Genomic DNA, 72089 nt, shown 5'->3' on the forward strand with positions numbered 1-72089 from the left:
TCATAACACTGAGTTATCTTGGAGAATTATAAAGAAGGAAAAAAAATAAACATTTGATTCTGTTATAGTATAGTTAAAAATTCTGTGCCTCCAGGTCCAAACTGCCTGGGTTTGTATCCAACCTTTGCTATGTAATGGCTGTTACACAGAAAAGTTACATTAGAAAAAATTGCTTTACCTATCCGATCCTCAGTTTCCTCATATGTAACAAAGGGAGTGTAATGATAGTTACTTAACTCGCTGGTTTATTTTTTAAGCAAATGAATTCATAGTTCTTAAAATACAAATTAATTGATACTATATTAAGAAGATCAACAACAAAATACCATTACTAAAATAAACATGGGCTTTGATGGTCACATTAGTTTTGTGTTTTCAGGATTTCTAATAATGAAAAGGAAACATTTTACCAAATAGAACACAGTCAAAGGGATAAATTATGAAAACAGTCTACAGCCTATTGCTTCAAAGTATACTTTGATTTGTGAAACAGTAGATTTTATGGCTGTCTCTTTTTCTTGTTTTGCTACCCTTTCGAAAGAAAGATATGCCAGGTTACGTATTGAGGAGAGAGTTTAAGAAGTTTAAGGTGTAGCTTTACATCCTGAGGATAAGAAAATAAAACCTCAACTTGTTTTTTCCCCTGATCAAAGGGCTGGTTTTTCCCCTGATACAATGAAAAGCCTCACTGACCTACCAGAGAGAATCATTTGGCACTAAAGCCCCATCTTCCCTCTTCTCTTGGCATACCCTTTAACAGAAAGGGCCCGAGAATCTGTCATTCTAGACATGAAAATCTCCTGAGATTCAGAAGGGAAACCTAAATAGAACTTAGGGAAGCAAAACTAAAATTCTTACTTAAAAGCTTTATGATTTTTAAACACAGAATTTTATCTTCCTGCAGGAGATACTCTATCTTGGCACTTTGCTTTAAACCATGAGAACAACAGCTTTTCTGAACAAACATTGTTGTTGCTGTTAGGTGCCATCGAGTTGGTACCGACTCATAGCAACCCGATGCACAACAGAACAAGCCACTGCCCAGTCCTGGGCCAACCTCACAATTGTTGCCACACTTGAGCCCATTGATTCTGACACTTTGCCAATCCAGCTCACCAGGGGGTCTTCCTTTTTTTCTCTGACCCTCTACCAAACATGACATCCCGCTTCAGTGATTGGCGCCCCCGACAATATGTCTAAAGTATGAGAGATGAAGTTTGGCCATCTTGGCCTCCAAGGAGCAATCTGGCTGCACTTCTTCCAACACAGATCTGTTTGTTCTTTTAGTACTTTCAATATGCTCCTTCAACACCATAACTCAAAAGCATCAGTTCTCCTATGGTCTTCCTTATTCACTGTCCAACCTTTGTATGCATATGAGGTTATTGAAAATATCATGACTTGGGTGCGGCTCACGTTAGTCTTCAAGCTGACATCTTTGCTCTTCAACACTTTAAAAAGCTTTTGTGCAGCAGATTTGCCTAATGCAATATGTAGTTTTATTTCTTGACTGCTGCTTCCATGAGTGTTGATGGTTGATCCAAGAAGAATGAAGTCCTGATAGCTTCAATCTATTCTCCATTGATAAGAATGTTTTTTATTGATCCAATTGTGAGAATTTTGTTTTCTTTACATAGAGATGAAATCCATACTAAAGGCTGTGCTCTTTTATCTTCATCAGTATTTTAAGTCCTCTTCACTTTCAGCAAGCACAGTTGTATCATCTGCATATCACAGGTTGTTAGTGAGTCTTCCTCCAATCCTGATGCCACGTTTTTATTCATATAACTCAGCTTCTCAGATTATTTGCTCAGCATACAAATTGAATGAGTATGGTGAAAGAATACAACCCTGTCCCACACCTTTCTTAATTTTAAACCATTTAGTGTTTCCATGCTCTATTCTAACAACTGCCTCTTGGTCCATGTACAGATTCCTCATGAGCACAATTAAGTGATCAGGAATACTCATACTTCACAATGTTGTCCATAGCTTGTCATGATCCACACAATCGGATGCATTTGTGTAGTCAATAAAGCACAGGCAAACATCTTTCTGATAATTCTCTGCTTTCAGCCAAGATTCATCAGACATCATCAATGATATCTCTCATTCCACATCCTCTTCTGAATCCAGCTTGAATCTCTGGAAGTTCTTTGTCAATGTATGCTTGCAGCCGTTTCTGTATTACCTTTAGTAAAAACTTTACTCACATGGGATATCAAAGATATTGTTTGATGATTTCCACATACCGTTGGCTCTCCTCTCTTTGGAATGGGCACAAATACGGATCTCTTCCAGTCATTCGGCCAGATAATTGTCTTCCAAATTTCTTGGCAGAGATGAGTGAGTGCCTCTAGTGCAGCCTCACTTTCTTGAAAGATTTCTCTTTTTATTCCATCAATTCCTGGTGCCTTGTTCTTTGTCAATTCCTTCAATGCACCTTGGACTTCCTCATTCAGTGTCATTGGCTCTTGACCATATCCTACTTCTTGAAATGGTTGAACATCAACCATTTCCTTTTGGTACAGTGACTCTGTATATTCCTTCCATCTTCTTTTGATGCTTTCTGCATCATTCAATAATTTTCCCAGAGAATCTTTCAATAATGAAAAGCCGAGGCTTGAATTTTTTCTTCAATTCTCTCAGCTTGAGAAATGCTAAGCATATTCTTCCCTTTTGGTTTTCTAACTCCGGATCTTTACACATTTTGTTATATATTTGACTTTGTCTTCTCGAGCTTTTGAAATTTTCTGTTCAGCTCTTGTACCTCCTCATTCTTCCATTTGCTTTAGCATCTCTATGCTGCAGAGTAAGTTTCAGAGTCTCTTCTGACATCCATTTTGATCTTTTCTTTCTTGATAACATTTTGCTTTCCTCCTGTATGAAGCTCTTGATGCCATCTCACAACTCTTGTGGTCTTCAATCTTATCAAAATGTATCAAATGTATCAAATCTGTTTTTCAGATGACCTCTAAATTCATGTTGTGGTGATGGTGGTTATGTGCCATGGAGTTGGTTCAGATGCATAGCGACCCTGTACAGGGTTTCCGAGGTTGTAAATCTTTACGGGAGCAGAAAACCTCATCTTTCTCCCACAAAACAGCTGGTAGTTTTGAACTGCTGACCTTGTAGTTCACAGCCCAATTTGTCACCACTACACTACCAGAGTGGAATATATTAAATGTCATATTTTGGTTTTTGTGGATTTGTTTTCATTTTCTTCAGCTTCAGTTTAAATTTGCATATGAGCAATTAGTGGTCTTTTCCACAATCTATTCCTGGCCTTGTTTTGGTTGATGATATGGAGTTATCCCACCACTTCTTTCCACAAATATAGTCAATTTGATTTCTGTGTATTCTATCTGGTGAGGTCCATATGTATTGAAATGAACAAATCATTGGTTTTTCAGAATTCTATCATGCAATCTCCAGCATCATTCTATCACCAAGTCCATATTTTCCAACACTGATCTTTCTTTCCTCTTTGTTTCCAACCTTTGCATTCCAATCACCAGTAATGATCAATATATCTTGATTGCATATCTGATCAATTTCATCCTCACTGGCTTTAGTGGTTGGTGTGTAAATTTGAATAATAGTGGTATTAACTGGGCTTCCCTGTAGGCACATGGATATTACCCTATCACAGACAGCGTTGTACCTCATGACAGATATTGATATATTCTTTTTTACAATGGATTCAATGCCACTTTTTTCAATTTGTCATTCCCGCCATAGTAAACCATGTGATTGTCATATGCAAAATGGCCAACACCAGTACATATCAGCTCACTAATGTGTACAATATCAATGTTTATGTGTGTCATCTCATTCTTGACAATTTCCAATTTTCCTTGATTCATACTTCATACAATCCATGTTCCAATTATTCCTGGATGTTTACAGCTGTTTCTCTTCATTTTGAGTTGTGCCCCATCAGCAAATGAAGGTCCAGTGGGCTTTATTCCCACAGGCTTTACTCCATTTGCATCATTATGGCCAACTCTACTTTGAGGAGGCAGCTCTTCCCCATTCACATTTTGAGTGCCTTCCAACTTGATGGGTTCATTTTCTGGCATTATATTTGATAGTGTTTCTCTGCTATTCATAAGGTTTTCAGTGAGTAAATATTTGGAAGTAGTTTGCCTGTCCTTCATCCTAGTCTGTCTTCATCTGGAAGTTCATCTGAAACCTGTCCACCATGGATGACCCTGCTGGTATTTAAAATACCTGTGGCATAGTTTCCAGAATCACAGCAACTCACAAGCCACCACAGTATGACAAACTGACAGACGAGTGGTGGGAACAAAAGTGAAGATCAATTATGAATGGCAGGGTTAACCTTTAAAATGCATCTGTTGTTGTTGTTAGCTGCCATTGAGTTATTTCTAACTCCTGACAACAGCATGTATGTACAGTAGTACTATACTCTATAGGATTTTCAACGACTGTGGCCATTCACAAGCAGATTACCAGGACTTTACTTCTGAAATGTAGTTATTCTGCTTGAAATAAGAATAAATTGTTCTTCTTTTCTTTAACTATGTTATATGCCAACTACTATTCTGAGAATTGTACATGTATTAACTTGTTTAATACAGCACTACGAAGTAGACTTTTACTTATTTGACAGAGGGAAAACATCAAAGGTATAAGGATATTGCACAACTTTTCTAAGGTTACTAGCAAACAGTGTATGCTTTTAACTACTCCATCTCTCTACCTCTCAAAAACTTCAAGGCATTTCAAAGAGCTATTTTAAGTAGTTATGTCATAAATGCATCATACTTTCTTGGTTTTTCATATTACTAATCTGCATGCTCTAATTTTTAAATTTGTGTATAATCTTCACAATATTTTGCATTCAGGTCACCCAGACTCTGGATCATAAGATAGGATATTGTTAACTTAATAATGTGTCTTCACATTCTGCTTTTACTACCTGATAAACCCTGAAAAGCCAATATTACCATGCATTATAACTAAGTGAAAATTTTGTGTCCCAAGAATTTCTTATTGTTAATTGTTTCTGAGACTCTACCTTTCTGCCTTTTGTGAATTTGTTTCTGCCTCTTTACTGCATCCCACCACCCTTTGTCTTACCTACATCAATCCCTCTGTGTATCTGTTCTACCAATCCCTTATTCTCAGAACCCAAGAATCAATCCCATTTGGACAGATGTGGAGTAAACCAATTGACTATCTGTGCATGTCATCCATTCTTCTCTCCTCATAACAACACTTCTCCACCACATAATTCTGGATCTCCAAGTTGTATGCAGAATCTCCAGGACCAGAAACAGAGATTGAAAAGAAACAATGAGGAACAAAACAGGCAGTCAAAGAATAAAACATCTTACCATAACTTCCTGGTGTTAGAAACAGAAGTGAATGTCCAAACATTCAAAAGGCAATTGTCCTCAATTAACTTGATTCACAAAGGGATATATTATAAGGTTAGCGGTTTGAAGGCAATGGTTCCATGTTCAAGTTGTATAAGCCGGACTCCCAGTACTGCCATTTACTAAATACAATCCTGGTGAGAGACTTGGCCTCTCTGTGTTTCCATCACTTTCCCCATGGAAGTAACATACATAAAGCCCTGGTGACAGTTATTACTTTGAGTCCTAAAACTTTAGTTCTGGTTGAACTTTCAGAAGCCAAACTCTAAATTTTATTGATGATTCAACTGAGATTTTCTACTCAAGTGGTCAGAGCATTTGCCACTCCATTGTTGGCCTTTCTAGAAGTTGCTTGGTTACCATACAGCCTTTTATTGTTTCTGCTTCATTTATGAAGGTCCAGTGTATGTAAGTTGTTTTCCTCTGGAGGGAATAGATTTATACTAAGCAATTATCTCACCTACACTCTACTTTGAGGCTAAGGACAGAAACTGAGACAGGATTAGAGACGCTGGAGGTGGGCATGGATCACAGTGAAGAAAACTACCCTCAACTCGGTCTCACAAACAGGATTGTGGGCCATGACATAATCGTCTTCACACAGACCTGGAATAATAAAAACAAAAACACCGGGCAGTATTGACCACAAATTTCATCCCTCTGCTTCCCTGACAAAAGGAGAATGAGGAACAGGTTTGAGTGATAAAAAAACAGGACCAAGTACAGATTGAAATATGTGTACAGACTGAAATAAGTGTACAGAAGTATACTGTAGACCTCGGGTGGCACTGTAGGATAAGCACTGGACTGCTAACCACAGGTCAGGTGTTCAAACCCACCAGCTGCTCCTTGGAACTGACTCCACAGAACTTAACAACAACACAAGTATAGTAATGAAATAAAATCAAAGCACACACACACACACAAAAAAAAAAAAATCAAAAAATTATTTTAATTCTGAATTGAATAGAACAAAAAGATCAGCTTATATGGTACCTTTGGTATAGGTATCACCTCAATGTAAAGAAAACAAAAACCTTCACCACTGGATCAATAAATAACAACCAAATAAATGGAAAAAAGATTGAAGCTGTCAAAGACTTCATTTTACTTGGATCAACCATCAACACTCATTGAAGCAGCTGTCAAGAAATCATGTTGCATTAGCAAATCTGCTGCAAAAGACCTCTTTATAGTGCTCAAGAGGAAAGATGTCAGTTTGAGGACTAAGATGCATCTGACCCAAGCCATGGTATTTTCAATAACCTCATATGCCTGTGAAAGCTGGACAGTGAATAATGAAGACCGTGGAAGAATTGATGCATTTGAGTTCTGGTGTTGAAGGAGAGTATTAAAAGTATCATGGACTGCAAAAAGAACAAACGAATCTGTGTTGGAAGAAATACAGCCAGAATGCTCCTTGGAAGCCAGGATGGCCAGACTTCATCTCTCATTCTTCTGACATTCCCTGGAGGGACCATTCCCTGGAGAAGGGGATCATATTTGGTAAAGTGGAGGGTCTGATTAAAAGAGGAAAGCCCCCAACAAGATGGGTTGGCACAATAGCAGCAGCAATGGGCTCAAGCGTAGCAATGATTGTGAGGTTGACACAGGACTGGGCAGTATTTCATCCTTTTGTACATTGGGTCGTTATGAGTCAGTATTAACTGGAACAATAACAACATATGATATGCATGGAACTAGTCTAACCTTAGAACAAATTCTGAGCTATGGGACCCTGGTTTAAAAATGTTGTTAAGTGCCATTGTAATAAATAAATAAAATTAGTAAAACAAATAAAGTAGTAAAAAACAAAAGCAGCTGTAATTGATACCACTGTATCTATATCCATAGGTGTGCACAGAGCATCTCTCTGGACTTAGGAAGAAATACTGACTGTGGGCCTGGGCTCTGATGACACACACAGATGTGCACATATCCTACAGAGTTTAGAGCCTGCCTGGCAGGAAAAGGACAACATTCACATATTTGAGCCTTGTTTATTTCAGATGAAATCTCATCATTCAGCTCTGTCTTACTCTGCTCACTGTTAGTCCACCAAATATGCACAGACTAGATCTTAGGCCTTAAATCTTCACTAACGTATCTGGAAAGAGTCCGGTGAAGGTAAGACACATGGGATTTTTTCATTTCACTCATTTACCCACTGAACTTTTTTTTACTACCACCACCACCCCACCCACTTTTCACAAACTGGTAGCATTAATAGCAGATATTGGGGACATATCTTAGAATGATGATTTCTGCCTCGAAAGTGCTTCTATTTGTACTAAAACCAGAGAAATTTCTCCTCCCACTATGCTTACACCACATAAAACAACCAGGAAAACATTTTAGTCATTCCTTAACTACAACACCAGCGCCCTGCAGGATAAGCACTGGACTGCATAGTTGGCCATTACAATCCACTTCCTCTCCTCAGAAACGCTATACAGGATGACTATGAGTGGGAATTGGATCCATGGCACTTACCAACAACAACAAATACAGCATCACTTCTGAGTAACTACAATGAAGGAAACTTCAAAGACCCCTACAGGGAAACTAAAGGCTTAACTAGACAAAAAAGTGAGGTGAGTGTGCAAAGAAAAAAATAGAAACTGGATTTCCTAAAGCCCAGCTTATTCATAAAATTAGGGGAAAGAGTTTTTCGATAACTTACCCTCTTATGAATTTTGATAATACATTAATAAATTCGCCTATTAAATGGAGGTTACTCACTGACCAGGTTCCCAAAAAGAATCATAACATTAAAGGGCACATCTTTTGGTCAACTAGAGCTGTAGTAGAAAGGAGAGGAATTGGGATTCAAGAACTAGATAAGCTATTAAACTTGCTTTGTGATCTTATGAAAATCAGGTTTCCTCTCTGGGTCTCCTTTTCCTAACCTATAAAATATAAACATTTTTATGATTCTTGTGATAATCCAATTTTAAAATTCTAGGAGACATCATGAAGAGAAGTGGACAGAGGGAAGAGTGTTGAACAAGAAGGAAGCCGAACAAAGGAGAAGTAGGGGAAGGGGAAGAAGGGGAGTTAGAAAACAACGATTTTTTTTTAAAATAAGATACTAAAAAGAAGTTTTAATGTGATGCTCTTAATGTCTATTTTTCATCTTTACGCATTTTTAGTTTACACACAGAGAAAGTTTGGATAATGTGGATTGAGTGAGTTAGTGAATGTAACGCTGGAGAAGCATTCCAGTAGGAAAGGATATGACATGAAAAGAAGAGAGAGCTGGAGCATGCTCCTAGTCTAGAAATTTAGAAAGGGTTGTTCCCACCCTAGGGCAGGAGCGTCCTGCCAAACTCGAGTAGGCCTTGTCTTCCTGCGCGCCACCTTACAACCGCCAGGGGGCGGTGCGCAGCGGTCGGGCCTGGACGGAGGCGGGGCTGCTTTAAATTGCAGCGCCCACAGTTTCGCGTCTTAGTCCCAGAGCCTGAGCGCAGCAGCGTCCGAACTCCAGCGCCTACCAGAGCCCCTAATCGGTCCCAGACTCTCTCTAGCGGCGGTGCAGAAAGCAGGAATCTCTGTTAATAGCTGCTCCTACGAGCGGTTCCGCCACCTTCGAAGCCCAGGTGCACGCGTGCAAACTCTCCGCCCTCTCCACCTGTCTCTTCATAGCCAGCGCGGGCGCCGAGCGAGCCATGGCCAACGCGGGGCTGCAGCTTCTGGGTTTCATCCTGGCTTTCCTGGGCTGGATTGGCGCCATCGTCAGCACCGCGCTGCCCCAGTGGAAGATTTACTCCTACGCTGGCGACAACATCGTGACTGCTCAAGCCATGTACGAGGGACTGTGGATGTCCTGCGTGTCGCAAAGCACTGGGCAGATCCAGTGCAAAGTCTTCGACTCCTTGCTGAACCTGCCCAGTAAGTGCAAACCCTCATGCACCGCGGCCACCTGGAGACCCCGACCCGACCCGGTGGCCCCATTAACTAGTAGTGGCTACTCCTGATTGAGCTGTGTGATTATCAGTGATCATTGAAGTAGTATTCTCGATGTGTGCTTTGAAGAAGTGGGAGAACCCTGGTTTAGACTAAGGGGAGACCTCTTATTCTCTGGGCGACTCTGTTCGCCTCTCTAGGTGTGGTTTCATCAAAATTCTGATGAGGGTCTGGGAATATTGATGAGGGTGACCCCCAAACTCCAGTTGAAGCTCTTTCCCTGGATGGTTTTAACATTATAAGGGGTCGCTATGAGTTGGAACCAACTCGACACACAACAGGGTTTGAATTAAAAAATAAATAAATGGAATGCCTTGAAAAGTTTACAGTTTCAAGTTTGTAAAATGAAATAGATAATTCCTAAATTAATTGGTTGGTTATGTGCCATAGAGTCGGTTCTGACTCAGCGACCCTGTATAGAGTTTCTGAGGTTGTAAATCTTTACCGGAACAGAAAGCCTCATCTTTCTCCCGTGGAATAGCTGGTAGTTTTGAACTGCTGACCTTAAGGTTAGCACCCGATCTCGTAACCACTACACTACTGTTGTTATGTGCAGTGGAGTCGGTTCCGACTCAGCGAGCCTACACAGGGTTTCCGAGGCTGTAAATCTTTACGGGAGCAGAAAGCCTCCTCTTTCTCCCGCGGAACCGCTGGTAGTTTCGAACTGCTGACCTTAAGGTTCACAGCCCCATTCGTAATCACGACGCTACCAGAGCCCCTTACTAGAGCTCCTTAAAGCCTAAACATAAGCTGTTTTTGTTTTTATTTTAAGGTAACAAACCCCAAAGGATTTTTTTTTTTTTAAATTATCTTTACTACGATTTTCCATAGTAAAAGTCACATTCTACTTAGAATGCCCCACCCTAGTGCCTTCTACTTGCCTATAATTTTGGTCCTCCTGCTATCAAAATCCCAGTTAAGGGTGGAGGCCCCTTTGCATCTTTTTCCAAGACTTTGTTCCTTTAAAAAGCCTCTTGAGATTCCTCCTCCCCACCCCCACCCCCACCCCCCCAAAAGGTTTAGCTTTCAAGCTGGGAATCTTCAGAAGAGTCAGACCTACCGGATAGTGGTGTTTTAAAGAGAATGCTAATAGCAGATAGAAAAGTATGACAAGAAAGAAAGGTTCTGAATACCTTCTGAATCTTAACAATGAAAGGGTGATTGAACGTGTTGAAAAAAAAAAAAAAAAGAATCAGAAAAGAAGCAAGTGATGGAAGTTGAGGTTGGGGTAGTGGGGCAGGAGGTTAGGGAGAGATGAAGAGAGTCATGGCTTCTCCAAGTTTCTGTCCTGGTGAAGGAATTTCTCTGTGATGGATGTTCCCAGCTCACTTTTGTCAAGTTGGAAAGGGTTATGTACAGTGACATATATCTAAGGCTGGTGTGGAGAAGGATCGTGGGATTGTCTTTGCTTCCTCCTTTTTTAAAAATAAAGGTTATTGACTGCTATGTGAAGAAAGTTATTAAATTCCCACTTAATTAGGTAATGAGTGTTCATGACTGAAGTATTTTAAGATATCACCTTAGTTGCTATGCATTGTGTGTCTGTTATTCTCTTTAATTAACTTGAAAAGCGTCCTTAGTCTTTGCTTGTATAAACAACCAATGCACTCTCCTGTCCCAGCCAGCCCAGAAGCTCTTTGTGTGCCCAGTGTGAGGTGAGCAATTAAACTGCCCTGGAAGGTAAAAGGGCATTGCAGTTGCTGAAATTTACTATGGTTGCTTTCTCCATTCCTGCTGATGAGCAAATTTTAGTAGTGCAAGGTGTTTTGTAAAAATCTGTATGGTTTCCAGTTATAAAACATGTTTTGAATCTATCTAAACACTGGTGCAATTTGATCACTCCATATGTGAAGTCTTGAGTGTTGGCATTTCAGCGATTCAAATTATCCATATTTGTTGTTATGAAGTACCATGGAGTCGGTTCCGACTCATAGTGACCCTGAACAGGGTTTCCGAGGCTGTAAATCTTTATGGGAGTAGAATGCCTCATCTTTCTCCTGTGAAACTGCTGGTAGTTTCGAACTGCTCACCTTGACTCATAACCACTACACTACCAGAGCGCCTTTATATCCCAAAGTAATCTATAATTTTATTAAGTATGTGCTGCTTTGTGCCCTTTGTGTTATATTTACTCTCCTAACATGAACAATGGGGGAATAATCACTGAATTACCCCATGGATGGTGTCAGAGACTGTACATATTGGGTACGTTGTTGAGAGACCCGTAGATAGAGAAAGTTCTAAAAGAATTCCTCTCATTGTCAATTTTAATCCTTTGATGAAAACTGTTTACTTTCAACATGCTATATAGGTTTTCCTTTGGCTTTCTTTAATTTATGTTTTAAGTACTCAAGTAGATCTTCCTTATACATGATAATGTGTTAAAATGTTTACTTTCATTTGTTCCTAATTACACAGTTGTTAAAGTTTTTAAAGCAATGGTGGAAGAATTATACTCTCCTCTCAACCCCCAACACAGTTTCTCAGATACTTTTCCATAAACTGTTGTGTAAAAACTAAAGAAGTCCTTCTATATGGGTTTGATTTTTGTTTTGTTTTTTTTTGTTTTTTTTTTATCTTTTCCTCCATATCAGATTCCTCTTTTATTTTGGCTAAGTCAGCATTTGTCCAAGGTGGGGCTGAGGCCTCTCTCTCAAAACTGATTAAAAACTGAGTCAAAGAAAGAGCTTTGACTCAAGAGTTCTCTCCTCTAACATACCAGTGACTCACTGGATGCCTTAGGATGGAGCTCAGAGAATCTGTCTTCATTTCCTCATCTGGGCAATGGTGTTCACACCCACCTGAGAGAGATCTGTGGTAATGAGCCTTTGGCTAGTTTTGGTTTAGTTCTGTGACATCTACAAGTAACAAAGATTATCAGTAAATATACAGAGTATTCTTTATAGAAGGTTGCATTCCAAGGAGTGATTTTAGATGAAAATCTTGCTGCAAGCTTCCTGAAGTTGGGCCTTGCTCTCTTTGCCTTGGAGCTCATTGATGTGTAAGAGTTCAGATACAGGGAATGTTAAGCCTTTATAATTAGACAGATTACAAACCCCCTGTTCCCCTGTTCTAACAAGTGTCAGCTGTAAAGCACTAACCTCTATCTAGTGTCTGAAGCAGGATGGAAAATAAGATATAGAAGGACTTCTTTAGATAGTTTTTACACAACAGTTTATAGAAAAGTATCTGACAAACTGCTTGGGAAAATAAATATACTGAGAATTGTGGTTTACTCTAACAGCAGTTCTGTTCTATCTGAAGTACGTGATGTTGAATGATCTTACCATTGAAAGTTAGAATGTACAGTAGACATTTCTTGATTAGCGTGCACCTTTCCTTGTTTTGAGACAATTCTCAAACTTTTGAGAAGCTAGTGTCTGTTCTCTGTGCTCAGTTAATTGCTTCTGGTTGCTGAGCTTTTATAGTTACAGCTGTGGGAAGATTGGACAGCCCTCCTAGCCTGCACGGTGGGAGTTGTTCAAGCAGAGAATGAGTAACCATTTTGTAGGAATGTTGTGGGGAAGATCTAAGCACCAGACAAATGGAAGGTTAGGCTAGACTTCTCTAAGTCTCATCTAACCCTGAGATTCTGTAATTTGTTTATAAGCTCCTCTAGCCTGTTCAACTTGCTTTGCATGAATCCACATGTGTGTAGGTGTGCATAATGAGTATTGGTTGTCAGTGAGGTTTCCCAGCACTCTCACCATGATGTCAAGCTTTATCTGGGAGACAAAAATCTCTGACTTGGACAGTCTTTGGATCATAAAGCCAGCAGAGAGGAGAACACTTACTTACGCTGCCCCAGACTGCTTTACTCCTGCCGAACTGAGGGAAGTCAAGGGGCCATTGATTAATTTTGATTCTTAGAATGATGGAAGTTGAAACAAGAATTGAGGACCAAGATCAGTAGATCTCAGATCTTAATCTGGTTTTGCACAGTCTAGTTGCATGTATAAAGATAAACCACATGATCTTTCTGGGCTACAGTTTCCCTACTTACAAAATAGGGCAGAGTGGGAGGAAGGAGAGATGAGTCCATGATTCATTCATCCATTCAGCAAATGTGACCCTGTCCCTTTTCTTGGACCTAAGGATGCAGCTAAGATAATTTCTTTGTTATTAACTGCAGTGACTAAAGAAAAAGGACAAATGACAGAACTTAGGTTTCTTTAATGAGAGTGAGGAGTAAATGAGACAGAGGTAATACAGAGACATTAATTTAATCATGAGACAATTGCTTTAAGAAACCACACACACACAGAGGGAGATAGCAAAACTGTTTCAAGATAGCTTAAAAAGTGGCCTCATCCCAAATCACTTCAATTATTTCCTATGCTTTATGTTTTAAGGACACACCTTATGGTCACCAGTTAATGCATAATAAAATGGAAATACTAACAATGAGGACTGTTGAGAAATGTTGAACTTTGGTTAAAGTGAACATTTTAGTAGTTGAAAAAGCCATGGGAATGTAGCTCACGTAATTGGGGAAGGCAAGAGAGCCTAGTCATCCAATGGTTCTTTATTTGCCTAGTAAATACTTCATTGGCAAAGAGGTACTATGTAAAGATACAGATATAATTGAAATCTATTTTGTTTACGGCATACAGTGTATAGAGTTTTAATATAGTCAGTAAAAAGCACCAACAATGACAGGTATTTACAGGCTGTTCTGTGTATCACGACTAAAGCTTTAGGAGGAAAAAGAAACACCCACATACTTGTATCTTCTTGTTCTTTCGGCCTTAATGTTGATTAACTTAACCAGTAGATCAGTAATTTCTAACTGATTTTTTTTGTGTGTTTTATAAGTAAAGATCTTTGTACGTTTGTTTTGGTTTTTCTTTTAATTATACTTTTTATTTGAACATGGTGAGAACTCCTTAGGGGGTCTTTAATCTCAAGATTATCAGTCTAGCTAAGCATAATTAAAAGACTGCCTTTTCTGTTTACTGCTGAATAATGATAAGAAACAATAATGTAACATTTAGGCTGGTTTGCTGCCCAGATTCACTGTTGACAGCTTTAGTTGTAAGAACATCTGTCTGTTATAGCAACATCTGTAAATTGGAGGCCCCTAATAACCTGTGAGCTGTAGGATAAGCACTGAACTTCAAAGTAGGTTTGATCTGCAAGGTTGGCAGTTCAAACTCACTAGTCACTTCTCAGAAACCCTATACAGAGTCACTGTGAGTTAGAACTGCCTCATGGTACTTAACAACAAGAACCTTAATGGAGTAGTGGGTTACACATTGTTGTTATGCATTGGGCTGCTTTTCTGCTCCTTATAGATTTATAGACCTGGAAATCCTTCATAGAGTCCCTATGAGTCAGAATTGACTTGATAGTGGTAAGTTACTTTAGTGGGCTTTCTTTTTAGGAACCTTAGTGAAAATCATGTTTTTGCTCCTAAATTAGATCCAGTCAGACCAGCTCATTATTATAAGTATTGGATTACACTCTATCTCTTGTCCAAAATGCTATTTTATATCTTTCAAACAATTCTCTCAGCTTCTCTGCACTGCTGCCACTTTAATCTATTTGAAGAAAACATCTTGGGAGCTCATTGGATACATAATTTTAAAAAATAGATCAAGTTGAGCCCAAAGTACATTTTTTCTCCCCTGTCAGCATGAGTCTCTGACTTTGAGTGATCTGAGTTAATTCTGTCTTTGTGTAGCAAGATTTTAGCATTTACAAAATCCCTAACAAGGATTTTCTCAGTGATATTACAATGATGTGGATAAGCACAGAGGACCAATTCTTTTTACCTTATCTTAGTACAATTTTTAAAGTATAAAATGAATGTTTTAATTCAAACTCATTGAACACTGACTCTGAATCCATGGGGACTTACCAGATGCTGTGCTTAAGTGCTTTGAGTGCAAATACAAATACATATCTGGCCCAAGCCATCAAGGAACTCACAATTACATATTCTAAGTCTCTGACTTTAAAGGCTTCCATAAGACCTTAATTTGAAGGATTCATCTAGTTCCAGCTTAAAACTGCAATTTAGATTCTATCTGTGCATAGAGCCCTTATAACTTGTAATGTATCACTTACTTATTTTGACATCATTATATATGCCTGGCTAATGAGTTTTCTTGTAGTTAGGATTCACAGCTTTTTTTCTTTTTTCCTTAACATTTTTCTCCATATATATCAGTATAGGTCACTATAGGTTTAATATGTCCCCTTTGAGATACAATGAGATTTTGTATTTGTCAATCTAGTATGGAAAAGCACAAATGAAATTTTGTAAGTTAATGGTGGTGGTGGTGTTGTTAGGTGCCATGGAGTTGGTACCGACTCATAGCAACCTTATGCACAGCAGAATTAAACACTGCCTGATCCTGGTACCAATGCATAAATGAAATCATGACTTTGTATCATAACTTTCTCACAGTTCTCCTTGACCAACTAGTTTAAAATGAAGCATGCTGCTATCCCCTTGCTTTATATGACTTACATGATCCCCAAATTTCCTCCTTTCCCATTTTCATTATACAAACAACAGGTTCTTTATAAAGCCATAAACCATGGTAAGGTAACTAGCAAAAATATAATGAAAGATCTACATCCTCCCCACTTAGAAAAACTTAGAGATGAAAAATGTGAATACTCATTAGTCCCCAGTAGATTCAGTAGAGAGTTAGAGTAGTTTATGCATGTGTGTTCTGTGCCTGGGAGGTCAGTGGTTTTAGGCAAGTCTGACTCATGAGACCTGGAGACTCCTTGTGAAGAGGACCCTGTGATCCAAGTGCTCAGACCTGCTCGGCTGCTGGCTTGTTGTTTCCATTGGAATAAAGATCATGATGATTGTTGAAGAAGTAAGGTCCATTTTGGAGTCCTACAAGTCAACCAAGGTGGAAAGCATGGAGAGAGACAGGAAGAAAGCAACAAAAGTGAATTAATAAAGAGTTGGGATAGTAGCTATCTGTAAGAAAACCAAGTGGAGGTTTTCTCAGTATTAATATTTGAAGGGCTGTTGTGGGAAAGGAAGTCCTGGTGTGGTGCTGTAGAATAAGCAGTGGACTGCTACGTGTAAGATTGATGGTTCAAATCCACCAGCCATGCCTTGGAAACCCTATATAGGGTTGCTATGAGTTGGAACCAACTCAACGGCACTTAACAACAATTACAGGAAGAGTATTTACTAATTGTGTACTGAATATGTTGTTCATTAGAAGGACAGTATATTCTAATTGTGTGCTCTAAATATCTAATCATTAGGTGCCATGGAGTCGATTCCTGTTCATAGCGACTCGAGACTCGATGCAATAAAGTAGAAGTGGCCCATGTTACAAAGTAGAACAGGACCATAGGGTTGGTTTGAGGTGGGGGGGAGTTCTTTTTTTTTTTTTTTTGCTATTATGAAAGTAGATTGCCAGATATTTCTCCTGTGGAGTTGCTAGGAAGGATTCAACATTGGTGCCTCCAGAGCTATATGCTGAGGGTAAACATTTTACCCTTTCTTTAAGACTTTTCAAAGACTTCTGATTGCATTTGAATAAACTGCAAATCCATTGTCCTAGTTTATTCTGCATAACATATGCTTCCTGCCTATCTCACTAAAATCTACATTTTACTTTCCATATTCTATCATCCTCCAGAAAGATAGCCATCCCAGGTTGCTCAGAACTGGGTGGTTTTCTAGGATTCAAAACTTTCAGGTTTAAAGCCAGGACAGTCCCACACAAACTGGTCAGGCTAGTCACCCTCTCTTCTAGGTCCAAGGATCATCATTGTTACTTTCAGCATCTCTCCTCTCACCATTCTTTGGCAGTTCAATCTGAGTGGAATCTTTCCATCTGAGTGGAATTTTAGGAGCAGATATGAATCTGTGGTACATACAAGAGTTTCAGATTTTGTTTTCAATTTCCCTTTTAAGAAATAATTGTCTTCCCAATCGTAGGTGCAGCCGCTACTGGCGAGCCGAGCGGGGCTAAGTGGAGCCGAGCATCCGCCTGCGCGGCGTTGCCGGTTTAAGCGCAGTGCGGGGCCGCGGCCGAGGGCGGCGGTAGTGAGACCAGTGCTGCGCTCCAGCCCCCTTTTCCCTCCATGGTTTCTCTCCGCTCCTGAGAGTAAGTTGGCTCCAGGGGCTTTGCTTGCCCGCCGCCACCCGGGACCGCGCCGCCGGTCTCTGCTGCGAGCAGACATCTTCCGACGGCCCTCGCTGCACAGCGCAGGACGCCTCTCCCCACCTCCGCGGAATGCTAAGTGTGACGAGGGGGGTAGAGGAAACCATGGAGAGAAGGATTCACCTGGAACTGAGGAACCGGACCCCGGAAGCTGTTCGAGAACTTGTCCTAGACAACTGCAGATCAAATGATGGAAAAATTGAGGGTTTAACAGCTGAATTTGTGAACTTTGAGTTCCTCAGTTTAATAAATGTAGGCTTGATTTCAGTTTTGAATCTCCCCAAACTGCCGAAATTAAAAAAGCTTGAGCTTAGTGCAATAGAATCTTTGGAGGTCTGGATGTGTTAGCGGAAAAACTTCCAAACCTAACACATCTAAACTTTAAGTGGAAATAAACGGAAAGATATCAACACCTTGGAACCTTTGAAAAAATTAGAATGCCTGAAAAGCCTGGATCTGTTTAACTGTGAGGTTACCAACTTGAATGATTACCGAGAGAGTGTATTCAAAGTCCTTCCTCAGCTGACCTACCTGGATGGCTATGACCCAGAGGACCAGGAAGCCCCTGACTCAGATGTTGAGGTGGACGGTGAGGATGAAGAAGAAGATGAGGATGAGGATGAAGATTTTTATTTCGAAGAGGAGGAAGATGAAGACGAAGCCAGTGGGGAGGAAGAAGAATTTGGCCTTGATGGAGAATTTGATGAAGATGAAGAAGATGAGGATGACGATGAAGAGGAGGAGAAAGAAAGCGGGAAAGGTGAGAAGAGGAAGCGAGAAACAGATGATGAAGAAGATGATTAAGACCCCAAACAACCTGCAAAAAAAGAACTGTTCAGTATTGGTTGGACTGCTCATGGATTTGGTAGCTGTTTAAAAAAAAAAAAAAAGTAGCTGTGATACAAACCCCAGGACACCCACCCACCCAAAGAGCCAAAGAATAGTTCCTGTGACATTCCACCTTCTTCTATTTAGTCCCTCTTGGAAATCCACCACCAAGCTTGGGGACTTCACACCCCAACAAAATTGTTTGTTAGGTTTCCTTGTAAGACTTGCTGTAGCGTGGATAGCTGTGATCAGTGAGTCTTAACCATTTGTGGCTACCAGTTACGCTGAGATTGTAACAGCATTTTTACTTTCTGTACAACAAAGAAGCTTTGTAAATAAAATCTTAACATTTTGAGTGTTTTTCGTGCACTTCTTTGCTTCCTTTAAAAATTTTTTTTTTAACATTAAGATCTTTTATGTGACAACTGCCAAAAAAAATATTTTAAAGAATTTAAGTCAAATAAACATGTTACTCTTTGGTAAAAAAAAAAATAATTGTCTTTGTAAAAGTTGCTGGAAAATCAAAAGGCAGGGCATGGTTTAACACTGGAGTCTTCAGTATTCTCTTCATGCCACAGTGAGATTGCTGATTCCAAGAAGTTTTGTAATTCTCTTATAAACATCTTTAATTCCTGGTAAACCCAGAGTTCAAGAAACATGTGTTGTAATCCAACCGTATCTATCCCACCCTGTCTTCCTGAGCTAAATGTGAGGTTTGTGTGAGCCCTAGTATAGTCATGAGGTGAGTTGGTGGCTAATGAATTCATAGCTGATGGATATGTCAGAGGAGACTTTATTTTATTTTTAATTAAAGCAACTAAATCTTTATCTTGGATTCTAAATCTCTCTAAATTATTACAACAATGCCTTGTATAGTAATTTTACATACTTTTTAGAAAGAGGCTACATGGTTTGGTTATAGCAAGGATGGAAATGCTAGTGGGGGTGGTGGTGTTTTTATTGCTAAGTATGTCGTTGAATCAGTTCTGACTCATTGCAGCCAGTATAGGGTTTTCAAGAGTAACTGGTGGGTTTGAACTCCTACCTAGCAGCTAACAATCCACTGTCTATCTTACAGTGCCACATCAGTACTTCACACCAGATTTCAAAAAGTTCATGGAAGAATGGAATCTTTCCATGAACTTTTGTAGCCCCTTTAAGTCAGCAAGTTGAAATACAATGATGTTTTAGAATATTTTAATTTCAGTTGATTAGTTATCTATGCTATCAACCCTTAAGATACTAAGCCTGGGCAATGGTTTAAATTAGAAATGGAGATATATCTCTGCCACTTTTGAAGACCATCACATAATCAATTGTTCCAACTTGATAATTAAAGAGGACTCCTGGTGTGGAGCTGTAGAATCAGCACTGGACTGACAACTACAAGGTTGACAGTTCAAACCCACCAGCTGCTCCTCAGAAAACCTATACAGGGTCCCTATGAGTCAGAATCAACTCAATGGCACTTAACAACAACAACGTGTTTCAAAATACCATCATTCACATTTTGCTTAAAAGGCACTTGATCATGGAGACTAGTTACTTAGTTACTGGTTTAGTCAAGGTAGCATGGTTTTTTACAATGTAATTAATAAAACTGTTTGTAACAAGTTAATACTGCCAGTTCAGATCATAATCTTTATTTAAAAGTTAAAAATAGATCTAGAACTAAATTTAAAAAAAAAAAAGTTCTTTTATTAAACTATAATAACATTTAGCTTCACTTGACAGCACTTAACAACAAATTTTACAATATAATAGTTAACAGTTTTTAAAACTTTTTGATGTCTCTCAATAAGAACCCACCACCATGTTCCCAAACAATATCTCAAAGGTTATTTTGTTTTTTATTTAGAACAGTGGCTCTCATGTTTTCCCTTATTTATTGGAGAGATAAATGTTGCTTATCTAGCCATAATAATCTATGAAAAATTGATTTCTTAGCTTCTGAGTTCACCTAGTTTCTCAGAAATTAAATAAATGAGATTCAGAACTGCTGACTAATACCAAGATAGATTGTAAACCATTTTAATTATAAATGATTTAAAGGATCACACATAGGATTGTTATTTCTGAATTAGAAAGCCTTATTAGTAAGGATTACAGTGGTATTAGTTCAGCTAAACCTATTCAAGCAGAACATTAATTACTTTTCAGGTTGATTTTGAATTTATGTTGAAATAAAAATGTTAGAGCTGAAGGGCCTCTTATTCATCATGGAGCCTGGACTTTTGTTTTCCTTGAGAATAAACTGTGTTTTGATGGCTCTGAGTCACTTGAATGGTCCAGGTCTCCCAGTTAGTTACAGACAGAAATGTAATTAGAATTGAGGTCTCCTGAATTCTAGTTCAGTTTTCTTTCTTCCACACAATGTTGAAATCTACTTGGTTGGTTACTTCTACCACTCGTTTCTTGTTTATGTAGACCTGATGATTTTTAAATGTTCCAAAATGTTTTTTGTCAGGTACTTTGCAAGCAACTCGGGCTTTAATGGTGATTGGCATCCTGCTGGGACTGATAGCAATCTTTGTGGCCACCATGGGCATGAAATGTATGAAGTGCATGGAGGATGATGAGATGCAGAAGATGAAGATGGCTGTCATTGGGGGTGCGATATTTCTTATCGCAGGTAAGAGAAGTCCTGTCCCCCTTTAACCTTACCACTTAGCCCTAGGCATAGCTCGAGATTTAGCTTTCAGTTTTCATAGATTATGTTGGAATTTTTGCACTTGAATTGATTTATTTTCATCCTTTTGTCATCTGAAGATGTAGACCTTAATTCAGGTTAACTTTCAATTTCTCAAACAAAGAAGCCAATAAAAGCTTCAGATCTGTGCTTCTAATAGGTAGATGAATTCATTGAGGTTTCAGCTGCCAATTGGCTTGCTAAGACCAGTTTCCTCTGGTGAAAAAATGATGGTTTCTAACTGGTAACCCACGAAGGAACAATTCTGTGGGATTTAGAGTTTAGTAGCCATTTCTGTGGCACAGACTCTGTATAGAATACCTGACCAAAGAGAAGCTGGACATACTGAGAATATTAAGAACATGTGAATCGCATAACTCCTAGAGGAAAGTGTAGGGTGTGAATTACTGGAACAAAATGAGAACAGCTTTCCAGGTGGGCAGAACTGATTCCACAATAAACATGAAGTACTCGTCTGTGAAGGAATAGTCAGTCTGAATGGGGACGGAATGCTGCAACTGTAGGAAGTTAGATCCAGTGAGTTAGGAAAGAAAGGACAGAATGTCCTTGAAAAAAGAATGAGATTATATTGCCCATTGTTATTGTTGTTAAGTGCCTTCAAGTCAGTTCCAACTCATAGCAGCCCTGTATAGGGTTTCCAAGGGGTGGCTACTGAGCTTAAACCACCAACCTTGTGGTTCAAACCACCTTGCAGTCCAGCATATTAACTCACAGCGCCACACCAGGACTCCATAGAAAATATGAATTTGTTATTTTACTCAAGTGCTGAATGAAGCGTCTGATAAGATCCAGAAAAACGTGAGGTACTCCATTTGAAAGCCTTATACTCTGATTTAGCTTAAATAGGATGCCCTATAGCCCTGGTAAGGAGCTCTGGTAGCGTAGTGGTTACGAATCGGGCTGTGAACCTCAAGGTCAGCAGTTCGAAACTACCTGCGGTTCCGCGGGAGACTGCTGAGGCATTCTGCTCCCATAAAGATTTACAGCCTCGGAAACCCTGTACAGGGTCGCTATGGGTCGGAACCGACTCCACGGCACGTAACAACAACGACAACAATAGTCCTGGTAAGGAGCTCTGATAGCGTAGTGGTTACGAATCCGGCTGCGAACCTTAAGGTCAGCAGTTCGAAACTACCAGCTGTTCCGCAGGAGAAAGATGAGGCTTTCTTCTCCCGTAAAGATTCACAGCCTCGGAAACCCTGTACAGGGTCGCTATGGGTCGGAACCGACTCAATGGCACTTAACAACAACAACAGCATAGTCCTGGTGGAGTCCAGGTGTGGCGCTGTGGGTTAATGTGCCAGACTGCAAAGCCGTTTGAACTGCAAGGTCGGTGGTTCAAGCTCACCAGCTGCTCCTTTGGAAACCCAATACAGGGTCGCTATGGGCTGGAACCGACTCGAAGGCACTTAATAACAAAAACAATAGTCCTGGTGTGGTGCTTTCCAAATGCATTGGATCGCAAGGTCAGTTTGAACCATAAAGTAGGCAGTTTCTCTTCGGAAACCCTATGTAGCATTGCTATAGATCAGAACCATCTCTTAACAACAAGCCTAGTAGTTTATAGCAGTGTGATGGCACAGTGATCTACAAATTGGGCGGCTAACCAAAAGGTTAATGTTCAAGTACACCAGCCACTCTGAGGGAGAAAGATGAAGTATGCAGCTTCTGTAAAGATTTAAAGCCTTGGCAACACTAGTTGCAGTTCTACCCTGTCCTTTATGGTCTCTGTAAGTCATAATTGACTCAGTAGCACACCGGTGATATAAATCTACCACTCAAAAAAGCTAGAATAATTAGCCTTTTTCATCAAGGCTGTGAATAAACTTCCTGCAAAGCACCTTTCTTTGCTTGTCTTCTTGTGACTCCCTCCAAAGTGATAATATCACTCTTGCTTCAGTTTCAGGGACTTGCTAAGGAATAGGATTGCTGGTCATAGAGTGGTCTGTGTAACCAGCCACAAGCAATTTTTCTGTTACGTGTTGGATGGAGACTATGATTTTGAACCACTTTTTAAGGGATAAATGAAGGTACCCTGGAAACAGAATAGATAGTCTGTCTATGTTGATGCATTCCTAATTGTTGTTGTTAAGTGCCCTTAAGTAGGTTCTGAGCCTTGGAAAAACCAGTACAGAGTTTCCAAGGAGCAACTGGTGCATTTGAACCTCTGACCTTGTGGTTAGCAGTCCAGTGGTTATCCTACAGTGTCACACCAGGGTTCCATGTTCTTAATAGTCATTATTAAAAGTTTATTTCATTTCTTTGAGCAAAAAATCTAGGTATTCTATAGTTTATATAAATAATGGAATGAATGATTTAGACTAAGTAGTTTCTCTGGTATTACTGACATATGAACTGCTGTGGGAAATTGGGATTATGCTGCATGCGTTCCTCTCATGTGACACCCTTAGTGTGTTTGTGGGACCGGGTGAATTTAGTGATCTGATCCCTTCTGAGACACATCCTACTCTTCCCTGATGTCTAGCTGTTTAACTTTTTATTTTTGATTCATAGAAATGTAAATTTTGAGTTTTGCTCAAGAGAACTGTGGAAGGACTACTTCAAGTGGAAGTCCCTTTTTCAAGTGCACTGTATTTATATTAATAAAGATGTCAAGTTCTCCAGATTTGTACACTATGAACACTAGTATATAAAATAGATCTGAAGGAGATCTTGAATAATGTAAATCTGCTGAAAATTTTAACAAGAAAAAATATGGTGCCATTTATGACAAGTGACCTTAAATTTTAAGTGGTGAATAAGGTTAGACGTTGAATACATCATGTTTGATACTACAATGTCTCTAATATTAAAATAAAAATTCCAGCATTATTGAAGAGATTGAATTTGTATTAACCACTTTTAGATTGTTAGTAGACTGTATATTTATGTCCAGTGTTTTAAGAGTCTTTTGTTTTCAATTTCTATAGGCATGGCCATTTTAATTGCCACAGCATGGTATGGCAATAAAATTGTTCAAGAGTTCTATAACCCACATACCCCAGTCAATTTCAGGTAATGCTATTCATGTGTAAAATGGTTTATGCTTTGAGAAAATATCCTTTTTGTGTTCTGCAAAGTCCAGCTAGTACAGTGCTTTCCCAGATTTGCTTTCAAGAATCACATGACATTTTATGTCAAACTTGCAAACAATTTAACTGGCCTGTGACTCATGTTGACAATGAGTTTGATAATTACTTTAACAGCCTATACTGATGACAAAGTACTTCAAAGTAGGAAGTTCCAAGCTCTAGACTTTCTAACTCTATACTGAGCCTTTTATTCTTATTTTTTATAAACTATTAATAAAAATGTTAATATATTTGAACTTTCCTCTTTCAAGTGTATTCTGATGTTTATAACACCTAACTATGATTATGTATAACTAACAATTTATGCTTAATCGAGATAAAAATAGTACAACAGTAAGGATTGGTGAATAATTTATTTATTTATTTATTTTGATTCCTGAAAGTTTAATTTTACATAGAAGTTTGTTGTCATGTGCCATCTAGTCTGTTTTGACCCCCATAGTGACCCTATATTGCTTTTCTGAGGAGCGGCTGGTGAGCTTGAACTGCCGACCTTGTAGTTCAATCCAACTTTCCAGTCCAGCACATAAACCCACAGCACCACACCAGGACTCTACATCTAAGATTATGGTATAGTTTGTAGGAAGTGGCGATACCCCTTTGAAATGTTATGTTCCATCACATCTATAAAATTGACTTTCTGAAGGGCACCTTTCTTAGTATTGCGATTTGTGGAAGTTACAGACCTGATTCTTGACTAACAGGTAACCACATTCTTTGATCAGGAGCTATGCTCTTCATTTCAATGTCTTCACATCTTTAAAGACTAATGACTACATTTAGAGTCAGAACTTTAATTATTGTTTGTTAAATGCTAGGATGAATAGATGAAAAATCCCTGTGTTTGGAGAGATAAGGTGTGTTTCTTTTTTATATAATCATCCATGTATAGGAGAGAACACATACTGCAATGATTGTGTTAGAGCCCATCCCATAAGACATTTGACCTAGGGGCAGAAACTAGAAGTCAGTAGGCTGAAATTTTACTAGCGTAATAATACCAGTAGTCCATGTGAAAGCACTTTATAAATTGCTAGGCACTGTACAATTGTTATTTACAGTATCTCACGGGATTCTAAAAGCAGTCCATTGAGGCAAATGGAATGATTTTGCTCTGATAGAACAAACTGATGTTAAGAATTGAAGTTATCAGCAACAGCAAAAGTTGAATTTTGCATTGAAATCTAGGCCTTGTAAATCCAGTCCTTTTCCATCCACCCTCATTGTCCACAATTGTTCTATATATCTTACCCTTAATGCATTCATGTTATTAATCCAGAACAATCCACTGACTGCTTCAAGTCTTTTTTTATAAACCATAAATGTGGGATTTCAGTTTATCTGGAATCAACTGTTTAAGACTCGAGTAACTGCCTTTTTTATAACTTGTGGCCATTTCTTATAGAATGTGGTTGTGGCTACTTGGGGAAAGTATGATATGCTAAACTGTAGAGTAGGATCCATGGTTCAAATTCACCTCCAAAATATATAAACTTACTTTACAAGTCTTCTACACGTGGAAAAGTATGGAACTATTTGCATATTTACCTGGTATTGCATGTTATATGAGGAAGCCTTAAGAAATTTGTAGAAAAAAAAGAGTGTAAAGATGATGACATTTTCCCACAAACTTGTTGAAGCTCTCACATATGATCTAACTGCTATTGTAAATTATCAACAATTACAGTATAAAATATTTTTGTACATGTGTGTTAAAAGTACTTAACACTCAGGCACTATGGAGGGGATGCCTTTGGGGACCCATCTTTCTACATGGCCAGAATGACATACTTATTCGAAGGAAATAAATATCCATGTAATATCTATCTCCTTCCTGAGTAATATTCTAAGAGCTACCAATGGTTAAACAAATACCTTGTCTTTTCATTTTAGGTATGAATTTGGTCAGGCTCTCTTCACCGGCTGGGCGGCAGCTTCTCTGTGCCTTCTGGGAGGAGCCCTACTCTGCTGCTCCTGTCCCCGAAAAACAACCTCTTACCCAACGCCACGTCCCTATCCAAAACCTACACCCTCCAGTGGGAAAGACTACGTGTGACACAAGGCAAAGGACACCTGTTGGAACATACAGAAAATGGACATTGAAATAGCATCATCAATCTTAAGACCTTAGACTTTTGACTACTGTAGTCTGAACTTTGATATTACAAAAACAAAACAAAAAATACAAAAAAAAAAAAAAATTTAAATATCCATTGCAAAAATGGTTTAGTCTTCTTAGAGCTCCTTGCCTTAATACAGGAAGGAAGCCCCTTCCATTTGTATTACTGCTTCCCACTGAGTAATCACACTCAAAGGGGGGGATGAGGGTGTGTTCCTTTAATATATATAGATATGTGTATATACATGTTTTCTAGAAAAAAAATTAGATGGTAAAAAACTCTCACTCTCATGTTTGTACCAGCATACTTAAAATATGACTAAAAAGGCATGGGGTTGGAGGGATGGGGGTGGGGGGGAGTCATTGTATATTTAATCCCATACTGATTAAATAAGGAGTTGATTTTTGTATTTTCTTCTTTCTGTATGTATACATATATAATCTAATGGGTCAAATATCATATACCCTCCCTCATCAGCTTTTAGTGTTTTGAGCATAAGAGCTAATCTACTCTAACAAATATGAATTCTTTAGCGTTTTCACATGTGCCTTCTCATATTCCTTTTTTATTTGACCATCAACGTGTAATGTTTGCTTCTTCATTAGTAGGTCATTCTCCAAGCCTTTATTTGCTTTTTATTAGATTAATCTCTAGCCCACAAATCTGAACAACACATTTCATTTGCCTATATTTTAATTTTGAAAATCAAAAAGTATCTCTTAGAAATCAGAGCTTTGGGGCACATCTTTCACATCTTTCTGTATGGCCAGAGTGACATGTTCTTAACGACCTTCCCACATGATCCCTGAACTCTGACCCTATAACACACTTGTTTGCTTTGAAAATATTTGTTCCACTGAGTAGCATTGCACTGCCTTCCCAGGTGTTGCAACAGTTTTATTGATTAAATTTTTAAGCTACTTATTCACAGTTATAAATCCCCCTAAACTACCTTGTTCTTCCTCTCGCCTCAAATGTATTGGGTTTTCCCATATGTAATTATCATATAGTTTACCTCTGCTTCGAGAGAGGTGTGGTCTGTTTGTCTGAACAAAGTGGTAAACATTCTGGAGTTATAACCTGGTGACAAATATGCTCTCTGGAGCTGTAAACAACTCATTTAATCTTCTACCTCTTTTCTCATCTGTCAGATGGAGTTAATAATACTTAACCAGCTGGTAGAGATGATGTGAGTATAAATTATTTGATATTACTCTAATTCTTTGAACATGAAACATGTCTAATTGGTATTTTATTTGCTCAATTGAATGTTTAAAAGTCAGTGAACAAAACCTACATACACATGTGCCTTCACAGCTTCTACATGAGTCCTTCGTTTGTTTTTTTTTAGCACTACCTAGCATCCTTTTGGTTGGAGCGCTGGTCAATTTGAACACTTGTTCTTAATTTTATAATCTGTAGAAAATACTACTTCACTTGAGCAAGATGATGTAATGGAAAAGGTGTTCGCTTTGTTTTCTAGAGACCGGGATTTGAGTTTTGGTGCTATCATTACTGTCTGAGTTTGAGTAAGACATTTGGCTGCCTTAAATCTATTGCTTCATCTATAAAAAAGGGCTGGTAATTCCTGCCCTGTCTACCTCACAGGGCTGTTGTGGAAATTCAAAGAGATGGGATATACTAGGTCTGGTTTTATAAGATGAATTACTATACTAGGTAAACATTGAGTAATTAAAATGCATGGATTTTAAATTTCAAAGGATTGAAAAAGAGGTTTTAGGATATAAGTTTCCTGCTTGATGGTGACATTGATATGCAAATTGAATGGGTAAAACAAAAAACATAAATGTTCCCAGTGCCCAACATTATTGGCTTGTAATTACATCCAAGGATTTTTAAGGTCATGTCTGTTAAGTGGTCTCAGAGCTGCTGCTATTAACCGCCAGTTAACACTGCTAGTTACTTTGGGAGCAATATTTTATAATCAAACCACGTCTGGAAAATTATCCAAAAGTATATATATATATATATATATAAATGTAAATGCATGTGGGTGCCATTTACTAAAATTTACAGAGAAATCTAGAATCCAAAATGACCAACAAAATTGTTACACCAGAATTTATTCAATTTTCTTTATCTCTTATACTCTGCTAACCAAATAGTGGGAGTCCTGGTGTGGCACTGCTGGGTAATGTGCTAGACTACAAGGTCAGTTTGAACTGTAAGGGCAGTGATTCAAACACACAATTCGCTCCTTGGAAACCCTACACAGGGTCCACAGGGTCGCTATGGGTCAGAACTGACAGCACTTAACAACAACCAACCAATGGCATCCTGGTGAGATGCTATTGAATAACCACTGGAATTATAAAGGCAAAGTCAGCAGTTCAAACCCACCATCCACTGCTTGAAACCCTATGCAGGGTCACTCTGAATAGAAACTGATTCCACAGCACAACAACAACAACCAAATAGTTGCTTTGAAGTCCATCCAACTCCTGGTGACCCCATGAATGTCAGAGTAGAACTGATCCATAGAGTTTTCAATGGCTAACATTTTTTGGAATTCAATTCCCAGGCCTTTCTTTTGTGCCTCTGGATAGATTAGAACTGCCAACCATTTGGGTAGCAGTCAAGCATGTTAACCATAGCATCATCCAGGGACCTTTAGAGTCTACTACATGCCTGGAAACAGACCGATAAGATACTTTTGTTTGTTTCTGTTTTGTAATGGGAATTTGTATAAAACATTATTCTTTTTCAATAAAACTTTTTTAATAAAAAAAAAAGAAAATCTTGGCTTATTTTTTCAGTCATTTATTTCAAGACTGCCCTGCCTGGCCAGGAGGTGGCTTGAGATGGACTCTGACTCATTACGAGTTCCTGGGAAAGAGCTGATGTTGCCTCTAAGCCATCTAACAAATATTTAAAGGACTCCACCCACTAGAATGCCTTATTTCTCTGAAACTGATCTCTACATGAAGGCTTGTGATAGAAGAGAATACTGGAGAACTTAGTTTATTAATCCATAAAAAGGGGACATGATACATTGAGTGGTAATGATAAAATAAGATAGGTATTTGGTTAACTGTAAGTTGCTGTCCACATTCCCCAGAGGGTGGAAGAGTGCAAAACCAGGTTAGAACTCCATTATTGTTTTTATAAAAACCTGAGTCGTGGTGTGGTGCTGAAGGATAATGCACTGAACCACAAGTTCGTTTGACTTGTAAGGTTGGCTGTTCAAAGTCACCAGTCACTCCTCAGAAATCCTATACAGGGTCACTATGAAAATGGACTCAACAGAATTAGCAATTAGTAAAAGTAGCTCTTAAGAAAGTAAGACATGATGAAACGCATTCACTCATCTTTAAGTATTGGTGATTGATAAGCCTTTAGATGTGGCCTCCCTTTGGGCAGTTTTCATACTAAATAGCCCAAGACTATTAAAAAAAAAAAAAAAAAAAAGAATTGTAGCTCTAATGATGGAGTCTCAGGCATTTGCATGATGAATGAGAGACAAATATTGCAGTTTTATTTTTAATTCCCTTAAAGTAAGCAGATGTAAGGAGCTCTGGTAGCGTAATTAGAGGTTACAAGTCGAAATGTTTACACAGTTTGAAACTACCAGCGGTTCCACAGGAGAAAGATGAGACTTTCTGCTCCTGTAAAGATTTACAGCCTCAGAAACCCTGTGCAGGGTCACTATGAGGGAGAAACAACTCCACGGTACTTAACAACAACATTCAGAATCCTGGAGTCCTGGAGTGGCATTATAGTATAACTGCACAGCTAAGTTCAAGTGCAGTGGTTTAAACCCACCAGCTGCTCTTCAGAAACCCTATACAAGGTCTCTATGTATTGGAACCACTCAATGGCACTTAACAACAATTTAGAATCCTTTTCCTGTTCCTATAGAATTTATATTTCTCTGGGTAGGTTCCCAGGTCCATGAAGTATTAAATCCATTGCCATGAAGTTTATTCTATTTCTGGGATCCTATTGGATGGAGTCCTGGTGTGGTGTTGTGGGTTAATGCGCTGGACTGGAAGGTTGTTTTGAACTGCAATGTTGGCAGTTCAAGCTCAGAAACCTTATACAGGGTCGCTATGAGTCAGAACTGACTCTGCAGCCCTGAACAACAACATTGGAGAGTAGAACTACCCAATGGGATTTCCAAGAAGCTCTGGTAGCGTAGTGTTTATGAATAGGGCTGTGAACATTAAGGTCAGCAGTTTGAAACTACCAGCTGTTCCACCGGAGAAAGATGAGGTGTCCTGCACCTGTAAAGATTTACAGCCTCGGGAACCCTGTACAGGGTCGCTGTGGGTTGGAACCGACTCACTGGCACTTAACAAGTTTTTACAGAGTCTAACACTACATCTTTCTCAAGCTTAGAAGCTCATGGTTTCAAATCAGTGACCTCTTGGTTAACAACTGAGCGCATAACAACTGTACCACCAGGCTCTTTTTCATGAAGTGGTGTTGGTGGTGTGTGTGCCCCTGAATTGCTTCCAATGCATAACCACCTTGTATATGTTTCAAAGGCTATAAATCTCTACAGGAGCAGACAGCCTACTTTTCCCATGGATTAACTGGTAGGTTCAAACTATTGACCTAATGGTTAACAGCCCAGCTCTCAATCTACCAGAACACCTTTCATGTTGGAGTAAAACTGTCCAGATACTCTTAACAAGAACTGTGGAGGGAAAACCTTGATTGCAAACCATCATAGCAAGTTGATATACATCTCTGTGAGTTCATCCTCATTGTGCCCCAGTTCCACTTTCTCTGTGGACATGTGCCCATGTCCAGAACAAATACCACACCATCCACTTAGCCCCACATTTTTAAGCCTGTCAAGCCTAGTATGAGTTGGTTGTGAACATTTTCCTTCTTTTTCCATGTGATTCAATTCTAAGATTTCTTCAGTCCTCTCCTTCCTGTCTAACACAAACTTCATGGAATCCCAAGCCTGCCTTCATGTCCCTTTAATTAGTTGGAACCATAAAATCTCTGATAGATGTCCTTGCAATTCTGTCCTAAAAGCAGACAAAAGACTTTCTCAATATTCTAACCTCTGCAAATCTCTGAAATTTAGCACACTTATCTTCCATCAACTAAGGGTATTTCAACATGGCCCATATTAGAAACTAGATATTGATTCACTCCCTTAATATTTGTTGAGCATATACCATAGGGTCAGCTCTCTTGAATGTCTATAGACTAAAGGAGTTGTAAAAGGACTAAGCCCCTCCCCTGGGTCCAAGTGTAGTCCCAGTGTGGTGTTCTTAAGATTACTAACCCAAAGGTCAGTGGTTTAAACCCACCAACCCTCCATGGAAACCCTGACAGGGTCAATATGAGTCAAAACTGACTCAACAGTATTTAACATGTGCCTGAATAGTGTGCAAAAAAAATTTTTTAAGTGAGAATAGAAACCAAATTTTGCATTGAATACAAGTTCTGTTATTGATCAGCGTTGTGAACTATGGAAATCTCACATCACTCTTTCTTGTAGCACTTGGAACAGTCCAGTTTTCTCATTCTTAGCACTATCTGAGGATCATATGGGGAGCTTTTAAATCATCTGATTTCAGGGCTTTAACCAAGATCAGGGAGATCAGATTCTCTGAAAGGAGAGTCTTAGTCTTGAGAATTCCAAGTGATTGCAATGTATAGTCCTGGTTGTAAGTCACTGGGTTAGATCATCTGTCAGGACCAATCCTACTCTAAAACCATTTCTGAGTAAATATACATCCAGAACTTTAATACATAGATTACATTGCTGTCTGCCCACTCTTTTCTCTGATATTATGAGTTTGTTTTTTGGTTTGGGCTTAAAGAAAGGTACTCTTCAGAAGATTTTCTGTTATTTCCTTGCTAAATAAATCCCTACTTTGTAATTCTCTTTTATTTTAAACACACCCAAGAATAGTCATTAATACAAAACATATTTAAAACAAAGAATATTAGCTCAAGAGGATGGGTGTTCATAAAGTCAGGCATTATTTGATTTTTCTTTATATATAAAATTCAAGGAAATTCCTGGCTAAACCCTAATTATGCTCCCTTTGTTTTTCAATGAAAAACATTTTAGTGATTATTTAATTAATTATTAGTTTTCATTGGTTTCTCAACCAACACCAAAAAAAAAAAACCAAAAACCAAAAAGAGAGAATGAGAAAGAAAGCAAACACACACATCACTAAACACCTTATAAAGAAATTGTCAAATAGGAACTAATTTGCTGCATAAACTTTCACCTAAAACACAATGAAATATTATTTTTAAAAAAGACTCGAAAACTTTTCAAATGTTTTCTATCATAAAGTTAATTGTGTTGCTATAGATGTGCGGCACAGTAGCCATGAGTGTTGCTAAGTGCCCTCAAGACTCATAGCAACCCTCTATAGGGTTTTGGAGGAGCAGCTGGTGAGTTTGAACCACCAACCTTGTGGTTCAAACTTACCTTGCAGTTCAATGCATTATCCTGCAGCACCATGAATAAAAGAGACAGAATCTTCCCCTTTCAGGGGAAGATAGAACCAATAAAATAAATATGCCAAATATATTCTATACTATATGAAGTTTAGCCCTACAGATCTAAAGCAGAGAATAAATTGTATTAGGAAAGTTGTGGGAGGTGAGGGTAACAGTTTAAAATAATATGGTAATGGAAGTTCTTAATGAGGAGGTAACATTTGAGACGCAATATAAAAATGAAAAAGCAAATCAAGCGGTTATCTGAGAGGAAGAACATTCCAAGAAAAGCAGGTACAAATGTCCTAAGGTAGAATGTTTAAGAATGAGAAAGGAGGCCAGTGAGGTTAGAATGAATTAAGTTAACAGGAGAGAAGTAGGTGAAAGACAAAATGGGAAAGGGGATCTATTGGATCACTGTAAGGACTTCAGCTTTTACTTTGAGTAGAAGAGAACATTGCTAGGTCTTGTGTAGTTGCTGTTAAGTGCCGTCGAGTCAGTTGCGACCCATAGCAACCCTGTATAGCATTTCCAAGGAGTGGCTGGTGAGCTTGAACCACCAATCTTGCAGTTCAAACTGAGTTTGCAGTCCAGTGCATTAACCTACAGTGGCATACCAGAACTCCAGGTCTTGTGTAGAGGAGAAACCAAATTTAAGTTAAGATGTAATAGAATCATTCTCCCTGTTGTATTAAAAATAGACTACAAGAAAGCAAGGAGTATAGCCATCTAAAATGCTATTATTAGTCTGTACTTATCTGGAGTCAAAAAGAAAGAAGAAACTCAAAGACTCAGAGAAGAAACTAGTCTACAATGTAATAGCCCATACAAAGCTCAGCCTCATCTAGCCTGAGATCAGAAGAGCTAAATGGTGTCAGGCTATCACTAATGACTATTTTGATGGGGCACACAATAGATGGTCATGGATAGATTTGGAGAAAAAAATGTAGAAAAAAACTTCAAAATCCTAAAAAGTTTTACTGGACTGGTGGATATTGGAGATTATCCTGAGATTACCACCCTGTGATAATACTTTAAACTTAAACTACTGCCAGAGTTCACCTTTCAATCAAGCAGTAGAATGGTTCATAAAATTAAAAATAAGGCTCATGAGTACTTTCTGCCTTTAGATAATCATTTATGTAAGATGAAACAGTCGATATTACGCTAAAGCAATGATAAGAAAGTAAGAGGAATAAGGAAGCTAGATTAATGGAAACAGAACAACCAGAATGGAAATAATGAGATTGCTGACACATGTGAAGAATGTAGTCAATGTCACTTAATAAAATCAAAAAACAAAATCCTTGGCCATCAAGTTGATTCCAACTCAAAAGGACCTGTAGGGTTTCTAAGACTATAAATCTTTATGTGAGTAGAAAGCCTCATCTTTCTCCAGAGAGCAGCTGATGGGTTTGAACCGCTGACCCTGCAGTTAGCAGTTCAGTGCTTATCCTACAGTACAACCAGGGATCCTGGAACAATATTGAAATTATTAAATATGAACCTAATTTATTATATAAACTCTCATTAAAAATACAATGAAATAAAAGGGGGAAGGGGGAAGGGGCAAGGAGCAAAACACCAAGGTCAAATAGAAGTCTGTTACAATAATCCAGCCAAGTGATAATAGAAATTAATAATAAGAAGTGGTTAGAATTCAGGCATTGCTTAAAAGTTTAGCCAATTTATTGGATGTGGGATGTGATGTTAAAAGAAGAGTTAAAGATGACTGGAAGATTTTTGGCTTAAGCTATTTATAGGATGGAGGTTCTATAATCTGAGAAAGGGAAGACTATTGGAGAGCAGAGTTAGATGAAAACATTGGAAGTTTACTTTGGGGCAGTTAAATTTAAGATGTCTAAAGCATAGTAGTTATGAATCGGGCTGCAAACCACAAGGTCAGCAGTTTATACTACCAACTGTTGCGCGGAAGAAAGATGAGGCTTTCTGCTCCCATAAAGATTTATAGGCTCGGAAACCCTGTACAGGGTCGCTATGGGTCGGAACCGACTCCACGGTATACCACCACCATATCAAAATGGAGATGTCTAGATAAGGGAGTTAAAAAAACTGGATGAGAAAAAAAGCATAAAGAAACATCAATTTCACATGATTTCACAAGTTGAAAAATAGGCCACAATCTTTGAATCCTTAATGTGATAGTTGTATATCACTAGACTAAAATATCAGTAAGGATAGGGACCATGTTTATTTTGCCCATTAATAAGTCTATCATTGATTATCTCCCAAATTTTCATTCCATATTCCCTTTAAGAGTACTTCAAAGAAGTCTGTTGTATTAGAGTCATAAAATATGTCATAGACTGCAGTCCTGAGTCTACCCCTTTCAAGCTCTATCTTTTAATGACTGTATTTTAATAATTTAATGTAGCAGAAATCAGATGTGTCAGTTTATGTAACTCAGGAAGCAGATACTACAGCAGAGTTACAAGTATAAGAGATGGTTTAGTAATGCATGTGAAAGGAAAGTGAAAAGGAAGCAGAAGTAGACATACAAAGTCTTTATCAGGAATTGACACACTTTTCTATAAAGGACCAGAGAACAAATATTTTGAACATTGTGGGCTGCTTTATTTCTGTGGCATAATCGCCTTTGCTTTTCTTATTGTAGCTTATACAAACCTTTAAAATTTTAATATCTATTATATAAAGAGCCCTGAGAGATCTTTTTTTTTTTTTTTTTGATGACAGACAACTTAATGGAAAAATAAGCAAAACATCATATAATGGCATTTCACATGAGAAACACTAAAAATATAAAAATATGCTCAACTTTTGTTATAGATTGAACTGTGTGTGCCCAAAATATATGTCAACTTGAATAGGCCATCATTAGCATTATTGTGTATTTGCCCTCCCTTTTGTGATCTGATGTACTTATCCTCTATTTTGTGACAGGTTGTAAATCCTAACCTCTATATGTTAATGAGGCAAGATTAGTGTGGGCTGAGTCTTAGGTACAAAAGGGTGTGATGAGTCATGCCCTGCTTAAGTCCCATTCAAATCACACACTTACTCATGCCACACACATAATACCCTTACTCAAGTAACAGCCTTGCTCCCATCACACTTCTGATCTTGCAAGAGATAAAAGGAGAGAGAAAATAGCAGGGAGAGAGGGACCTCTTAGCTATCAAGAAAGAAAATCCAGGATAAGACTGAATCCTTTAGACCCAGGATCTCTTTATTGAGAATCAACTACACCCAGGGGAAGGGTGATTCCAAGAAAACATGGAAATTTTTAAGGACCCAGAAGCAGAAGCAGAAAAGACAAGGATCTTCCCCTAGATCTGACAGAAAGAAAACCTTCTGTAGAGCTGCCACCCTGAATTCAAACATCTAACACCCTTAAGTGTTATATAATAAATGTCTGTGTACTAAAGCCATATACTTGTAGTATTTCTGTTATAGCAACACTAGATAACTAAAACTATCATATTCACAAAAAGTTTTAAAAAATATAAATTTAGTTCATAGTCAGATTTTTACTTGTTGTTGTTGCTAGGTGCCAGTGAGTCGGGGTTCAGACCCATAGAGACACTGTGTACAACAGAAACACAGCCTGATCTTGTGCTAGCCTCACATTATTGTTGAGTTTGAGCCCATTACTGCTGCCAGCGGGTCAAGCCATCTCATCTTCCTCGTTGTTGCTGATCTTCATCATTACCAAGCATGTTGTCCTGCTCCAGGAACAGGTCCCACTTGATAATAGGCCCAAAATATGAGAGATGAAGTCTCGTCATTCTGGATTCTAAGGAGCAATCTTACTGTGCTTCTTCCAACACAGATTTATAGTCTTCACCAACACCATAACTCAAATGCATCAATTTTTCTATGGTCTTCCTATTCACTCTCCACATTTCACATGTATATGAGGCTATTGAAAATACCATGGCTTGGGTCATGCGTACCTTAGTCCTCAAGCTGACATCTTTGCTCTTCAACACTTTAATGAGGTCTTATGCAGCATATTTGTCTAATGCCATATGTCCTTAGATTTCTTTTTTTTTTTTTTTTTTAAGGTTTTTATTGTGGATTGAGTGAAAGTTTACAGGGCAGATCATCAGTTTTTCATTCAACCAATCATATACCTTATTTCATTAAAATGATTATACCCTCTCCATGTACCATCAGTTAACAGTATTTCTCTCTATCCACTTTAGCTTTTTAAAACACAAGCAAAAAATCCCACTCAGGCATATATAATAATTTACTTCTCCAAAGGCCACATTCTGCAAGTCTGATCCTGGCCACCAGCTCTTAATCCTTCTCTTCTTAGTTGATGAATCTAGAGTCCTCAGCCGCTCCCCCTCTCCATGCCCCCATCTCTGTCTCCATCTCTGGTGCTGCTGCTTCTCTGGATAAGGTCCCGCATTCTATTTGTGCATTCCTCTCTTGATGGTCCTAGGGTCCTCTATTTCTGGACTGAAAGATTAACCACTCCCCTTGTTTTGTTACAAAACTTCTACCTTTATAATTGTGACAGTCGCGATTAGTCATGATAACAATTATTCACTATTGAATCTTACAAATCTTATCCCTATCTCTTTTCACCAGACCCACCTAGACAAGATGACAGCTATTCAGTGGGGACTCTTTCTTTCCCCCCATACTCTTAAACTAAACTCCCTCTTGAAACCTTGTAAGCTAGTCATTTTGTGCCTTTATTGCCCCCTCATTTTAGGTAGCCAATGTCTAAGTTGCCCATCCCTATCTGACATGTGTACAGAGTGGATAGCATTGATACTTGATTTGCAGACTCTTTCCTTCTTTGTTGGTATTTAGAGTAACTACCACTCTGAGTATAGGTCAGGTTCATCATGAAGATGTATCTTCTGTCACTGTAGCTGTTCCAGTCTGCTTGTCCTTCCTAGTGCGAATGTCCCACTTCATAAGGTTCTGGATGGGACACAAGATTCCACCTAAGGTCCTATACTCGTTAAAGGCTTTGCACGAGGTCTATTTCACTGGGCAAGTTGTAGAACGCCTTTTATGTATTCCAATCAGTTATAGGCTGAAGGCGGACTTACAAGTTTTCTCTGATCATGTTTCCCAACATTCCTTTCTATCCCACTCATGTATCTATTTTACAATAGTAGGCAAGGGAAACTAATATTCATAAGGCAGTCAAGGATTTTAGTATTATTTACCCTCTTCAAGCTATACCTAGATCCCAGTATCCCAGAACCCTGTTCTTTCAAGGTTAAGCATGCATCACTATTTACCTCTGTCCCACTAGGACATGCAAAACTGTCTCAGTGTTCCCCTATCTATCTTGTTCCTCTGCCTCCTCCCCCCTTCTTGTATTGCCCTCCCCAACACCCAAAATAAACCCCACACCCCAACCCCATTGTGGTTACCTTATATTCCATTAGTTCTATCCTCCATTTCAGATAGTCTATTTTATCCAGTGATCTACCTGATCTTCCCACCACCTGGATCTCTGTTCCTCTGTGTTTACCTTCTTTCACATTGTAATTGTTTTGATCATAGACTAACCTCCCAGATCCCTTTTTGTCTGCTTGTCCCGCTCCACAATCCCCATTCAGGCCTTTTTTCTAGTTATAACCAGTTCAGGGCTAGCTGTGGCCATTTAGCTTTAAGTGGAAACTGTCACTTTAAATTTTGAGGAGATTTGTGCGCATGCGTAGTAGAACCCTCCGAGGGTGGGGCTGGGGTGTCCACTAGCTCAGGCACCCCTATAGTCACCAGAATGGAGGTACGCAGACAGCAAGGGACCAACGAACAGATAAAAAAAAAAAAAAAGACTGTGTCGGCTCTGTCAGGTGTCTGTGGCCGCCCTGATCCTTCCCCAGCTTGGCCCCACACAAGATGGCGGCTTCTGGAGCAGCTGAGCATCCGGAATCAGAAAGCAATGGATTTCTTGCTTCTACCACAAACTCCTCAGCTGTAAGCCTTCCAACCTTCTAAATATTCCTTTATATGTGGTTCAGAGTTCTGAGACCATCCCCTGAGTCTGCTTGGTCTGTGTTGTTGCAGGCAGAGCTCCTCACTGCACTTCCACCCCATCCGCCATCTTGTTTGTTCTCCACGTCCTTTGATTTCTTAACTGCTGCTTTCATAAGTGTTGATACTGTATCTAAGCAAAATGAAGTTTTGTCAACTTCACACTTATCTCTATTTATCATGTCATTTATTGGTTTAGTAGTGGGAATTCTGCTTTCTTTACATTGAGGCATAGCCCATAGGAAGGCTTTGATATTCCTCTGTAAGTATTTTAAGACCTCTATGCTTTCAGCAAGGAGCTCTGGTAGCGTAGTGGTTACAAATTGGGCTGTGAGCCGCAAGGTCAACAGTTCGAAACTACCAGCTGTTCTGTGGGAGAAAGATTAGGCTTTCTGCTCTTGTGAAGATTTACAGCCTCGGAAACTCTGTACAGGGTTGCTATGGGTTGGAACTGACTCCATGGCACATAACAACAACAACATGCTTTCAGCAATCAAGGTTCTATCGTCTGCATATCTCAGATTGTTAATGAGTCTTCCTCCAATTCTGATGTCATGTTTTTCTTCATAAAACCCAGTTTCTCAGATTATTTGCTTAGCATAGAGATTAAATAAATATGGTGAAAGAATAGAATCCTGGCACAGAGGATTCCTAATTTTATACCATTCAGTGTCCCCTTGTTCTGTTTGAATGACTGCCTCTTGGTCTATATACAGGTTCCTCATGAGCACAATTAAGTGTTCCAGAATACTATTTCTCCACAATGTTATCCATGAATCCTGGTGTGGTGCTGTGGGTTAATGTGCCAGACTGCAAAGCCATTTGAATGACAAGGTCAGTGGTTTAAGCTCACCTGCGACCTATACAGGGTCGCTATGGGTCGGAACCGACTTCACGGCACATAAGAACAACAACAATGTTATCCATAGTTTGTCATGGTCCACACAGTTGAAAGCCTTTGCGTAGTCAGTAAACCATAGTTAAACACCTATCTGGTATTCTTTGCTTTCAGTCAAGATCCATCTGACGTCAGCAGTGATATCACTGGTTTTGCATTCTCATGTAAATCTGGCTTGAGCCTCTGGTAGTTCCTTGTCAATGTACTGTTGCAACTGTTTTTGAATTTGCTTTAGCAAAATTTTCACTTGCGTGTGATATTAATGATATTGCCCCACAACTTCTGCATTCTATTGCGTCAGCTCTCTTTGGTTTGAGCACAAAAATGGATTCTTTCATTCAGTTGGTCAGGTAGTTATCTTCAAACTTTCTTCACATAGTTGAATGAGTGCTGCATCAGTTTGCTCAAGGATTTCAATTTATATTCCATCAATCCCCAGAGCCTTGTTCTTTGCCAATGACTTCATTGTATCTTAGACTTCTTCCTTCAGTACGTTGATTTTTAATCATATGCTACCTCTTGAAATGATTGAATATCAACCTTTTTTTTTGGGGGGGGGGTACAGTGACTCTGTGTATTTCTTCTATCTTCTTTTAATGCTTTCTGCATTATTCAATATTTGTCCATGTTGTTGCTTTTAGGTGCCATTGAGTCATTACAGACTCACAGCAACCCTATGCACAATAGAACGAAACACTGACAGTCGTGGGCCAACCTCACAATAGTTTCCATGCTTGAGCCCATTGATGCTACTACTTTGCCATTCCATCTCACTGGGGGTCTTCCTCTTTTTCTCTGACCCTCACCTTACCAGACATGATATATCTTTCCAGTGACTGGTCCCTTCTGACAGTATGTCCAAAGTATGAAAGACTAAGTTTGGCCATCCTGGCCTCCAAGGAGCATCTGGCTGTACCTCTTCCAACACAGATCTGTTTGTTCTTTTGGCAGTCTATTCAAATAGTCTCCCCAAATGCATAATTCAACTGCATCAATTCTTCTACAATCTTCCTTATTCATTATTCAACCTTCACATGCACATGAGGTTATTAAAAATACCATGGCTTGTGTCAGGCGCACCTTAGTCCATGAGCTGACATCTTTGCTCTTCAACACTTTAAAAAGGTCTTGTGCAGCAGATTTGCCTAATGCAATACATTGCTTGATTTCTTGGCTTCTGCTTCCATTAGTGTTGATGGTGGATCCTAGAAAAATGGAGTCTTTGACAATTTCAATCTTTTCTCCATTGATAATAATGTTGTTTATTGGTCCATGGTGAGAATTTTTGTTGTATTGACATTGAGATGCAATCCATACTGAAGGCTGTGCTCTTGGATCTTCATCAGTAAGTGTTTTAAGTCCTCTTCATTTTCAACAAGCAAGGGTGTACAATTTGCATATCACAGGTTGTTAATGAGTCTTCCTCCAATCCTGAAGTCATGTTTTTCTTTATATAATCCAGCTTCTCTGATTATTTGCTCAGCATACAGGTTGAATAAGTATGGTGAAAGAATACAACCCTGGCACACACCTTTTCTAATTTTAAACCATTCAGTGTCCCCATGTTCTGTTTGAACAACTGCCTCTTGGTCCACATGCAGGTTCCTCATGAGCACAATTAAGTGTTCAGAATTTTCCATTTTTCCCATGTTGTTGTTATTAGGTGCCGTCGAGTAGATTCTGACCCATAGCAACCCTGTATAGGGTTTCCAAGGAGCAGCTGGTGAGCTTGAACCACCGACCTTGTAGTTCAAATGACTGCAGTCTGATGCATTAGCCCACAGCACTACACCAGGATTCCCAAAGAATCTTTCAACATTGCAAGTTGAGAATTAATTTTTTCATCTGTGCCCTCAGGATGAAGAATGCTGAGCTTATTCTTCCCTTTTGGTTTTCTACCTATAGGTCTTTGCATGTTTCTTTATAATACTTGCCTTTGTTTTCTTGAGCTTCCCTTTAATTTTTTCCCCCAACTCTTTTGCTTCCTCGTTTCTTCTATTTACTTCAGCATCCCTATGCTGGAGAATAAGTTTCAGTCTTTTATGAGATCTATTTTGTACTTTACTGTCTTTATTATCTTTTTAATAACCTTTTACTTTCTCCCTGTATGATGACCTTTTTTGTTTGTTTGTTTGTTTAGAAAAATAAAAATATATTGTGGAGCAGATGATTTTCCAATCCACAATGGTAAAAAAGCAAGTAATTTGGAAACTGTTTCTTTAGAATACATTACCTAATTTAGGTATTTAAACCAGTAGATATGATATTATTTTCATATGACTACATGAATTACAAAAGTCTTCTATTATTATCTCAACATTATTGTAATTGACAGATAGTTTTAAATGTTAGTTGCATATAAAGATCAATTGTGAAGCTTTATAAAGTAGATGTGTGCCCCATTCTTTTTTAATCAGTCTGCATTGGTGAACAAGGTTGGGTATCTTTTAACAACTCCCCAGGGACTATGATGGCCAGCCAAGTTTAAGAAAAACTGGCCTTGAAGTTTTGTTTTGTTTTATCATTTGTTTATTTACTTGTCATTTAAACAACCAAAGGACACATTCTGCAAGCCTGCTTCCTGGCCGCCAGCACACAACCATTCTTTTTCCATGCGTCTAGAGTCCTCAGCTGCTCTCTATCTCCATGCCATCATCTCTGCCTCCATCTCTGGTGCCGCTGCTTCTCTGGGTAGGATCCCACATTGTGCTTATACTCTTTTTCCCTAATGGAATGTAATATTAACTACTCCCCCCTTTATGTTACAAAATTTCTATCTTCACAGATGTGACAATTGCAATTAGTTATGATAGCAACTACTCACTATTGAATCATAAGAATCTTATCCCCATCTCCTTTCACCAGACCCATCTAGACAGAATGAAAACTATTGAGTGGGGATTCTACCTTCCCCTGCACACTCTGAAACTAAACTCCATCTTGAAACTTGTAAGCCTGTCTGTCCGTGCCTTTATAGTCCCCCCACCTATTTTAGGTAGCCAATGTCTAAGTTGCCCATCACTATCAACCCTGTATATAGAGGGGATAGGATTGATCCTTGATGTGAAGAGTCCTTCCATCTCAGTTGGTATTTTGAGCTACTGAATCCATAAGTATAGGTCAAGTTCATCGAATTGTAGCAATTTACACTTGTTTCCTTTATCAGAATTTCTTTATCTTCCTCTAGTCTAGTTCTGATCATCAAGTCATTGAAGCTAGGCCAAACGGGTACTATCTGTAGGTTTGGGCATTCATGTGCACCTACTCTTACTTCATATCTGTTGGATACTTCACTCTCAGCTCTAGACCTCCATGACTATGCCCTTGTCCATGAGCTCATGAGACCCCAGGTCTCACCATACTTCGGTCCAAGCAGCCTTTCCTCTTCTCTCTCTCATCTCCAGGTCGATGAGAATCTATGGAATGTGGTCAAACTCAGCCCATATCTTCATTGCTGCCTTTTCCCCACTTCCACTTACCAGTAGACCAATGTGGTTGCCAGCAAGCGTACATGCCTGCTCATGTGTTCCCTTTGAGTTTCAGTCCTGTGTGTGTGTGGGGGGGGATGGCCTGAGGGTATTGACTGCTTGCCTTGGTGGCTCCCCAGCAAACAACTTGCTTGATCTGCATAATATTCTTGATGTCATCCCACAACTCCTCTGGTCTTTGGTCATTAGTGTCTAATGCATCAAATTTGTTCTTGAGATGATTTCTAAATTCAGGTGGAATATATTCAGAGTCCTATTTTGTCTCTCGTGGACTTGTTTTAAGATTCTCAGAAAACTGGCAGAAAGTATTATATGAAATAATCACAAAAAATTAAGTATGATTATACAAGTTGTAGGGGATCAAAGATTGTAGATATGTGCATTGATGCAACAAATTAAGAAACCCATATTGTATTGGATTATAGTATAAATTGAAACATCCAAATTAACATAAAAATGGATTACTAAAGGTGTATTACTCTACATATAATAGAGTTTTTGGGTGATACAAATGGTTAAATGCTCAACTACTAGACAAAAGAGTAATAGTAAAAACCCACCACAAAGCAGCTCCAAAGACAGGCATGGTGATCTGGTTTTGAAAGGACAAGGCCTTGAAAATCCTGTGGAATAGTTCCATTCTGCACACAAGGGGTCAACATGAGTCAGGACCAAATTGATGACAACTAACAATAACAGTAGATGCATAGTTTACACATACTAGGAGACATGTGCAAGAATAGTCATTGTAGCAGTAGGTAATATCAAGAAAATCTGAAAAAAAATTAAATGTTTACTGATAGAGTGTATAAATAAACAAGTTGTTGTGTGGTCACAGAGTTTAATGTCTCATAATTGAAAATGAATAAAATACAGCTATATATAACAAAACTTTTAAAAACTCAGTTTCAACTGAAGAAAACAAGTCCCAGAGATACACTAACATAATACCATGTGCACAAAACTCAAACCAGCAAAAGAAAACAATATGTGGTGATGGTTGTATGTCATGGAGTCAGTTTCTGAGGTTGTAAATCTTTTATAGGAGTAGAAAGCCTCATCTTTTTCCCATGGAATGGCTGGTAATTTCAAACTGCTGACTTTGAGTTTAGCAGCCCAACTCATAAGTACTATGCTATCAGAGATCCTTAAAATAGTATACAGATAAATCATATATAAAGGATCTCTGGTAGCATCTCCCCTTACTTCGTATCAGTTGGATACTTCACTCTCAGCTCTAGCCCTCCGTGGCTATGCCCTTGTCCATGGGCTCATGAGACCCCAGGTCTCACTATACTTCGATTAAGTATTTGGCTGCTAAGTGAAAGGTCAGAGGTTCAACCCACCAGCTGCTCCATGGGAAAAATATGTCAGTCTGTTTCCATAAAATCTAAAGTCTTAACAACTTGATAAGGAAATTGGAGTTTGTGCTACAGAGTTGCTGTAAGTTAGAATTAACTCAACAGTAACGTTTTGTTTGTTTTTTAAGGCATATATACATAAAAGAGAAATCCTGGTGTGGCCCTGTAGGATAAGCACCGGATTACAAAGTGGGCTTGATCCCACAAGTTAGCAGTTCAAATTAACCAGTTGCTCCCTAGAAACTATACTCAGGGTTGCTATGAGTTGGAACTGATTCAACAGCAGTTAATAACAATAAATACATAAAAGATAAGACTTGGAAATGAAAAACAAAATTCAACATAGTGTTATCTCTTTGAGCAAACAATTATAGGAATATATGTGTTATTGGTAATAGTTTAGCTGTTGGGTTAGGTGATGGGTTCATAGGTATTCATTATAGTATTTTTTTTTTTTTTAAAGTTCATATATTGCATATGCAAGTATATTTTTGTTCATCAAATACAGATAACTGCCAACTTATGATGTATGAGTTATGATGAATAGTACTTAGTACATAGTAATGTGGCTTTTTGTTGTTTCTATGAATCTTATCATTAGCAATATATTAAAACACAAAATTTACTGATGTTATCATTCTCAGATGTTCAATTTTATGATTTCCTGTTCAGAACACTACAGAATTTATAAAGAAGCTGGTAATTAAAATCAATAATAATGAAAACTAAAAAAAAAAAAAAAAAACGATGTCAGTGGCAATACTGGGGGGGGTGCAGGAATACAAAATTCACTATGTGATGCAGTCAGAGGGGGTGACTGCCTATAGACTTTTTGCACACTGTTTCAGCATAAATTATAAAAGGTTGGAGTCCTGGTGTGGCACTATGGGTTAATGCTATGGAATGCAAAGTTGGTTTGAGCAGCAAGGTCAGTAGTTCAAGCTCACCAGATGCTCCTCAGAAGCCCTATATGGGATGGCACTTAACAACCAACTGAATGGCACTTAACAACAATGACATAACAACAAAAGCATTTTTTGTAAGCCCAGGTTATATGTATCAATATACCTGTAAGACTAAAACTACGCTAACCTGGTTTTTTGAACTTTCTAATGTGCTTGGGTCAGAGCTGTCATTTATAATGATACTTTGAATCACATGGTTTCCATTAAAATCATAAATGAGAAAGTGATCAACTAGACCTTCAGAAAAGAATGCAAGGAAACATTGGCATCTTATATCTTGGTTGACTTGTATATGTGGAAATAGGAGCAAGAAAAGATATTGCTACGTGTAAGGAAAAATATAAAAATTTCCACTTCTACGTTTCACGTTTCTGCTGGTTCTGTCCCACTTGAACCGGACATGCAACACTTCTTCCTCTGACCCCGACCACCTGGCAAGTTGTCAGCTCTCACAAAATAAAGGGCAGTCTTCCAGACTGCCAATTCTTCCCATGGCCTCAGACATTAGTTACAAGCTTGAGAGTTCCTACAACACCCTCACCTCTAACCTGTTGGGTAGAAATTTGGGGTTTCCCACTACCCTTTCAAAATGTCAGCGATAAGCTTGGGGTTCCTAGGATACACTCACTTAACTTCTGGCTACAAATTTAAAAGTTCCCTCAACTCTCTCAGAATATCAGCTGTAAGATCAGGAGTTTCCAATCATCTTAATTCTGACCTGTTGATTCCCATTAATTTTCTGGAAGGATCACAGAACTCACAGAAAGTGCTAATTACATCTATACTATAGCAAAAAGGGGAGCCCTGTTGTGGCACTGTGGACTAATGCATCAGACTGAAAAGTTTTTGAAATGCAAAGTCAGTGGTTCAAGCTTGCTTGCTGCTTCTTGGAAACCCTATATAGGGTCACTATGGGTGGGAATCTACTCGACAGCACTCAACAACAACAATAGCAAAAAGGATGCCAATAAAGAGACACATAGGATGAGTTCTAGGACTTCTCTAACATGGATTCATGTCCCTAAAATAGGATGTGCTACTCTCCCACATGCATTAGTGTCTTTTACCAACCAAGAAGCTCACGTAATTTACATCCAGAGCTCTTATTGGGTGCCTCATTTGTTAGGTGCCTTGGAGTCAGTGTTTCTGGGGCTGTAAATCTTTATGGGAGCAGAAAGCCTCATCTTTCTCCCACGGAACAGCTGATAGTTTCGAACTGCTGACTTTAAGGGTCATAGCCCAATTTGAAACCACTATGCTACCAAAGCTCCTTATGCAGTTTAAACTCTGGTTCCTCTCTCTCCAGACGTTGGTCAATATGAGAAAGTAATCACAAGGTCCATTATCATGTGGTTGGTCTTTCTGAGAATCAATTAACATAACCTGTTAGGTTAGGTGTGGGCTGGAGAACTCAGCAAAAACACTTAGGGTTTTTTTACATGGAGAAAATCCATGTCTCTCTCTATATTTGTTGCTATATGTGCAGTCAGGTTGGTTCTAACTCATAGAAATTCTTTGTAGGGTTTCTGAGGCTGTAAATCTTTGAGTGAAAACAAGGCCAGGGGCAGACTGTGGAACAGACCATCAATTACTCATATGCGAATTCAAACTGAAGCTAAAGAAAATGAAAACAAGTCCACGAGAGCCAAAATATGACCTGGAATATATCCCACCTGAATTTAGAGATCATCTGAAGAACAGATTTAAAACAATAAACACTAAAGACCGAAGACCAAAAGAGTTGTGGGATGACATCAAGAATATCATACATGAAGAAAGCAAAAAATCATTGAGAAGACAAGAAAGAAGAAAAAGGTCAAAATGGATGTCAGAAAAGATACTGAAACTTGCTCTCCAGCATAGAGATGCTAAAGCAAATGGAAGAAATGAGGAGATCCAAGAACGGAACAGAAAATTTCAAAGATCAGCTTGAGAAGATAAAGCCAAATGTTACAACAAAATGTGCAAAGATCTGAAATCAGAAGACCAAAAGGAAGGACACGCTCAGCATTTCTCAAGCTGGGGGAACTGAAGAAACAATTCAAGCCTCGACTTTCCTTATTGAAAGATTCTCTGGGCAAATTATTGAATGATGCAGAAAGCATCAAGAGATGATGGAAGGAATATAAAGTCACTGTACCAAAAGGAAATGGTTAATGTCCAGCTGTTTCAAGAGGTATCATATGACCAAGAGCCAACAATAATGAAGGAAGAAATCCAAGGTGAATTGAAGGAATTGGCAAAGAACAAGGCACCAGGAATTGATGGAATAAAAACTGAAATCTTTCAAGAAAGTGAGGTGGCACAGGAGGCACTCAGTCATCTCTGCCAAGAGATTTGGAAGACAAGTACCTGGCAGACTGGAAGAGATCCATATTTGTGCCCATTCCAAAGAAAGGTGACCCAATGGAATGCGGAAATTATCGGACAATCTCTTTCATATCCCATGAGAGTAAAGTTTTGCTAAAGGTAATATAGAAATGGCTACAATCTTACATTGACAGAGAAATTCCAGAGCTTCAAGCTGGATTCAGAAGAGGTTGTGGATTGAGGGATATCATTGCTGATGTCCGATGGATCTTGACTGAAAGCAGAGAATTATCAGAAAGATGTTTACCTGTGCTTTATTGAGTATGCAAAGATATTCGATTGTGTGGATCATGCCAAGCTATAGACAACATTATGAAGTATGGGTATTCCGGAACACTTAATTGTGCTCATGAGGAATCTGTACATGGACCAAGAGTCAGTGTTCTAACAGAACATGGGAACACTGAATGTTAAAGTTAAGAAAGGTATGCAACAAGGTTGTAATCTTTCACCATACTTATTCAACCTGTATGCTGAGCAAATAATCTGAAAAGCTGGGTTATATGAAGAAAAATGTGGCATCAGGATTGGAGGAAGACACATTAACAACCTGCAATATACAGATGATACAACTTTGCTTGCTGAAAGTGAAGAGGACTTAAAGCACTTACTGATGAAGATTAACCACAGCCTTCGGTATGGATTACATCTCAATGTAAAGAAAACAAAAATCCTCACCACTGGACCAATAAATAACATTCTTATCAATGGAGAAAAGATTGAAGTTGTCAAGGACTTCATTCTTCTTGGATCAACAATCAACACTCACGGAAGCAGCAGTCAAAAAATCAAATGTCCTATTGCATTAGGCAAATCTGCTGCACAAGACCTTTTTAAAGTGTTGAAGAGCAAAGATGTCAGCTTGAGGACTAAGGTGCACCTGATCCAAGCCATGGTATTTTCAATAACCTCATATGCATGTGAAAACTGGACAGTGAATAAGCAAGACCGTACAAGAATTGATGCCTTTGAGTTATGGTGTTGGAGGAGAATATTGAAAGTGCCATGGGCTGCCAAATGAACCAATAGATCTGTTTTGGAAGAAGTGCATCCAGAGTGCTCCTTAGAGGCCAAGATGGCCAAAGTTCGTCTCTCATACTTTGGACATATTGTCAGGAGGGACCAGTCACTGGAGAAGTATATCATGTTTGGTAAGGTGGAGGATCAGAGAAAAAGAGCAAGACCCCTAATGAGATGGATTGGCCAAGTGGCAGCATTGATGGACTCAAGCATGGCAATAGTAGTGAGGTTGGCCCAGGATCGGTCAGTGTTTCGTTCTGCTCTGTATAAGGTCACTATGGGTCGGTACTGACTTGATGGCACCTAACAACAACAACAATCTTTGAGGAAGTAGAAAGTCTCATCTTTCTCCAAAGAGAGGTAGGTGTGCTCAAACTGTTGACCTTGTGGGTTGCAATCCAACTTGTAACCTATTATGCCACCAGCGCTCCTTATATGACATTATTTCTCAAGAATCAAGGCCAGAGATGAAATTTTGGCATGAAGTTAATAAAAACCCCACATAGGCACAAGGAGAAACCAGAGCACATGTAATCAAGCACAAAGCCCATTGAGGAATTAAGGAAATTGGATGATGTATAGGCAACACTTTGTTACTAATCTAAAGAGGGAATAATGGATGATTACCAATCCCATTGCAAAGTGTTTAGTGTTTCTTTTCATTTTTAGGCTTCAGGGCAATAATTACAAACATGTTTTGACTAGTAGAGCTATGTCTCATTCAGATGATCTGGAAAGAATTGCATTAATAGATTTTTGTATACTCATATTCAAAACTTCAAGATATAATCCTATTGGCTTTACTAACTGTAATAGACAAACTATTATAAGATCTCTAGAACTAATGGATAGTTTAAGAGAATTTTATACTAAACATCTTTTGTGTTTGTTTGCCCAGAATCCACTCCTTCCTGTAAAAGAACTATAGTCTATTCCAGAGATAAACTACTTTATTCCCAGGGTTGTGGTTTAGATTGTCTACTTTAACAACCACCTCCCACTCCAGAACATTAGTACATTTCCTATTCATGGTAATGCTATAATATACTTATGAATATGGTTAACAAATCTAGAGGAAAGTAGTCAAAAATCCTCGAAGCATCTCCTTTCTATCCCTAGGAGCTTATGAATTCTGCCTGCCTGTGACTATTGGTCTTCCTCTTGGTGGTGGTGGTTGTGTGCCACAGAGTCGGTTCTGACTCATAGGGAACTCTGTAGGGTTGCTGAGGCTGTCAATCTTAAGGGGAGCAGAAAGACATGATGGAACAGTTAGTAGTTTTGAACTGTTGACCTTGAGATTAGCAGCCCAATTTGTAACCACTACACTATCAGAGCTCCTTGGGCTCCTCTTGGATGACATTATTTAATTCATCCACAAACCTGTCTTCTCTATCTTTAAAGTTCAATCAGAATCTGATCTCCACCTAATACGGAGGTTAAGTCACAACCATCTCTTGCCTAGACCAGAGGGAAAACATCCTAAGTGATCTATTTCCACTCTTATGTCCCATAGTCTATTATTCATATAGCAGCAGAGATGATCCTTTGAAGACAAAAATGGGTTTGAACCATTGAACTTTTAGTTAGCCGTCCAGTGCTTATCCTACAGTGCCACACTAGGACTCCATATATATGTGTGTGTGTAAGGATATTTGGATTGAAAGATAATGGAATTTTTCCATGAACTTTCTGAAGCCCCCCTACTACATCTGTCATAAAAAATCATAAATATCTAGAACAGTGCTATCACATAAAAACAAACACGGATGATCATTGATCATGACTCATACCCACCCTGTAGGACTAATACTGCCCCAGAAGGTTTCCCAGGCTGCCACATCTTTTTCCTTTGATAGGGCTGATATGCTCAAACTGCTGACATTTTGGTTAACAGGAAAGTTGAACCATAGCACCACACAGTTCATTTAACAGCTGAACAAATTAATGACTTAGTGAATAGTTCCAGTATGGCACAGTAGGATAAGCACTGGACTACTAGCCACAGGTTGGAAGTTTAAACCACTCATTGGAAACTCAATAAAGGGTTGCTATGAGTTGGAACTAACTCCAAGGCACTGAACAACAGCAAAGTGAATAGTTCAAGGCAGAGCATATGATCAAAGTTGAAATAAAGACAATGAATTAAAAAAAATATATATATATATATTTTAAAGAAAAGAAAATGAAGCCAACTATGAGGAAAGCAAATCTGCAGGATGGAGAGAAGGAACAGAGACTGATAATGTAATTTGAGCACCTGGATCCAGCCATACCTAGAGCTAGCTGTAACCCTAGGCTTTGTAGTTATGTGTACTAATACATCTCTTGTTTTTATTAGTGAATCTGATTTCAGTTTCTGTAATTTTCTTTTCAAAGAGTCCAGACTAATAAAACCACTAAACTCCTTATATACAAATAGGTAAATTTGGATTGGGAAGGTTGGTAGGAGAGGGGGAAGTCGAGGATGTTTTGTGGAACAGAATTTCAAATTCTCATAACATCTAGGCTTTCTGGGGCCATGGAGGCTGGCTGAATGCCCCAAACTATTTTCCTAACATAATATTCAGAGCTCAAAGCAAAAGTAGCTTCTAAAGTCTTCTTGAATCCATACAATATGTTAGCTTAATGAGTAGCTTTGTAGGATAAGCACTGGACTACTAACCACATGGTCAGAGGTTCACACCCACAAGCTACTCCAACAGGAGAAAATTGCAGGACAAAGATGAGACCTCGGGAACTCAATCTAGAATCACTATGAGTTCCAACTTGACAGCAGTTAGCACCGAAAACATTTGCCTTGAACTGAGCTTTTTGCATTGTGCTCTTTTAATGACCTATGTATGTGGAATCAGATAGACAGCACAAACTTGAATGTACAGTTAATGTTAACAGTGAGGAAAAAGTTGAAAAACAAGATTAAGTATAGTTGCACAACTCAAAGGATGTATTCAATGTCACTAATGATAATTATAAATATTGTTGGATTCGTGTATGCTTGTTGTGTGTATTCTCACTGAAAATAAATTTTAAAAAAGTAAATTGGGAGCCAAGACTTAAACTTGAGTTTTTTGAGTCCAAGTCCTGATCTTTTTTCCATTCTGTTGCTGTGCTGGCTGCACAAATACATTCAAACCCTTCTATGATCCCAAGTGGTTTGTACATTTGCAAATAGCCTAGTTTTAGAGCCAAGAAGCCTAGGAAATTAAGTAGGTTGAGAAGAAGTTCCTTGTGTTATTTGATCCTTCTAAATTTAAACTGTAACCTCAGCGTGGGGGAGTACAGCCCAGAGAAAAAGAGAAAGTCTCTAAAGAAAATATCAGAGTTAATCCTCTCAGTCTAACTTAAGCTATAGGTTCTCCAAAGAAAGAAGAATTTCTTTTGTAAAGACTTGTTTTTCCTTAGAAACTTATAACGTTCATGTTTTCCCCCTCCCTGCATTTACTGCAAGTCATTAATCTTTTCATTCTCTACTTCCTGATGAATGTACACACTCATCCTTTCTGTGTACTCCAGTATGGTTGTCGATCGCCTCAAGTTCACTCTGTGGTCTATGAAACAATTGTGAGAATGTGTTTAGCTCAGTCCTTGGCACATAGTAGGTATTTGATATCTTATATATTTTTTAAATATAAATAAGAATTTAAAGAATTTAAAAAATAATATTCAAGTTTTGACATAATCATCTGATTGCATTTCTATCTTCTCAATATATAATAGAATATTATTAGAATAATGCTAGAAAAGATTTGTTTCCATAGTCTGTTTTGATTTGAATATAGAAGAGAAAACACGGAAATGTGTGGTATATTTTATGTTTATTACTATGCATTCCATTATTACTTAGTATTTAAGACACTTAAAAAAGATCCAATCTAGCTTTTCATAAAGAAAACAAAAATCCTCACAATTGGACCGATAGACAACAGCATGCTAAACAGAGAAAAGATTGAGTTGTCAAGGGTTTCATTTTACTTGGATCCATCATTGACACTCAAGGAAGCAGCAGTGAAAAAAATAAAAAGATGTATTGCACTGGGTAAATATGCTGCAAAAGACCTCTTTAAGGTATTAAAGAGCAAATATGTCACTTTGAGGACTAAGGTTTGCCTTATCTAAGTCATGGTATTTTCAATTGCCTCCTACACATATGAAAACTGGACAATTAATTCACAGAAAATAATTGACGCATTTGAATTATGGTATTCGTGAAGAATATTGAAAGTACTATGGACTGCCATGGAATCCTGGTATGGTACTGTAGGATCAGTGCTGGACTGCAAACTACAAGGTCAGCAATTCAAACCCACCAGCTGCTCCTCAGAAACCTTGTACAGAGTCACTATGAGTTGGAACGAACTCAACTGCATTTAACAACAGCAAAAACATGGACTGCCATAAGAACAAACAAATCTATTTTGGAAGAAGCACAGCAGAATGCCTCTTAGAAATGAGTATATTGCGATTTCATCCCTCTTACGTTGGACAAGATATCTGGAGGAAACAGTCCTTGGGAAAGGACTTCATGCTTGTTAAAGTGGAGAGTCAACAAAAGAATAAATTGGATTGATAATCTGGATACCACAATGGACTGAAACAGCAACTGTGAGATTGATCCAGGCCTAGCAGTGTTTCCTTCTGTTGTACAAAGGGACTGACTAAATGGCACTTAACAACAACAATCCAATTTTATAAACAATTTATATTCACACACACACACACACACACATATGTAGATGGTTTTATATATTCTTCAAAACATTAGGTGGCTGTTAATAAGTGGTGGTGGTGGTTGTGTGCTACCAAGTTAGTGCCGACTCATAGCGACCCTGTATAGAGCATTTCCGACGCTGTAAATCTTGACTGGAGCAGAAAGCCTCATCTTTCTCCTGTGGAGAGGCTGGTAGATTCAAACTGCTAGCCATTTGGTTAGTAGCTCAGCTTGCAATCCACTATGCTACCAGGACTTCTTGTTAATAAGTAGTATAATTGTGATAAATTGATGTAATTAATGAGAGGATGGTGAGCCACAGGTGTTAAATTCATGTGGGTTTTTTGCATTTTGGAGTACTAAAATTGGGGGAAACGTTGAATATATATATATATATATTTTTAGAAGCATTCTTTTTTTAAAATTCACTTTTGAATTAGTAAAACATTGATTTCAGCTTTTAAATCCAGCATCTAAGATCTGGAGTCAACTAACTCCTGCAATCTGGATTAGTACCAGACTAACTCCTGCAATCTGGATTAGTACCATCTTGATCATATGCCAACACTAAGTGGGCATTAATATATATTTTTAAGAAACATGAATGATCAGAAAGATTTCTTGGTAATCTGTAATCTGCCCTAGCTATAAACATCTACAGAATGGAAAAATCCCCTGAGGAACCTGTTCTGTGTTTAATTAAAGGTGTTCTCAATGCAACAGCCTCCTTCCTTCCCAGCAGAGCATGAGCCAAAACTACTTAATATGGTAGGAACAATGTAAGTAGAGCCTGAATCTGTCAGAACTAATGATTTGGTTCTTGGGATAATTTACATTAAATGATACTGTTCTTTAGGTGGACTTTAGAGTCTATTTTTCTACATGAAGATATAAAAGAAATATTTATTGAGTATATCAATCATTTGTATGAAAATGATTATTTTAATCTCTTGAAGAGAAATTAGTTGATCAATTGTTTAAACAAAGTGTGCTGAACTTGTTTTTACTCTTAATGGCTTTTTGAATCTTCTTTTTTAAAAAGTAAGTTAAAAGCATGCATATACAGAAAATATTCAAAAATATTTAATTTACTTACATTCCATATTAAAATTTATTCACCTCATTATTAATTCAGCGTCCTTTTATACCAATTGTCCTTAATTTCAGCCAAAATTGTGAATGAGGTGGCAACAATCAATTACATTTCTTATACTTTGAACATTTACCAAATACTAACAATTTAAATTAGTTTTTTAATTATATTGAATGCCTACTCTGGCCCAGTTATAAGGCTATTTTTAGATTGATGGGACATTAGTAGATATTTCTTATTTTTTATTTGTTTTGTTTTGTCGTGGTTTTTTTTTTTGTAGTTAAATAAGATATTCTTTCAAAAAATTGAAAAAAACCTTCACTGTAGGGGGAATGCCAAGAGGAAACAACTCTTAAAACAGGCAGCCTCTTATAGTTTCCTTTTTCTGACTTGCTGTCATCTTCCTCTTAACAAAAATCCAGTCGTTTTAGTAGTGGGTTAGCTTTGGGCTGCTAGCCAAAAGGTCAGCTTTTTGAGTCCACCAGCTGCTCTACAGGAGAAAGGTGAAGCTTCCTGTTTTGGAAAGATTTACTGCCTCAAAAACCCTGTACAGAGTTGCTATGAAACAACAAAACCTAGCTTAGATACTGTTAGTTCCCCAATTTAAACCTCCAGATTGATTTTCTTCCTGAACTTCAGACTTGATATAGAGCAACTGTTAGGATGTCTAATAGGAAACTCATACTAAATATGGACAAAATCAAATTCTTGATGTAATTCCTTCTCCTATTGTTGTTGTTGTTGATAAGTGCCGTGGAGTCAGTTCCGACTCAAAGAAAGCATATACAGATTTCTGAGGCTGTAAATATTTGCAGGAACAGAAACTTTCATCTCTCTCCTGCAGAATCACTTAAGGGGCAGAACCACCGACTGTGGTTTACTGGCCAGTGCTTATTCTCTAGAATGCCCTAAAATACTAACACCAACCCCCAAAATGCTACCCTTTACCATTCCTCTCTTGTTAAAAATTAACAGTAGCTGTTTCTTCAGATGATCAGGACCAAACATTTGTCAACATCCTTCACTACCTTGTTTCTCTTCTACACTGGTGGTGGTGGTGGTTATGCGCCTTGGAGTCGGTTCCAACTCACAGTGACTCTGTACAAGGTTTCTGAGGCTGTAAATCTTTATGGGAGCAGAAAACCTCATCTTTCTCCCCTGGAACAGCTGGTAGTTTCAAACTGTTGATGACGTGAGATTAGCAGCTTGATTTGGAGACCATTCTATAGTACAATGCTTACCTTACTTGGAGTCCTGGTGTGGCACTGTAGGATAATGCACTGGACCATAAAGTCCATTTCAACCATAAGGTCGGTGGTTCAAACCCACCAGCCTTTCCTCAAGAACCCTATACAGGGTTGCTATGGCACTTAACAACAACAACTTTCTTTCTATCTGTGCTTAGTATGTTCACTTTAAAATTTCAGTTGTAAAAAAAAAATATTTTTTAATACTTCCTATCAAGATAAAATTACCTTATAAAATTAGTCTTTACATTGCCACAGTCATTCTATATTCAAATTTAAATTACTAAAATTAAGAACTTTTGAACACTTAAAATTCTAGTACTTCTATAGTGTATTTTATGAAGGAGCTTTGGTAGTGTAGTGGTTACGAATTGGGCTGTGAACCACTAGGTCAGCAGTTCGAAACTACCAGCTGCTCCTCAGGAGAAAGATGAAGATTTCTGCTCCCATAAAGATTTACAGTCTCGGAAACCCTGTTCAGGGTCGCTATGGGTTGGAACTGACTGGATGGCACTTAACAACAACAATAGTGTATTTTATAGGTTAATACAACAGACTCCTGGTATGGCACTGTAGTATGAGCACTGGACTGTGCACTACAAGTTTGGTAGTTCAAACCCACCAACTATACTTCAGAAACCCTATACAGTGTTACTATGAGTAGGAACAGACTCAACGCCACTTAACAATGACAAACAAACAAACAAACTATCTGATGTGTTATTTTTGCCTATCCCATTACAATTTTCTTATAATTAGAAGGCAAATTAATGATTCTAGTCATGGTTGTCTAAAGTCAAAAGCAAAAATTAGTTCAGAGTCTAAGAGCTCTGTAGATATAATTTCGTTATGTTTTCAGGTTGTTCTTTAGGCCTTGCTTCAACTAAACCATCACCTGGACAGATGTGGTGCTGCAGGATAATGCACTAAACCACAAGGTCAGTTTCAACCAAAAGTTCAAACCCAACAGCCACTCCTCAAAACCTTATACAGGGTTGCTATGAGTAGTAACCGACTTGATAACACTTAACAACAACAAAGAACAGATGAAAAATTAGACCCCAAAATAAAGAAAAATAAAAACATGAAAATGAAAGAGTCTAAATCTTGTCAATTGGATTTTTTTTTTTAAGTTTTTATTGTGAGGTTTACATGGGAGAACACCAGATTTACATTCATTCTATTGTATTTCATTTCATTGCAATGATTACAATTCCATCCATGCATCATCAAATAACCAAAGGATATACCACACAGGCCCACCCCCCGGCCGCCAGCACACAGCCCTTCTCCCTCCCTAAGTACAGTGTCCCAAGTACTCCATCTATCCAGGTCATCTTCTCTGTCTCCATCCCTGGCATCACTGCCTCTCTGGGTAGGGTCCCGCTCTCCACTTTTCTCACTTGATGGTCCCAGGGACCTCCGCTCTTGGGCTGCAAAATCAATCACTCTCCTCCTTTTGTCAAAAAACATCTACCTCTATATTTCCTACCCTCACAGTCAGTCCTGATGGCAATCATTCACTATTGTGCCACAAGAGCCTTATCCCCATTTCCTTTCACTAACCTGGTCCTAAAGGACTGGAAATCATTCAGTGGTGATTCTACATTCCCCCACCCCATCTGGAACTAAGCTCCCTCTTGAAAGCTTGTAAGCCAGTCACTTCTTGCCTTTATAGCCTCCTCCCCTGCCCCTTTTTTGGGTAGCCAATGTCTAAGTTGCTCATCCCTGTCAACCTTGTGTACTGAGGGGGTGGGAGTGATCCTCGCTGTAAAGATTTGTTCCCTTTTTTCAGCTACTAAATCCATAAATTTAGGTAAAGTTCATCAAATTGTTGCAGGCTACTCTTTTTTTCCCCTCTTCTTTCTTCTTCTAGTTGAGTTCTGATCATCCAGCCATCGAAGCCAGGTCAAGTGGGTACTATTTGCAAGTATGGGTGTTCTTGTGCATCTCTCCTAACTTCTTATCAGCTGGACACTTCACTCTGTGCTTGTCGTTTGTGGCCATGTCACTGTCTCTGGGCCCAGGAGTCCCCAGGTCTTGCCATACTTCTGGCCATCCAGGTCTCCACCCGGGGTTCACGGGGGTCTATTGAATGTGGTCGGGCTTACCTCACAACTTCACTGCTATTTTTACCCCCTCTTTCCTTATCAGTGACCAACTTGTCACCAGCCAGACCACATGCCTGCTCAGTCTTGAGTCTCAGTCTTGGAAAGCAGTTTGCTCTGAGGGGTCCTGACCACTTGCCTTGATGGCTTCCAGGAAAACAGCTTACTTGTTCTAGTAGTAATCAATCAGACTGTCACTATTGTTTTGGAATTTTCCTGCCGGTCTTTCTTTCATGAAGTATCTTCTGTTCTTCTAGCCACTCCAGGCTGGTTCACGTGTCCTTTCCAGTGGAAATTTCCCACCTCAGTTGGTTCTGGATGAGGCTCTAGATTCAACCTATGGTCTTGTGCAATGTAAAGGCTCCACAGGAAGCCTCTTTCACTTGGCAACTTCTAGCCCCATTTAAGGTATTCCAATCAGTTATAGGCTAACGACAGACTTACAAGCTTTCTGTAGTGATGATTCTGGCTATTCCTTTCTCTCCTCCTCAAGTGTCTATTTTACAATGGTAGGCAAGGGAAACCCCTTCAAAACATGCCTCAATCCCTGTATCCCAGAGCCCTTTTCTTCCAAGGTTATGCTTACCTGATCATTTACCTCTGTCCCACTTAGCCAATGTGAACTTAACTGTTCTCCCATCACTCTTATTCTTTCCCTCCCCCTTCTTGTGTATTGTCCCCCTGCCACCAGCTGCACCGAAGCTATCATATGCCTATTCCTTACCCTGTGCTGTACCTTCCCATCTCTCGCTTCCTCTCATCCCATACATCCTGGTGATCAGCAAATATATATATATATTTTTTTTTTTTTTTCCCCTTTTAGGATGGGTTATTTTTCTTACACTTTTACAATAATGGTCACATGCAGAATTTTGCTTTTGTGATTCACTAATTTCAATAAGCATAAAGGGTTCATACATGTTATGCAGTGGCTTGCAGCTTCCTTTTTATTCTTCAAGGTAGCATAGTATTCCATTGTGTGTATGTACCACAGTTTGTTTATTCTTTCTTCAATTGATGGGCACTTTGGCTGTCTCCATCTTTTTGCTATTGTAGATAGTGCTGCTATCAACATTGGTGTGCATATATCTACTCGTGTTATGGCTCATATTTCTTGTGGGTAAATACCAAGTAGAGGAATTGCTGGATCATAAGGTATTTCTATTTCCAACCTTCTGAGGAAGCGCCAAATTGCTTTCCAGAGAGGTTGAGCCATTTTGCAATCCTATCAACAATGTAGGAGGGTCCCAATCTCTCCGCATCCCCACCAGCATTTATTGTCCTCTACTTTTTTGATCTTTGATGTTATTGCTGGTGTGAGATGATATCTCACTGTTGTTTTGATATGCATCTCTCTAATGGCTAGTGATTGTGAACATTCTTCATGTTTGTTGGCTGTCTGGATCTCTTACTTGGTGAAATGTCTGTTAATGTCCTGTGCCCATTTTTTAATTGGGCTATTTATCTTTTTTTTTTGTAGAAATGTTGTAGTTTCCTATATATTTTAGAAATGAGTCCCTTGTCTGATGTGTCATTGCAAAAGACTTTTTCCCATTCTGTGGGTTCCCTTTCTACTCTTTTGGTGAAGTCTTTTGATGCACATAAGTTTTTAATTTTTAGTATGTCCCTCTCATCTATTTTGTCTACTTTTTTTTGTGTACTTTTCAAAATGTTTGGTAGTCTGTATATTCCCTGTATTAGAGCCCTCACATTTTTCCCTATTTTTTCATTGATGACTTTAATAATGTTGGGATTCACATTTAGGTCTTTAATCCATGTTGAGTTGGGTTTTGTATAGCGTGTGAGGTAAAGGTCTCGTTTCAATCTTTAGCATATCGCAAGCACTATCTGTTAAAGAGACTATCTCCTCCCCATGTAACATACATAGGCACTTTGTCAAAAATCAATTGGCTGTATGTGAATGGGTTAATTTCTGGATTCTCAATTCTATTCCACTGATCAATGTATCTTTCATTGTACCAGTACTAGGCTGTTTTGGCCACTGTAGACATATAGTAGATTTTGAAATTGGGAAGTGAGAGGCTTACAGCCTTGTTCTTGTCAAGCAGTGCTTTGCTTATCCTGGGTCTCTTTCTTTTCTATATAAAGTTTGTAATTGTCTTTTTCATCTCTTAAGAATGTCGCTGGAATCTGGATTGGGATTGCATTATATGTGTAAATTGTTTTGGGTAGTATTGACATTTTCATGATGTTGAGTCTTCCTATCCAGTAACATGGTATGTTCTTCCACTTTTGTAAGTCTCTTTTGGTTTCTTGTAGTACCGTTTTGTAAATTTTTTTTGTATAGATCCTTTGTTTCTCTTGTTAGGTTTATTCATAAATATTTCATCCTTTGGGCAGCTATTGTAAATGGTATTGCTTTCCTAATGTCTTTTTCAGCACTGGCATTGTTCCTATAGAGGAATCCAACTGATTTTTATATGTTGATCTTATACCCTGACACTTTGCTGAATCTTCCAATGATGTCTAGTAGATTTTTTACTGAATCTTTGGGGTTTTCTATGTATAGTATCATATCGTCTGCAAACAGAGAGAGCTTTGTTTCCTCCTTGCAAATTTGAATGCTTTTAATGTCCCTATCTTAGCATATAGCTCTGGCTAATACTTTCAAAACAATATTGAAAAGGAGTGGTAACAAAGGGCATCCTTGTCTGGTTCCCGTTAGCAGAGGGAAGGCTTTCAGTTCGTCTCCATTGAGCATGATGTAGGCTGTTGATTTTGTATATATGCTTTTGATTATGTTGAGGAATTTCCCTTTAATACCTACTTAGTTGAGTGTTTTTATCAGGAATGGATGTTGGGTTTTGTCAAATATCCTTTCTGCATCAATGAATATGATCATGTGGGTTTTTTTTTTTCTTATTTTTCTTATTTATTGGTGGAATACATTGATTGTTTTTCTAATGTTGAGCCATCCTTGCATCTCTTTAATGAAACCCACTCTGTCATGATGTATTATTTTTTTGATGCTGTGCTGGATTCTGTTGGCTAGCATTTCATTAAGAATTTTTGCATATATGTTTATGAGGGCTATTGGTCTGTAGTTTTCTTTCTTAGTGATGTTCTTCCCTGGTTTTATTTGCTTGCTTCATAAAAAGTATTAGGAAGTTTTCTGTCCTCTTCTATATTCTAGAATAATTTGAGTAGAATTGGTGACAGCTCTTCCCGGAATGTTTGGTATAATTCACCTGTGAAGCCATCTGGGCCTAGTTTTCTTTTGGTTGGGAGTTTTTTGATGACCTGATCAGTTTCTTCTTTTATTATGGGTCTGTTCAAGTTTTCTACTTCACTCTGTGTAAGTTTTGGTAGGTTGTGTTTTTCTAAAAATATATCCATCTCTTCTAAGTATTCGAATTTGTTGGCATACAACTTTTCATAGTATTCTGTTATTATCCTTTTGATTTCTTTTGGTTCCGTTGTGACATCGCCTGTGTGGTTTCTAATGTGAGTTATTTATATCTTCTCCCTCTTTTCTTTTGTTTGTTTTGCCAATGGTTTGTCAATTTTATTAATCCTTTCAAAGAATCAGCTTCTTGTCCTGTTGATTCTTTCTATAGTTTTTCTGTTTTATGTCTCATTTATTTCTGCTCTTATCTTTATTATTTCTTTTCTTTTGATGACTGTAGGTTCCCTCGTTTGGTCAGTTTCTAATTGTTGGAAATGCTGTGTCAATGTGTTAATTTTGGTTCTTTCTTCTTTTTGGATGTGTGCATGGATTGCAATAAATTGTCCTCTCAGCACCTCTTTTGCCGTGTCCCAAAGATTTTGGTAAGTTGTATTTTCATTCTTGTTTGTTTCTAGGAACTTTATGAATTCACGTTTAATTTCTTCTTTTACCCATTTGCTTTTCAGCAGGGTGTTGTTCAGTTTCCATGTATTTTACTTTATTTCCTTAGTCTTATTGTTGTTGATTTCTAGTTTTATAGCATTGTGGCCTGAAAAGATGCTCTGTAGTATTTTGATTTTTTTAAATTTATGGAGGCTTGCTTTGTGACCTAACACATGGTCAATTCTGGAGAATGTTCCATGTGCACTGGAGAAGAAAGTATATTATGCTGTTGTTGGGTTGAATGCTCTGTACACGTCTAGGAGGTCAAGTTGGTTGATTGTGTTGTTTAGTTCCTCTGTAACTTCATTGAGTTTCGTTCTCATTGTTCTGTCCCTTTTTGAAAGTGGCATGTTAAAATTTCCCACTGTAATTTTAGATTTATCTATTTCTTTCTTCATTTCTAGTAGGGTTTGCTTCATATATCTTGGTGCTGTTTCATTGAGAATGTAGATATTTATTATGGTTATGTCGTCTTGCTCAATTGACCCTTTGATCATAAGATATTTGTTCTTCTTTATTTCTTATGCTGGTTTTTGTATTAATCAGAGTAATTAGAGATTACTATTGCCACTCCTGCTTATTTATTGTTGCAGTTAGCTTGGTACATTTTAGAAGTCAGACCAAAGGAAAACAAGATAAAATTTAGAAAAACTGGCTTACCTTCTAAGTAACAGTAGACACTAAAGTCAAAGTTAAATTACAAAGCTTTTATCTGATTTTAATATGAAAGTGAGAAAAGGATTTCAGTGAACTTCTTGGGAATTCTCAAAGTTATGATAAGCTCTAATTCTGTGATCCTTATTAATATTCTTAGTGTATTGCTTTCTTGTAAATTAATTTTGAAGTTATTGACACAGGTGATCACCAATGTAGCTATTACCTCAAATCCTTCAAGAGGACCTATACAGTTGAAAAGGGTCTTGGGTCACATGCTGAAACTATGGTACTGAATCCAGTGGATGGGTTACATGGTAACTCCCTATTTAAGGCATGGAGGGAAACATTTTGTGGACAGAGTTGAGCTGAGCCTGACTGAGACCTGTGCAAGTTTATATCAGTGAGACTGATGCCCTAAGTTTATATAGGGAAAGATGCCAACTGAAACAGGAAAAATCCAATGGGGTTCCTGGTTTGGGTGGTAGCATAGACAGCCAGGTAGGAAAGGTTCCAGGGGGAGGGACTGAAAACCCAGAGAAACTGCGCTTACAGAACACGACCAGAGCTCAGGATCTAGCATAAGGTACAGGGCCTCAGTTTCCCACACTCCAAGTGGAAAAATCAGGGCATAAAGGAAAATACTGTGAGTTAGGAATCGTTCCAGACAGAATTCCCATTCTGGCCACCCTTCCTAGGCAGAGTTAAGAGGGCGGGGCTACAGCCAGAGACACAAGGAACCTGAGCTAAAAGTAGTGCAGTGACATTTGCAAAAGGAGGTGCAGGGGATTCTATACATTTTTCCTCCTCTTCCCTGTCATGCCTTCTTTGCCCAGCCTGGATGCCTTCAGGCGGTTGGGTGTGCACACCCCCCAAAAAAGTCCAGCACTGACCCCACAGTTTTCTCACAGCACAGAGAGAAGGAGCTTGGCGACTGTTTATAACGTCAGCCTGTGGGTCCCAGCCCTAAAGTTAACTTGTGCAGGACCCTTTACTCCAGCCTATCCAGCAAGAAAAAACCTACTCTGGCCTCACAGACAAGCCATATGAACAATCTGTAAAACCCCAAAATAAAAGGATGCAACTATCTTGAGAATTATGCTGTGCACACGCAAATACCTAACTGACCTTCAGAGAAAAAAATAATAGACAATCTTTCTTCCATTAACTTTTCAATAACAAGCAGCAAACAAGAGAAAGATTCCCAACAAGACGGATTGACACTGTGACAACTTCAAAGTGCTCAAGTGCAACAACAATTGTAAGGATGGTATAGGATTGGACAGTGATTTGTTCTGTTGTGCATAGGAGCACTGTGAGTTGTAATCAGCTCAATGGCATCTAACAACAACAAAGGTAAATCTAGTCAAATTGATGAAAATGTGAAATTATTTGTCATTTAAATACAAACACAAATTATATAAAAGAAATACGAATTACTTTTTAAGTGCATTGCTCTAGTAAAAAAATCAGGTTTTAAACACATCCAAATTGGCTCTGGTAGTGTGTTGTATAATACATTGGGCTGTAACTGAAAGGTCAGCAATTTGAATCTACCAGCTGCTCCATGAGAGAAAGATAAGGCTTTCTGCTTCCATAATGGTTTATAGCCTCGGAATCCCTATACAGGGTCACTATGAGTGGGAACAGACTTGATAGCACGTAACAACAACAACTTAGTAAATAACAATATCATAATCAGTGTGAACAATTTTATTCAATCATTTAGACAACTCACTTCATTCTGCATTCATCTCTTTTGATATTATTTTCAGTCTTTACTATCTATGATAACACTGGGTCTTGGATTTGTATCTCAAATGGTGTGGTCTTATCAATGTGAGGAAAAGAATCATAAAATCAAAAGTCTTTTCTGGTTTTACCACATGATCACCCAAATTCAGTTGTTTTCATTGGGGAAAGCTGTGATTTCTACAGGGTTTCATGAAGTCAAAACTATTTTCATAATAGTACTCACATGTGATGTGACTTTTCCACTAATGGTGCAAAAGAATTGGTGGGTGAAATTGCTGACCTCAAAACATGAATCCAATCTGTAGTGTTTGTCATTGTATTCTTCACTGCCACATTTCAGTTTTCTTCATTCTTTCATTAAGGAATGTACTTAATAAAGCAGTAAGTAAATCTTAGCTCTTACCTACACATTTTTTTTTGTTTTTCTACACTCTTTGTGCCAAATGAAAAGTACACATGAAGCACTTCTGTCTCATACCCAATGACAATAGTGTGCTCAAGGCAAAGCACTTACTGAGTTGCAAACTGAAACCACTGCTTTTTTTCATGTAATCCTATTTTTACCTGAAAGAATAATTGAATGAGAAATTGTTTATTATCCCCTAGATATTAGGAAGGTATTTTTTAAAAAAATAAATGAAATGAGCCTGTCACTTTGAGAAAAACAACTGATGGTATATGTTATCAATGAGAAAAATCTATACTCTCAAATGAAAAGTAGCTATTTGGGATATTATATTCACCACTGTGAGACTTTTATGATGAGCTTCATAATGATATCATAGAATGAAATGAGTCAACATTTGTGAGATCTACATAAATCAGTGAACCAGTATTTTTTTTTCTTTTTTTACAAGTGGCCAATTCATGATACAAAATCACTTACAGCTAAAATATCCATTCGAAATGTAAAATGAACCAATAAATTCAAGTGTAACTGAGTCTGAAAACTTTATTAATATAGTTTCAGAATATATATTGCAATAAACCTTTTCAAAAACTACTATCTGTTGGCTTTGGCATAGTGTCAAAGAAGAACATCTATAAACTACTTTTCTAGGAGAAGTTGCTTTTTTTCATACACTTCAAGCAAAATAGCATTTTGCAATAGATTGAATACAGCAATAGTTAGGAGAACTCAGTTGTCTCCTGTTAAAATAGATTTATAAGATTTGAAAACAATACCATTCTACTCATTAATGTTTTGGTTTTTTTATTTTGGAGCATAGTAATATTTTTTAAAAAGTTGTATTATTTTTGTTAATGTTTAAATAGATTCATATTACAATTTCAAAATATGCATTCAAAATTTTTCTCAGTTTTAATATGCAGCAAATATAGATAGATACAATTCTCATAAACAAAAGCTCTCTAGAATCCTTTTTTAAGGATAGAAGTGATTTAAGACAAAAATTTTTAAATCTGCAGCCCTAATTGAAGACTAAAGAGAAGGTCTTCCTCACATGTATGTAGAACTTTTGCCCAAACACAAGCCCTGATTTTTTTCAGTGGGAATCAGTTATCCTCACAGTGTGAAGGTGAAGGCATGAAAGATGATTTTTAAAGAAATCAAACGTGCCTATGTATGCTTTGGTGGCAAAGTCTTGCAGAAAAATAAAAGCAAGTATGGGCATATGAGGGGGCTTCAAAAAGTTTGTTGAAAATTCCATTATTTCTTAATTCATGCAGAAGTAAGGGATGATTGTTATACTAATTTATAATGTACCACAGAAACAATGTAAGTGAAAGTAGGACAGTTAAAGCCAATAAAGGATCCCAAGGAATGATGTCAGATAGAAAAAGGTTGGACTGTCCACGTGATTTAAGAGAACTAAAGTAATAGGTTAGAATAATATCTAATCTGTATGTTAAACTCGTGTATGCATATGCTTTATGTAAGCATTTTGAAAACAGTTCATTTAATAAAATACTAAATAATTTGAATGAAACTGTTTTCCATCTGAATTGACCCAATGAATTCCTTCTTTAATATGATTTTCTCTAAAAGTCACTGAAGAGAAAAGGGAAGGGCTGCGTTTTAGAATTCACTGAATAAATGCCTATTTGGACCAGATATTGGACTAGGCACCTAGAGATCTAAAAATATGTGTGCTTTAGTATGTTTTACAATTGACCTAATTAATTAAATCTATTAATTAATTGTAGAATAATAAATATTGAATGGATTTATCATGAAATTCAGGATTATTAATTTCCCAAATATGGTTGTTATTGTTGTTAAGTACCGTGGACTAAAAAAATGTGTATTGATGTAAAGCAAGAAAATAGAAATAACTGTGGTGGCGGTGGTGCGTGGGGTTGGTTCTTACTCATAGTGACCCTGCATAGAGGTTTCTGAGGCTGTAAATCTTTATGGGAGCAGAAAGCCTCATCTTTTCCCTGCAGAACAGCTGGTAGTTTCAAACTGCTGACCTTGAGGTTAGCAGCCTGACTCATAATCACTGCTCTACCAGAGCTCCGTAATAGAAATAACAGCTACCCTTTATTGAGCACTTGCTCTGTTCTAGGCACTGTGCTAATATATTAATATTAATTAAATTCACTTAATGCAAGGTTGACGTTGTTATCCTCATTATACTAGGGATATAACTGACATTCAAGTAACTAGATTTGTCAAAAACATACAATTAATAAAAGATAGAACTGAAATTCTAAACCAAATTTTGCCTGTTCCTGACAGAATCCATGTATTATTCAAAATGCTAAGAAGTTCTGGTGGTTCAGTGGGTTAAATGTTGAGTTGCTAATTAAAAATCCAGTGATTCAAACCCGCCAGCTGCTCTTTGGGTCAAAGATGAGGCAGACTGCTTCCATAAAGTTTTGCAGCCTCAGAATCTACTGTGTCATTTAGTTTTACTAAGAGTCAGAATTGACTTGATGGCAGTGGGTTAGTGGGTTAGTGGGTATACGATGTGATAAGATGATTATGTATGTGATAGCAGGCAGTGTGTTGGATACTGAGAATGTATGCGGCCTCTAGGCCCTAAGAGTAATATATGATATGGAAAAGTTAAGATATAAATTTTACCCTGGTTCTTCAACTCTATTTTCAGAAAGAATAACTGATGTTACACAGAAATAACTAAGATTTTTTATCCCACTCACAATATAGTTATAAGACTTCTTCTTGAAACCAACTTAGATTTTTATTTATGACTAGATAAGTTTATAATTAAATGAATGAGACTATTTAGTTTCTAGAATGGTACAATTGGTGGGAATCTGAAAAGAAATATAAATATTTTATATAAATATAAAAACGGGAAGGTTAATAAGTAACATATCTTGAATACATACTATATACCAAGCACTATTTTGACAGCTTTACCTGTGCTCTTTAACTCTCTGAAAACATTATGTAAAGTGTGTCATAGATGAAGAAACTGAGACTTAGAAGTAACTTTCTCAAGATCACAATAAGAAAGTTCTGGACATGTGATTAAGAATCAAAGGGCTGTTGATTAGTCTAAACTACAGCAGTTTCAATTTATTAATACAATGAACCCATTTTACCTCACAAAGTCCCAGGTGTGGCATAAAATCAAAACAATGGACCTGTGCAGGTTGTGACAGAGGTTACATACTCATCACCTTCCTCAACAATATAAAAGTTCCTTGTTGTTGTTTTTTAGGTGCCATTGAGTCAGTACAGACTTATAGTGACTTTAGGTACAACAGAATCAAATACTACCCAGTCCAATGCCAACCTCACAATCATTGCTGCAATTGAATCCAGTGCTACTGCTACTGTGCCAATCCAGCTACTTGGGTATCTTCTTCTTTTTCTCCAACCCTCCACTTTACCAAACATGATATCCTTCCCCAGGTCTCACTTGAAAATATGTCTGAAGTCTCAGAGACAAAGTCTGGTCATATTTGCTTCCAAAGAGAATTATTCTTCCAACACAGATTTGTTTGTTCTTTTGGCACTCCGTTGTACTTTTAATATTTGCCTCAAAAGCATCAAATTTTACACAGTCTTCTTTATTCATTGTTCAACTTTCACATGCATATGAGGTTATTGAAAATACCATGGCTTGGGTCAGGCACACCTTAGTCCTCAAACTGACATCTTTGCTTTTCAATACTTTAAAGAAGTCTTGTGCAGCAGATTTGAATAATGCAATACATCATTTGATTTCTTGACTGCTACTTCCATGAGTGTTGATGATTTTTCCTAGAAAAAATGAAGTTTTTGACAACTTCCCTATTTTTTCTCTATTTGTATGAATATTATTTATTGGCCCAGTGGTGAGGGTTTTTGTTTTCTTTACATTGAGGTGCAACTTATACTGATGAAGATCAAAGGCTGAGTCTTTGATTTTCATCAGTAAGTATTTTAAATCCTCTTCATTTCAGCAAGCAAAGTTATATCTTCTGCATATCTCAGGTTGTTCATGAGTCATCTCCAAGTCTTGATGTCACGTTTTTCTTCACAGAAATCCAGCTTCTCCGATTATTTGCTCAGCATACAGACTGACCAAGTATGGTGAAAGAATACAACCCTGGGCCTTAAGGCAACTGAATTGAAGGAGTCTACAAAACAAATCTGAATCAGCTGAAACATGTTGAGCTTTCACCTAAAGCTTTAAAGAGAGACAGTCCTCAGGTGCACTTCTTATTCTTTGACTTCAAATATGGAACACTAAGTAAATGGGACAATTGTGCTACCCCTCTGCTTATTGAGTTTCTTCAATAATACTGGCTTCAGATCAGTTTAACTATCCTGAAATTTAAGGAATCAATGTTGTGTTTTCTTTGTTGATTGTCATTGAGTCAGTTACAACTCGTAAGGACCCTGTTTAGAGTTTCTGAGAATTGGCTGGTGAGTTTGAGCAATTGACCTTGTGGTTAACAGTGCAAAGCTTATCCTACCACACCACAGTCATTATAAAGTGAAGCTTGAAAGACCTCCTTCAAAGCGAGCATTCTGTGTTCTATGATGTCTTTGACTAACAACCTTCTGAAGGTATGTACTCTATTATTTTTTTTTTCTATTTGTAAGTTTTTATTGTGAGGTTTACATGGAAGAATATCAGTTTTACATTTATCCTATTTTATTTTGTTTCATTGCAATGAGTACAATCCCCTCCATGAATCATCAAATAACCAAAGTATATATCCTACAGGCCCGCCCCCTGACCATCAGCATACAGTCCCTCTTCCTCCCTGAGTTCAGTGTCCCCAGCTGATCCATCTGTCCACAGCATTGTCTCTGTCTCTATCCCTGGCATCACTGCCTCTCTGGGTAGGGTCCTGCTCGCCACTCTTCTCACTTGATGGTCCCAGGGACCTCTGCTCCTGGGCTGCAAAATCAATTTCTCCCCTCCTTTTGTCAAAAAACATCTACCTCTGTATTTCCTACTGTATAGTACTGTACTTCAAGATAGATCTTCAAATGCTCTTTTTGATAATGAATGTGACATAATCATTCTTCAGTTTCTACTTTCTAGCATAGTAAATCATATGATTGATTCAAAAATTCCAATACCAGTCCATTTCATCTTACTTATACCTAGAATATCGATCTTTATGCATTACATTTCATTTAAGATGACTTCCAATTTTCCTAGATTCATACTTAGTACAGTCCACATTCCAACCATTAATGAATATTTGCAGCTGTTTCTCCTAAGCTTCAGCCTGAACTTGCATATGAGTAATTGATGGTTGGTTTCACAGTCTGCCCCTAGCCTTGTTTTGACTGACGATCCTGAGCTTTTCTACCATCTCTTCCCAGAGATGTAGTCAATTTGATTCCTGCGTATTGCCTCTGGTAAGGTCCATGTGTGTAATAACCTTTTACATTATTCAAGAAGCATATATTCATGGATTAAGTTGTTAGTCTTGCAAAATTTTAATGTGCGGTTTCCAGCATCATTTCTATCACCATGGCCATATTTTCCTACTTCTGATCTTTCCTTTTTGTTTCCAGCTGTTTCATTTCAATCATCAATAATAACCAGTGCATCTTGATTACGTGTTTATTCAATTTCAGGTTGAAGAAAATGGTTGTTGTTAAGTCCTGTTGAGTCAGTTCCGACCCATAGTGACCCTGTATAGGATTTCCAAGGAGCAGCTGGTGAGCTTGAACAGCAGATCTTGCAGTTCAAATGGCTTTGCAGTCTGGTGCATTAACCCACAGTGCCACACCAGGGTATCATTTAGTTGTTGGTGTGCAAATTTGAATAATACTGATATTAACTGGTCTTCCTTGTAGGCATATGGATATTATCCTGTCACAGACAGCATTGTACTACATGATAGATCTTAAAGAATGCTTTTTAACAATTTATGTGATGCCATTCCTCCTCAATTTGTTTTTCCCTGCCTAGTAAACCATATGATTGTCAGATACACAATAGCCTACACCTGTCCATTTCAGCGCCTTAATGCCTAGGATGTCAGTCTTTGAATTCAATTTCTTTTTGACAACTTCCCATGTTCCTGAATTAATATTTTGTACATTCCATGTTCTGATTATTAGTCGGTATTTGCAGTTGTTTCTTCCCATTTTGAGTTGTGCCCCATCAGTAAATGAAGGTCCCCAAAACTTTATTCCATTTACATCATTATGATCAACCCTACTTTGAAGAGGCAGCTCTTCTCCAATCATAGTTAAAGTGCCTTCCAACCTTCCAGCACCGTATCAGCAAATGTTCCACTGCTATCCATAAGACTTTCAGTGACTAACCATTCAGAAGTAATCTGTCTGTCCTTCTTCTTTGTCTGGAAGGTCTTCTGAAACTTATCCATCATGAGTGACCCTGCTGGTATTTAAAACACCAGTGGTATAGCTTCCAACATCACAGTAATATGCAAGCCATCACAATGTGACAAACTGACAGACAAGTGGTGATCAATGTTGTTAGATTTGCCTGTGACAGCTTCTTCCTGGTAAGTCCTCAAAAAATGAGTTAGAATCTTGAAATAAGATGCTTCTATTAATATTATTTTATATATTTTCTACCTTCATTAACAATGTGAGTAAAACACACACACACAAAACCCCCCACAATATTATTAGTTCTTAGTGTTGTCAGAGTTAATAAATTCTGTTGCTAAAATTAAAAATTAAAAGATCTTGTTGGGCCCATGCTGAAGTGAGCCCTATATTCCATTGTAGAACTTCCAGGAACTAGCATAGGTACATGCCTGTAGTAGGCATTGAATTAATTTATCCTTACTGAGCCACAGAGGTAGTTTGTTATTATATGCTGATAAGTGTCAGTGAGTTGGTTCCTACTCAAAGTGAGCTTGCATTGGGTTTCTGGGGAGTGACTGCTGGATTTGAACTGCTGACCTTGTGGCTAGAAAGCCAGTGCTTATCCTACAGAGTCACAAATTATTGTTAATAAAGTTGTTGGGTTTTTTTTTTTTCCTTTTGTTCATATTGTCAATAACAGTAAAAGAAATAATAGTGATGGAAACATCTTGTGTCAAGATTCTAATTCAATCTTGAAGACTTACCAGAAAATAGTAGTTGCAGGGAGATCTAGTAACTACCAAATTCTTCTGTCTACTCTCTTTCACTCCTTTTAAATGCAGTTGGAACAGAATCTGTCTGAAGTCATCTGTGTTTTAGCTCATGCTACATCTAGTCCCCACCTTTATTCCGATGCCTTGACTTCAAACTCTTATTTTTGGACTGTCAAAATTGACTCTTTGTAGAAATTCTCAAGGTATTTTTCAAGTGTTTAATACACACACACATACACGAGTTGCCATCTAGTCAATTCATGCCATAACTGTTTGAGATGGTATTGAATATCCTTTCCATTTCTCTAATGAGCTGAACTTTTCAACCAGTAAAAGAATACTGGATTTCTGCCTGAAGAGACATCTGGG

At 38.1% G+C, this 72089-nt stretch overlaps 1 protein-coding gene and 1 pseudogene across 1 annotated transcript; both read left to right on the plus strand.

Annotated features, from left to right (window-relative positions):
- Positions 1–9069: 9069 nt before the first annotated feature.
- On the plus strand, positions 9070–26204 carry CLDN1 (claudin 1). Its single transcript, XM_006871873.1, has 4 exons — positions 9070–9296; positions 20814–20978; positions 23987–24071; positions 26042–26204. Exons 1-4 carry the CDS (start codon positions 9074–9076, stop codon positions 26202–26204), a joined length of 636 nt encoding a protein of 211 aa, XP_006871935.1. The 5' UTR covers positions 9070–9073.
- LOC102822248 lies at positions 17624–18322 on the plus strand (annotated as a pseudogene).
- Positions 26205–72089: the final 45885 nt, after the last annotated feature.

The sequence above is a fragment of the Chrysochloris asiatica genome, unplaced genomic scaffold (assembly GCF_000296735.1).
Source record: "Chrysochloris asiatica unplaced genomic scaffold, ChrAsi1.0 scaffold00177, whole genome shotgun sequence".
NCBI lineage: Eukaryota > Metazoa > Chordata > Mammalia > Afrosoricida > Chrysochloridae > Chrysochloris > Chrysochloris asiatica.

Excerpts from the sequence above, each read along its gene's own strand:
- CLDN1 (XM_006871873.1), top strand. The coding sequence starts at position 9,074 with ATGGCCAACGCGGGGCTGCAGCTTCTGGGTTTCATCCTGGCTTTCCTG. Across the intron at positions 9,297-20,813 it reads CTCCTTGCTGAACCTGCCCA|GTACTTTGCAAGCAACTCGG; the intron begins GTAAGTGCAAAC and ends GTTTTTTGTCAG. Across the intron at positions 24,072-26,041 it reads CATACCCCAGTCAATTTCAG|GTATGAATTTGGTCAGGCTC; the intron begins GTAATGCTATTC and ends TTTTCATTTTAG.